The sequence below is a fragment of the Candoia aspera genome, chromosome 1, assembly GCF_035149785.1.
Source record: "Candoia aspera isolate rCanAsp1 chromosome 1, rCanAsp1.hap2, whole genome shotgun sequence".
Lineage (NCBI taxonomy): Eukaryota > Metazoa > Chordata > Lepidosauria > Squamata > Boidae > Candoia > Candoia aspera.
The window spans coordinates 231,638,858-231,691,470 of NC_086153.1; the positions used below are offsets into that span (position 1 = coordinate 231,638,858).

Below are 52,613 nucleotides of genomic sequence, written 5' to 3' on the forward strand. Positions count from 1 at the left end.
TCTTCATGACAGGTGGGTCCCTATGCAAAAATAATTGGTAAACAGGAAGCATGAGAGCAGCAGTTATCCATTAACCATTCCCTGGGGGGGTTTTTTATGCATACTTATTCTCCTTTGCCAATCCTCCAACCAGTTTGGCTTAGTCTCAGCACTCAACTGAGCAAATGATTAAAGGGCTGTTGGGAGGGGCAGTTGAAGAAATCAAAGGACAAGGAAGGAGCTACATCACTGCTCTCCCTGCAGATGCTGTCCTGTTAGTGCCCCCATCCCTGCACTTACCCTATCATAAAAACACAAAGTAGAGGACCTAGTATTTTCCTCAACGTCTCGCTTTCCTGAACTCATCCTTCCAAGTTATCAAAGTCAACCTCCATAAAAATAATCCATCTTTAGGTGCAAAGCAATTTTTCTATGCAGGATTTCAGGTGTCTTTAGGACCTCCATTCTGCAAGAGAGTAGACAGTTAGTGGGATTCAAAATCCCTTTGAAAAATTAGGTGGCTGAGGACTTTCTTCAGGGCTACCTTCATCTCTTTGTTCTTGAGACTGTAGATTATGGGGTTGAGTAATGGTGTGCCCAGAGTATAGACCATGGAGAGTAGCTGGTCTTGCTTTGGAGAAAAGCTGGTGTTTGGACGCAAGTACATGAAGCTGCAGCAGCCATACTGGAGGGCCACCACAGCTAGGTGGGAAGAGCAAGTAGAGATAGTCTTTTGACGAGCATTGGCTGAGTGGATCTGTAACACTGCAACAACAATGAAAAGGTAAGAGGTGCAGATCAATACGAAAGGCACTGCAATGGCCATTATCCCTGAGAAGAGTATCCCAACTTCATTGAGTTCAGTCTTGTTACTTGTGAGCTGGTATACAGGTGGCACATCACAGAAGAAATGTTCAATTCCAAGCTCGGCACAGAAGGGGAGGTGAAAGACCAGCCACACCACCATCAGGGAAATCAGGAAAGCAATCAGCAGTGAGGCAGCTACTAATTGAATGCACAGCTGCTGGGTCATGATGAGGATGTAACTCAAAGGTTTGCAAATAGCCACATAGCGGTCAAAGGCCATGATAGCAAGCAAGAAGCAATCAGTGCTACCTAGTCCAATGAAAAGAAACATCTGAGCGCAGCAGCTCCTAAAAGTGATGAACTTCTTCTTCTGGAAGCTGGTCACCAAGACCTGTGGGACCACAACTGCTGAATAGCAGAGCTCAACCACAGAGAGAGCTCCCAAAAAGAAATACATAGGGATGTGCAGGTGAGGGTTCCTCCAGATAGCTAATATAATCAGCATGTTGCCTGTGATTATGATTGCATAAACTATGCTGATGCCCAAGAAAAGTAAAGCCTGATGCTGTGGTTGAGTGGGAAAAGCTAAAAACATAAAATCCAGCATTGCCGTGCAGTTCTCCTGAAGCATCCAAAATGACTGTTTCTATCCTATGAGTAATCCAAACAGAAAATAAGAAAATCTGTGATCAAGTCAGCATATACAGGGCACAGGATACCTGAAATAAACAGAGGCTCTGATATGAAAAAAGGGGGAGGGTCAAAGTATGGCTTTCCAGTGTCGGACTGAAGTTCCCATGAACCCTCCTCATTGGACAGGGAGATGATGGGTCAGGGAGAATTAGAATTCAACAGCATCTGGAGGGTCACATTGCCAGTCCTTCATTCAATGAAGGGAGAAAATATGCACGGGGCCCCATAAGCACTATTGTCAGCACCTGATCACACCAGACTAAAACAATGGTGTTCATATTCCCGAGTTAACACTTTTTATGTGTATGGTTTAATTATGTCCTTCTGTTCTGGGGGTTTAATTAACATACATACACATGGTCATCTTACAATTCTGTTTCTGTTATTTTAGTGAAATTCTTGATTGCTGCTATTGCAGTTCATGAGCACCACAGAATCACATATATTGTTCCATCCAAGTATTTCCATATCAGTGTTGTTTTATAATTTTTGAAGAACTGCTATTTGATCTTTTGAAACAACAAGACAATTTGGATGGATTTTAAGAACCTGCTGTGTTAAACCATTTGTGGGACTAAGAGATGCTTGAGATGTTATGACAGCAAAACAAAGCAGAAAAAATCCTCAGGGCTTTCCATCTTTTAGAAAAATAACCTGATGAGACAGCCTATAATTTATTTTTCATAAAAGATTTATGAATAATTTCAGTATATAGATATATGTATGGATTGTTAATTCATGTTATAAATCTAATGTCCTTTTGATTTTTCAGTTTGAAAAGTTCATAGGTCAAAAGGAGGAATGGGATGAAATGCTAGATCTATTCCTACCCACAGCATAAATGTAGAAAGGCTGAGACAAGCTATGGGGAGCTGGTGGTAGGGGAAGTTGAATATGGTTTGCATTCTTTGTACCATTTGAAAATCAGTTCTGGGGTTTTGTGTTCTTACACAATCATTTGGGTTCAGCAGCTGGGCAAACATTTCTGACTCAGCACTGGTGTGCTTGAAACGGCCAAAAAGCGGTATTTCCATTTTTAGGGATGAAGTTTGGCAATTCTCAGAAACTCTTGCCTCACTCTGGTTCCAAGACTTGAGCTGATATAGCATTCTATTCAGAGGTCCTTCACCACAACCATTCAATTCTGATTTTTGGCTAGGGCCAGTCAAAAGAACACCACTCTGCGATTCCACTTTAAAATGCAGGTGGAATGGTTCTGAACTGTTTTGACTCTTTGAGGGTCCTTGCAACTTTTCCCATAGGCACAGTAGTCTAGGCAGTGAGTACTGGGGAGAAATTGGCAAGATTTAAATTTTCTTTTCTCTACTGCAGAGGATCTGTCTGTTGCAAAGCAGCAGGTTGCTGCTAATTTTTTTTTGAAGACACTGCCTTGTGGATGGCAGGAGGGAATGCTAGCAGTTTCTTGCTTGTTGGATAGGAATGCACAATTATTTGTTTTTCCAAGACCATCTCTCTGTCCCCCACAACTCAAGCCCACTTCCCCAGCAACCTTCAATATTCTGTTCCTAGTGTCTAACTGTAGGTGTTGTTTTAAATGTCTTTCCTTCTCTCCTCCATAGCAACCACACCCGCTATGTCATGGTCCCCTCTTGTGTCTTGTACAGTCATCATTGTCTCAAAATAATTGTAGATGTTGCCTAGTCTGGCAATGAGACGTCTGCAAGAAAACAACAAGGCTCAGAGAGCACCAAGGACCCCAAAATAACTGTAATGAAGACAGGCTATGTATTGTCTCAGTGATGGCTGGATGGTATTAGACACAAGAATATTTTGTCTATGCTTTCAGCTATTGAGAAAAGCAACTGGTTGTAAAACTGAGGCTTGGTATCTTTTCACCATCACAGCTAGCAACAGATCTTAAATGCAAGAGAGGATATTCAGAAACCCTAGCACTTCCCAAGAAGCTGGGATGAGCTCACAGCTGAAACCATGAAGACCTGAAACAGTGAAGACTTGTTACCACATGGAAAATCTCTTAATGTTTTTTAGCTCTTAAGGTTCACTTCGCTTCTAACATTATACAATGATCTGTAGCAGTTTTCCCCAAACTATTGCCCTCCAAACATGTTGGAGTTCAAACCAGCATGGTTCAATGGGACTACAGGGATTAAAATCCAAAAATTTGGAGGTCAACAGGTAAAGGAAAACTGATTATACTAAACAATAGGCCAACATATAGTAGCTAAAGCCCACTTCAAACTGCCTGTTCTTTTTGGTAATTACATGGTGATCCTATACAAGTTGGCGTAGTGGATTCCATTATTAGTAATTCATTATTTTTTCACAGTTTCAGCTCATTTGGTCATTTATTTAATTGGAAGCTAAAGGACCATGGTAATGCTTCACTGCTTTATCTTTATGCAAAGTTGATTTGGAAAAATCTTCAGAAGCTAATAATCTTGTCACTACTTCAGTATATGTCATACTGTATGTAGAGAAGGATCAAACAAATACCTCTTTCCAAAAAGGTTTTGACCTGACATCTTAGCTTTAATTATGTGTCCCATTAAGGAATAAATAGTCATTTGGCAGTAAATACAAGCATGAATTCCCACTCTTGCTTGAAACAGGCATGCAAAATGAGGTGATGAAAACTCTTTGCAAGGAGTTGTGCAGGGTAGGAAATTTCCTGTACGTGAGTTCCTAAAACTGCTTCTCTGACTACTTTTCCCCCATTTGTCTAGAATCACAGCTAGGAATCTTAGGTTCTATCTCAACCAATTTATGCAGAATGAATGCAATGGAAAAGTAGTAAGTGGGAGAAGTATCATCCACAACTCGTCCAAAATTTCTCCCTCTCTCCTTTGTTTGCATAGTTATGGAAATAATTTGGTGGAGAATTCTGTAAGTATAGAAGAACTGCAAGGGTAGGATCACAGTTTGGATCAAAGTGGCAGGTCAAAAAAGTTTGTATATACAATTAGACCCAGAAACCTTAAATCTGCTTTCCTTTGCTCTAGTCCATAAAAACCTTGCATCATAATAAAAGCATCAATTTAAGGCGCCACAAAACTCAATATTAGTTTCAGTAACAGGAACCAAAGAGCAGAAGCAGAATATAATCCTAGGGCAAGAAGAGCAGAATAATAACAATTCAGCTGATTTTTAAAAGTCTTAGAAAACTTTTTTTAGGAAGTTTTTTATTCAGCTTTGAAAGATCATAAAAGTAAGTTCTACTGTTTATCCTCCATTCAAAAAATGGAGCACATCAGTGGAAGAAGCCTTCTCAGAAGTTGCAGCTGCCACAGTTGAGTAGGACCTCCGATGAAGGACGTTATATATAGGACAAAGATAGTCTTTCTAGGATCTCAGCTAAGTCACCACCCGTTATGACTTCCCAGTTCTCCATTCTTTTTCCTCACAGCCGATTTTTTAAAAAGAAGTTCTGTTAATGCTGAATTCTAGCTGCTTGTTTGTCACATGTCTGTAGGTAGTCTTTTGTGTGGGAGTTAACAAAGCATGCCTTTTTGCTAGACAGTGATTTTAAAAAGCGTTACTTCCTCTCAGTATTCTAAGGAAATAATGTTATTCTCTGCATGTTTTCACAATATGGGCATCCGTCGCTCAGTAGAATTGTGGTGACAGTGGATCAGTGGTTTCTATTTAAGATCATAATGTATTTACTGGCACTGGGAAAATGGGAAAACCAATGAATGCTGACCAATTATTTGCAAGCAACTACTGATTGTTACATTTGCTTTAAAAGTACTAAATAAAATTTGTACATTACAATCTACCAAACGTCTACAGAGGAGCAACTTTCACCCTTGTCTATATTTTCACCTCTCATGCCATCTTACCAAACATATGATGATGCCACTGAACTGAAAACATTAGAAAACAGCAGAACAGGGAATGGTTGCAAAATGTGCCACTCACCAAGGATGATAAACATGGGCCTTGGTGTTCACGTCCTGATTTCTGTTTGTACTTGAACTGCCAAGATGAGAAGATGTTTAGTCAGAGGTTTTATCAGGAAAAAGAGGAGTGGAGGTTTTCCTCTAAAAAGTGGTTAAAACAGCCAGGGCCTTACTCCCTTACTGGAGAAAATGGATATTTATCTGCTTGAGAATTTGTGCGTCCACCTGCCTGTGAAGTCCTATCGATCTCTGGATACATCAGCCAGACTTTCCTGCCTCGTTCTCTGTGGAATCCCCAGGGTGCAGTTGTTTAATCTAGATGGTTTATGGTATGTGGCCCAGCTCATACACCTCCATGGAATATTTACAGACACTTCTCAGCCTAGGGAGGTTGTCTAATAGTTTAATTACTACAAAAATGGTTATACCTGCACCAGGTGAAGCTTTGCCAGTTATGATCTTCACATACAACTGGGTCTTCAATTGGGTGTAGATTCTATGCCTGAAAAATGGGATACGTCTTTTACCACTACTAATTGAGTGAGGAATGAATAATGCAGGGGTCTTAAACATTATTCTTCAGTTGTAAGTGAATAAAAAGGGGCAAATTGGACTCTGAACAGCATACTTGATCAGGAAGCCTTTCTTCTAGTAAAATTAGTAGTCATTTCTGGAAGTATACATGGCACACATTCTGAGCAGGACAATCAACAGATATGTTTTGTTTGTTTTATTTGTGTTGTTTATAAGTTTGTTTTAGTCTGGGCTGTCTATGTGGTTTTATGTTTTATCAGTTTTTATGGATTTTTCAGTTTTGCACACCACCCAGAGTCCATTGGAGTTAGGCGGCTATAATAAATTTGAATAAATAAATACGTGTGGGACAATTTTTTAAAATGTTTTCTTAGTCCTACGGTCCATTCCTGCTTGCAGTGGGCAGCTCCCTTAATCGGAAAGGACATTTCTTGTGGAAATGTCTAATTGGGAGCCACTGCTGAGTTCCAAAAAAGGCAAGTGCAATACATTATCTAGGAAATTCCTCATTATGGCAGTGTGGAAAGAGATAGCACAGCTTTGCAATTCAATACCCTTAGAGATTTAAGTTTTATTTTTAAAATGTATATATTTGAATAACAATCAACATACTGTGAGTTGATCAAAGAAATTCATCTAATGTTTTTGTTTGCGGTGAAGCAGGAATTGAGATTGTTCTTACTACAACCAGGATGTGAATGTGACAGAGTCAGAAGAACAGAGTGCTTCAATTCAAACTCTAGTAAATTATTCTGGAAGAATTCCCAATATTCATATAAGGGTATACCTTTATTGAGCCACACGAAGTTGCAAATTAACTTGTAACATCTCAAGTTCTTCCATATGTTAATCAGACAATGTAATAAAAAGAATGGAAGAGAAAATTGATAGTTTCAAACCATATATACCTTTACTTACAGTCTTCAACTGAATTGAGAGAGGCAGATAGTGGTGGCTGTAGAGTAGTTGCCAGCATTTGGTGCCATAGGCAAACCATAAAATCAATACCCCTACTCCAAATCCCAAAACAAATATATTATTTTAAAATTGTAGATTTTATTTATTTATTTGGGTGGAGTCCTTGGTGCTCTCTGGACTTGTTTGCTTGCTTGCGGACATCTCGTTACCCACTAGGTGACATCATCAGTGCGACCAAATGTGGGGTTTGCTGCCTGTTTATATGCAGTAGCTTGCTCTGCCAGTTTTGGTGGAGGTATAGTTTCCTCCTTGGTGGCTCCTTGTTTAGATTACACACCATTCAAAAGAGACAATAAAAAACCTAGGAAAGAAACAAAAAGACTATAACAGCCCACCTTCAGATAAGCAGGGATCAGCACCAGACAAACTATCAGGCAGAAAACCATACTCTAATCAAGGAGCCACCAAGGAGGAAACTATACCTCCACCAAAACTGGCAGAGCAAGCTACTGCATATAAACAGGCAGCAAACCCCACATTTGGTCGCACTGATGATGTCACCTAGTGGGTAACGAGATGTCCGCAAGCAAGCAAACAAGTCCAGAGAGCACCAAGGACTCCATGGTTAAACCCTGAGCTATGTATATTCCCTTTTATTAGAGTTTTTTTTCCCTTGAAATGTGATACCCCACTTAACTAGTCACCCTAGGTGACTGCCTAATTTGCCCATATAGACATACCACCCTTGGATACAGATATGGAAATTCATTTCTGCCAGGTGCGGAGTTTGGATCAGGACTCTCCCAAAGGATGCTGGAATGAAGGCTTTTGTTTTGGCCTCTTCTGAAAGATCATTCCACAACCTGAAGTCCATTATTAAAAGATCTCAGGCTGACTCAAGTCTATTATAGAGTCCTACCATAGTGTACTTAATTAAGCAGATAAGGAGTGGAGAACTGGTGACAGAATACAACCCAGTACCCCAGACAACATGGATGATGCTAAGAGATGCTGGGAGATGTTCAGCAATTACTTGAAGGATTCCAGATTCCTTCCTTCTGTGATAGATGCTAATCCAGTGTTTCCATTAATCTTTGTGTCGACACTTAATTTAGGATTTGCAGGTTGGATACCAAAGAAAGAGAACACCGAGACACCAGGATGGTGGTAAATCTTAAAAAAGGTTTATTAAGAAATTGCTCCTAAATACTTAAAGTGTCAGGAGGATACAACCCCAAACTGCTGGGTGGGCCCAAACGGTGGGGAAGGTGCATGTTCTGGAACTCGACTCACAAGCTGGGAAAAACAGGTAGATTGGAGCAGAGTTTAACATAGCAGAGGAGCTGTGCACAGAAAAGGAATATTATCTTAGCTAGCTTTAACGAGCATGTCAGAGAAACACAGGTTATTGATCTTACACACTCAGCCCTCCCAAGCATAAAGAATTACATGCTGAGACAGAGTAGGTTCAAAAGTAAGTAAAAGAATATCTTACTCATTTTATTCTTGGCCCAGTTACATATATCTTTGGTGGAAAAATGAAGTTCCTTGTTTCTTCTGTTCTTTCCCCATACTTAGTGATCTCTCAGCCCTATAGCTGCCAAGAGCTGCATGGAAGAAAGGGCTAGGCCCATGGCTTTAGGCCCAAGATGGAGTGAGAAGCAAAGCATGCTGCATGCTTTGCTCCTGGTGGAAGGAGGACGAGAGATAGAGGAAATGGGAGTGGCAACAAACAGCTTCCTCAATAGCATGGAGAGTTGCATCCTGGGACAATTGCATCCTGGGACAAACTCAATTTACATGCTAATGCACATGCTAATGAGGCATGCTGGATTTGCCAGGACATCCAACAGATCTTATAGCCCTTTTTGGCCATTTCCCCATCCTTTGGAATCCTTACCCTGGTCCTGGAATGACTAGCAAAGGAATTAATGTTTGTATTTACATTCATTGGAAAGGAAGAGATTAGAAGAAAGTAAGCAAGTATACAGTGGGAGGCTACACATTAAAGGGAATACTTTCAAGTACACAGTGGGGGAACACCCATTGAAAGGAATGCCTTGGCACTGGCTGCTTGCTTAGCATGCTGGCCCAAGCCTGGAGCCACTTAAGAAAGCCTGTAAGGTGAAACTGATTAGGGTCTTTGTCAATTTCAGAGAGCAGCACAAGCTGGCCAAGGGTGCTAATTAACCTTTGGCTAGCACCTTTTAGGGAAGCTCCCTGCTGAACAACTCAGGAAGAGATAGCTGGTTTAGGCAATCTCTGCCCTCTGCAAGGGGGGAAATTGTGCAAAGGAGAAAAGGTAACAAATACAAAAAATACAAGTTAGGCAGCCACAGAACATCCAGAGATGGTTTTGAGGGTGTAATAATATTATAGATGAACTGGGACTCAAGTCTGAGATGCAACCACCCTTTTCATAACCTTCTTTAAAGCCTGCTTGATATCTTTGTTCCTCAGGGTATAGATCAGGGGGTTCATGAGGGGAGTGACGAAGGTATATATAAGAGCCAGTTTCTTATCCTCATCCTGTGAAGTGCTGGACTTGGGACGCAGATACACAAGGCTGCAGCAGCCATACTGTATGATCACAGTGGTCAGGTGGGAGGAGCAGGTGGAGAAAGCCTGGTGCCGCCCAGATGAAGACTTAATCCGAAGAATGGCAGCCACAATATAGACATAGGAGATGCATATTAGAAGAAAGGGAATTGTTAAAACCATGATGCCAACACTATATACCGCAGTCTGATGGAGATGGGTGTCGGCACATGCCAGCTGTAGCACAGGTGGTACATCACACAGGAAATGATTGATCTTGGGTTGGTAACCACAGAAAGGCAAGCTGAAAATCAAGACAGTCAGTTGCAGACACAGCACTATGGCAAGGATCAGGGAGCCAATCACCAGCCATATGCATACCCGCCAGGTCATGATGAGGGTGTAGCGAAGTGGGTGGCAGATGGCTACATAGCGATCATACGCCATGACAGCCAGCAGAAAACAGTCAGTGCCCCCTAGTGTTGTAAAGAAGAACATCTGGATGCCACAGTTCACCAGTGGGATTGTTCTGTGGAAATCAGAAATGCTAGTGAGCATTTGGGGCACTACCACAGTGGTATAACAGATCTCCAAAAAAGAGAGGTTGTGTCATGTTCTCATTCTAATGTATGGTTAACATTGTAACGTTTCACATGTCATTCTCTGTTCCGTGTTCCTTCACCCGGGGTTTTTCCATTCTTTCGCCCTCCCTTGTTTTGAGGGCTTGGAATGCATGTTTGGGTTTGCGCTCCTGTTCAAGGTTACTTTCCCAGGCGCGTCTAACGGCTTCCAGCACCTGGGAGGGGGAGCGTCCTGACGGGCGACGGGGCGGGACCTGCTCACAAGCAAGGCTTTTAAGTTTGTATTTGGCGCGCTTTTGCTCATTCTCAGCTTTCTCTGTATTTGCATACTATTCCTTTAATAAATCAGTTATCTTTAAGCCCGAGCTTGTGAGACTGAGTATTTGGGTTTAGGCAGTCGTTACATAAAGCTGAGAATCATTCTATCCATTTTCCGCTAGCCCCATCCAATCATTGGATAAGAGGGAACGCTAGCGATGACAGAACCTCAACCCCGCGCAAGTGAGGGAAGCGAAGAAGAGCGGGAGGCGGTCAAAAGCCGGCCAGTGCTAACTTCGAGAGCGCAAAGAGCAGCACGTCGGGAGTTGCGAGATATCCAATTGGACGAGCTGCTGATATCCATGCAGGAGAGTCTCAGGAGTGAACATAGAACTGTCATGGAAAGAGCACAGGGGAGGGGGTCTCCACAATTGACCTGGGAGCACGAAGTCCCCTTGTCACCGAGGGTGGTGGTAACCAACCAACCCTCGGAGGAGCCGGTCACTCCGGCCCGTATGAGGGCATTAGAAGATAAAATGGATTTAATAGTGACGATCCTCAAGGATCTACCCAAAGAGGATCCACCCGGAGAGGCAGAGCCCACCCCGGAGGATTGGGAGGAAGAGCCGTCACAGTACCCCAGGCAGAGTACCATGTTGACCCGGGGGAGAAGCAAGACTCGATCAGCCCGTCAAGGGGGGGAGCGAGAGGCAAGACCTCCTAGGGATCGACCACCCATGGGGGCTCGGCGCACGCTGACATTAGCGGCACCGCCACAGCCAGCTGAGCCGGCAAGGTCCTTCCCACCATTTGGAGTGAAGTTCGATGGGGATCCCACCACGCTCTCCTTCTTTATTACTAATGCCAAGCACTATATAGAAGATTGGGGTCGAAATTTTCGGTCTGAACATGGCAAGGTCAATTTCATTGCCAACAAGCTGAGAGGAAAGGCAGCGGATTGGTATGTGCAACTATGCCAAGCTGAGGCAACTGAGTTAGAGGACTTCGATGACTTTTTGTGGGCACTTAAAGAGCATTTCGAAGACCCCCTAGCTCAAGAAACGGCCAAAAATGACCTGCGGAAACTTTACCAAGGGTCCCTCTCAGTTGCCAAATATGCGTTGGAGTTTAAAGCTTTGGCAGGAAAAGTGGAAGACTGGTCTGAGCCAACAATCATCGAATTGTTCAAGCAGGGGCTTGAACCCGAAATCCTTCGATGGGCTTTGGGCAGAGATGATCCTAAAATGCTATATGGGTGGATTCAGTTGGCGGGAAGCGCAGAAAATGCCCTACGAACCTATGCCCATACCAAAGAGCTTAGACAAACACGTCTCGCTAGAGGAGCGCGCACATCTGGACTTGCCAGCCGCCCCAAACCAAAAACCTGGGAAGAAGAGAGGGAGCAACGGTTCTCCAAGGGTCAGTGCCTCAGATGTGGGAAAGAAGGACATCGAGCCACTTCGTGCCCAAGACGCCGTCCAGAGGAACGACAGACGAAACCCACGGTAAAGACGCCTGCTCCTGCTCCACCGCGAAAACTGAAGGCAGCCCTCGCGGAACTGGACCCCCCAGACCTTCCCTTCGGTGAAGAGGAGGAAGAGTTGCAATTCGAGCAGCCGGCGGGAAAAGCCTACCACCTGCCCTGAAGGGCGCCCTAGGGCAGGTGGAAGAAACCGGGCGTAACCATGATTCGGTGAGTGGAAACTTCCCCACACTGACTGTTAAAGTTAAACTAAGCTCAAAAACCAAAACGGTGGAAGTGTGGGCCATGCTAGACTCGGGTTGCTCCCGTTCCCTGATGCACCCTGATGTCGTAGCGGCTCTGGAACTGCCCACGTTCCCTTTGCCAAGACCCATGATTTTCACCCAATTGGATGGAACTATGGCGGGAGGGAAAGCAGTCAATCTTTCCACGGGACTGGTCGCCTTGCAGATGGGCTCCCATCAGGAAAAGCTGCCATTTGTGGTAGCTCCAGTGGGGGGTCCTCTGGTAATCTTGGGGATGCCTTGGTTTGTGCAACAAAACCCTTTTATCAACTGGCTGCATAGAACTGTGACGTTTGCAGATGGATTTTACAAAGTACCCGAAAAGGACCTACTGGAGGACATGGAGGGTGGAGGGGTAGCGTATACCACTGTGCAAACGCTTCAACCTCTTGAGGGGCTACCCAATCAGTACCAAGATTTTGCTGAAGTATTTGGGGAAAAGGAAGCGGATCGCTTGCCACCCCACCGAAAAACGGACTGTGCCATTGAGTTTTTACCAAATGTAAAATTGCCTCACCCAAAAATATACCCCATGTCTCCCAAAGAGCTTACCACGCTAAGGGAGTTCATTGACAAAAATCTGGCTAGAGGTTTCATTGAGCCGGCAAATTCCCCGGTAGGAGCGCCTGTTCTCTTCAGGCCAAAAAAGGATGGGTCATTAAGGCTTTGTACCGATTTCCGCGGGCTCAATGCGGTCTCAATATTAAATAAATATCCTTTGCCCCTGATCAAAGATATGTTATCACATCTGGCCAGAGGCAAAATTTTTTCAAAACTGGATTTGAGAGAAGCCTACTTTCGCATTCGCATAAGGGAAGGGGATGAGTGGAAGACAGCGTTCAACTGTCCTCTTGGGGCTTTCCAATATAAAGTCTTACCATTCGGTTTATCTGGGGCACCTGGGGTTTTTATGCAACTAATCAATGAGGTCTTGCATGACCACCTATTTAAGGGGGTACTGGTATATTTGGATGATGTATTGATTTATACTGAAACCATGTCAGAACATATCCACCTGGTGCGTCAGGTACTGGCTAAATTGAAAAAAGCACAACTGTACGCGAAACTGTCAAAATGTGCCTTTCATCAGTCGCAAATTGATTACCTAGGGTACCGGATTTCAGCTCAGGGCATTGAAATGGACCCTGCAAAAGTAGAAGCCATCGTGGCATGGGAACCTCCCCGTACCAGGAGACAATTACAGAGTTTCCTTGGATTCTCTAATTTCTATCGGGCATTCGCCCAAAATTTTGCGGAAATCGCCCTCCCCCTTACTGAACTGTTAAAAACTAAAGCACAGGGGGATACGCGACGTTCAAAGAACCCAGGCGCGCTCCTTAAATGGACTCCAGCCTGTCAGCAAGCGTTTGAAGCGCTCAAACAAATCTTTACCACTGAACCGATTTTACAGCATCCAAACCCCTCTAAACCCTTCGTGGTACAAGTCGATGCTTCTGATTTCTCCATAGGAGCAATTCTATTACAATCTGACCAATCGGGCGTTTTAAAACCCTGTGCCTACCTCTCTCGCAAATTCACGGAAACAGAGAGAAGATGGCATGTTTGGGAAAAAGAGGCTTTTGCTGTAAAAACAGCGTTAGAGACATGGCGACACCTATTGGAAGGCACGTCAAACCCGTTTGAAGTCTGGACTGACCATAAAAACCTGGAAGCTTTAAGCACCAGTCGGAAACTCAGTCCCAAACAGCTGCGCTGGGCTGAGTTTTTCAGCCGCTTTGACTTCGCCCTTAAATTTATACCAGGCAGAAGAAATTTCTTAGCTGATGCACTCTCGCGCAGACCCCAAGATGCTGGCCCAGGGCCAACGGTCCAAGGCACCGTCTGGACCGACAAACAATTAGGTTTGGCAGCAGTGACTCGCAGCCAGACCCGAGCGCAATCAACTCCGCCTCCAGCCGCTCCGCCTTTCAGCCACCCGCCTCCCTTGTCAATTCCCTCCGATTTGCAACAACAGTTGCTCTCCCACCTTAAAACAGATACTTGGTTGCAAGCCAATAGACACATATTAACTTTCACCGATGATCTTGCCTGGCGCAACGATCGTCTCTATGTACCCGAAGCAATGCGAAAAACCATACTCCAGCGCTGCCACGATGACAAGCTGGCTGGACATTTCGGCTACGTGAAAACTTTGCACCTCGTTCGCCGCCAATTCTGGTGGCCAACTTTACTCAAAGACTTGAAGGAATATGTCACTGCGTGCCCTGTATGTGCGGCGATAAAGCGCAAACCGGGCAAGCCCCAAGGTCTCCTTCAACCCGTGGCCACTCCATCTGTCCCTTGGCAGGATATCTCCATGGATTTTATCGTTGATCTACCCCCTAGTCAACGCAAAACTGTCATTTGGGTCGTCAAAGACTTTTTCTCCAAACAAGCCCACTTTATCCCATGCGCTTCTATCCCCACCGCACAACAGCTGGCACGCCTCTTCCTCATCCACGTGTACCGCCTCCACGGTATCCCCGCCCGTTTGGTGAGTGACAGAGGCACACAATTTACGTCACAATTTTGGCGGGCATTTTTGAAACTTTTGGGTACAAAACAATCGCTTTCTACCGCCTGGCATCCGGAAACGGACGGATCTACAGAGGCGGTTAATTCTACATTGGAACAATACCTCAGAGCTTTTGTTAACTACCAGCAAGACAACTGGGTCGATTTACTCCCATTTGCTGAGGTCGCTTACAACAATTCCATTCATCAAACCACTGGTCAAGTTCCCTTTAAAACAGTTTTTGGACGTGAATTCGTTCCGATTCCTGAACTTCCTCATCCTCAACCGCTCCCAGCCACCCTCGCTGGCTGGGCAGACTCTCTCAAAGACTCATGGTCTAATATTCTACTCGCTCTCCACCATGCCCAGGCTACCTATAAACGCCATGCCGATGCAAAGCGTTCCCCAGAACCATCTTTTGCGGTCGGAGATAAAGTCTACTTGTCAACTAAGTTTATCAAGTCCCCACAACCCTCTAAAAAACTTGGTCCTAAATTTGTCGGTCCTTTTCCAATTGTTGCTCAACTCAACCCTGTTACGTTTAAACTTGATTTACCTCACAACCTTAAACGTTTGCATCCTGTTTTCCATTGTAGTTTACTCAAACCCTGCCTGTCGTCGGACCGTTGGCATCCACAACCCACTCCTCCACCTCCCCTCATGATTGACAACCAGCAACACTTCGAGGTGGCATCTATCCTCGATTCCAGACGCCAGCGCTCCACTCTACAATACCTCGTCCGCTGGAAACATTTCCCTCATCCTGAATGGGTTGCTGCTCCAGACGTGCATTCTCCTCGTCTCGTAGCCCAATTTCACTCTGCCTATCCTGACAAACCGGCTCCCTAATTTCTTTTGGGGGGGCAATATGTCATGTTCTCATTCTAATGTATGGTTAACATTGTAACGTTTCACATGTCATTCTCTGTTCCGTGTTCCTTCACCCGGGGTTTTTCCATTCTTTCGCCCTCCCTTGTTTTGAGGGCTTGGAATGCATGTTTGGGTTTGCGCTCCTGTTCAAGGTTACTTTCCCAGGCGCGTCTAACGGCTTCCAGCACCTGGGAGGGGGAGCGTCCTGACGGGCGACGGGGCGGGACCTGCTCACAAGCAAGGCTTTTAAGTTTGTATTTGGCGCGCTTTTGCTCATTCTCAGCTTTCTCTGTATTTGCATACTATTCCTTTAATAAATCAGTTATCTTTAAGCCCGAGCTTGTGAGACTGAGTATTTGGGTTTAGGCAGTCGTTACAGGTTGGCCAGGAAGAAATACATGGGTGTGTGCAGGGAATGGACAGTGCAGATAACCCAAAGGATGGAGGTATTACCAAAAAGGATTATGAAGTAGAGCAAAAGAAAGAAAGTGAAGATGAGATGTCGTATCTCACGAACAGTAGAGAATGCCTGGAAGATGAACTCATAGGCAATGGATTGATTACCCCAGTTTGTAACTGCCAGATACATCTAGCACTATAAAAAAAGAAGAAGAAGAAAAGCAAGTTAAACAGTAGTGTGTATTTCCAGTTGTTTCAAAGTCAAATCCTATGGACTGTATGATACTCAGATCTGATACATAAAATCTCAGTGGTTAATCTTAGACTTTTCACTTCCCTTCATCTCCTAATTTAGGCTGTGCCCAAGCAAATTCCAGCACTTCTGGGATATCATTTTTAGATGCATTACAATATTTATTGTGCAAATCTGACTGAAGAGATATAAAAACTGATATTTACAGAACTTGTATTATCAATAGGGTACAATATCTCATCTGTGTTTTACTTCCCCAAAACTGAAGCCATTAGTGGACAGCTGGGACCACTGAATGGAGCAGAGCTTAACACAGCAAAAGATGTGCACAGAAAAAGAATATTATCTAAAATAGCATTAATGAGCACGTTAGAGAAATATAGGTTATTGATCTTACACACTTAGCCCACCCAAGCATAACGAATTACACACTTAGACAAAGTAGGTTCAAAAGTAAGCAAAAAGAAGTCTTACTCATTTATTTGGTCCAGTTACATCCATCTCAGAAGAAAAGTTTATTATTCTGATTCTTCTTTCTGTTCCCTAAACTTAATTTACCCTCAGCCCTCATTGCTGCTGAAGGCTACATGGAGAAAGGGAGAACCTCCTGAATTCTAGGCCTACAGCCTGAGATGGAAAGAGCTGCAGCCACATGCTTCTTCCCAGATGGTGAAGAAGGAGGAAGAGAGGAATATGGGAGGGGCAACAAACAGCTTCCTCCAGAAGCACATAGAGAATTTGCATCCTTGAGCGAACTAATCTGCATGCTAATGTGGCATGCTGATTTGCTGGGATCTCCAACAAAAACAAGCCACTACTATTATAAGGAGTGGGCAACCTTTTAATGCAAAGGAGCTACCTTAAAAGGCAGTAGATAGTCCAGGTCCCATAGATGGATGAGATCAGACTTTGTGGTTTAACTTCAGCTGTGTGAGTTCCCCACCTTCCAATAGAGTATGGATAGGGGTATATTTTCAGCTGCTATGTTGTAAGAAGGTTTAATAACCAAGAAAACAAGGGGTGGAAGGGTAGGCTGAAAATACCACAACTTTGACTGAGATTATTTTGCAAACCAGCAGGCATTCCTGTGCTTATATAGCATTTCTTTTCACAGCATTTTACAGTTCCCATGATCAGACTCACTTCCATCAGAGGACCAGGTCCCCTTGGTTCTACTGATGGTTCTCCTATACTATCTACTTGTCTTCCCAAATAAGTTCCTTTCTCGCTTCCAGCTTTGGCCCATTGTGGTTTTGCCCCCTTTAAGCCTGTGAGCAAGTAAACAAGGTGGGGAAGACAAGAGGGCAGCCACTGGCTTCCCTTCCTAAGTAAGCCAGCTTTCCAGGTCCCAGTACTGGGATGCTTCACTGCTGCCGTAGTAGAAACCTGCAGGGGGTGGGCTGCAAAAATTTGGCTACAGAGAGCAGGAGGTACACTAGGTGAGGCCAGGGGAAGTGGAACTGCAGAGCCCCTTGCAGAAATATCTGGAGCCTGGCAAAAGGCTGAGAATGCCAAGTGCAAATAGCAGGCAACATACAAGCAGCCTTCTTCTGGGACCAGCAACTTCAGTGAATCAATTCATTATATAATGAAAGCTGGATTTAGGAAAACAGGAAGAGTCTGCATGAATTTTGCTGGGGTGTAGAATGGAATGGTAGGAGTTGTACCATCTGATTTGTCCGTCAGGCCATGGATCTATTTACTCTTTCCTGAAAGAGAGTATCACTGAACAGAGAGAGCTTACTTTTACTTGCAAACTTTTAGGGTTAGAATAAGAATGGGTATGGAAAAAGTCTACTATGGTTTCTCTACGTCTGTCACTAAATTGACAGGTTGCCCTACCGGTTGTTTGTTGAATAAGCCCTAAGGGCTGCCTTCACATATAGCAGTGTTAATATAGCACAAAAATAAGGTCTTTGAGTAGAGCTCAGGTCTAGTAATTTCATGGACACATCCATGTTGTTTTCTCAACAAGGGAGTAAAAGTGGTCTGCCACTGTTTCCTGGATGTTTATAACTTCCTAGTTGAGCCTTGATTCTGCCTAGTGGAATCCCATTCAAGTACTAATCAGGCTCAGCCCTGCTTAGCTTGCCCAACTAGACAGGGTTACAAATGTGGAAATTGAAGAAGCACACTTAGAGAGTACAGAGCTAGCCTGCATGTGCAGTGGAAGTTCATAGATGGTGCCGATTTAAGTCTCTTGACATCTGTGCTGCCAGCTTTTGTGTTTCGAGTAGAATTCATTTTAAGAGGTATGAGAAAACTAAGACTTTAATTACTTCTTTAAAAGATGATAGCTTTAATGTAGGTTTCTAATGGTCATGTTTCAGGGAGAAATAAAAAATCTGGGAGAAGAAAATTGAGTGGATGAACAGAGATGTGGAGCTGAAAAATATGTACAAGGGAAAGGACAGCATTACATTTATTTATTTGTTTGTTTGTTTGTTTGTTTGTCAAATTTAATTACCGCCCATCTCCCCCAAAAGAGGGACTTGTTTACTGAAAGAGAAGTAATTCCTGAATTAAAACAATTCCCACCCCCACCCCACCCCACCTCCATCACTCTGAAAGATTAGAGAGCAGCTTTCTTCTTTTAAAGGTAAATTATTTGATATGAAAATAGTGTTGCTTCAAGGTAAATACAGTATGTAAGTTGCCCCATATTCATTACTAGATCACTGTGTTCTCATAAACTTTTAGCTATAGAAACTGATTATATCGTCCATTCCAATTCTGCCTTTCTCACTGTTACAACTGATTTTAACAGTTCTCAGAATATCTTCAATAATCACAATTATGGTCTTGAACTGGCATGCTTTCATTTGCATTATAGATGCAGTTCAAGACCGTAATTGTGAAAAATGTTCTGAATGTCAGCAGAATCAATCTAGATTTTGGGAAGAAAAACATTTAATCAACTGTCATCTCTTAAAATCCAGTATCAGTCTTCAGCTTCCTATTTTTGCTCGCTGTCTGTTACAGACCTGATGTAGAAAAAGGAATAAAGGGGGATTGAAAATGAGGCAGAAGTAAAACCCCTGCATCTCTGGTTAAAGCTAGAAAATCTCTGGCTGAAATCCCGGGGAGTCACAGAGAGTCAGAGTCCAGTCAACCCTCCCAGAAACAGACCAGGATCTAGCTAAGCTCAGTAATGCACTCTCCTCACCTTGTAAGACACCTCTGATCCAGGACTGCAAAGCAAAATGGGGGAGCCCTCTCCTTCTTGGTGATGTCTTCTGCCTCCAGAGAGTGAAATTGCATCAAATGTCTTTGAACAGATGGGTGAGCGATTTCTGGCACAGCTTTCTAGGTGGGTTACCTGTGAGTTCTTTTCTAGGATGAGTCCAGTTTACTTGCTAGATGGAGTCCAGTTGCTAGATTCCTCCCAATCCACTGAATCAATACTGGAATGCAAGCAACATTAGCCACCTATTCACAGCCACTATCCTTTCCCCAGCCAGTCAGAGTAGTCTTTATCTTCTTTGCAAGATATCCCCAGTAGACACGCTAAGTATTTGTTATTAAAAAAAACAAAAAACTTCTCCTTAAGAATCCCAGTGTCACAAAGTTCTTAAAGAAGCAATCAAATCTTCAGAGGCCAAAGGCTTATAATAAATTCATTTCAGCATTCTGTGTAGGTAACATACAGGTTTGGACACACCGTGACCAAGATGTAGAAGAACAATAAGATGCAGTTAATGTAGCTGTTACATGTCATGTCTTTGTTGTCCATCCTGCTCTCAATATTTTGAGAGCAGTAATTTTGGAAGTCTAAAGCCTGTTCTACCTGCCCTTTCTCTATCTCAAAGAGGGTCAGCTGCCAGGGTCCACATTTCAAAGGCCTTGAATGCTCAAGAAGCTAGTGCAACATGTTCAGAATTAGTTTTGCAAAGCATTATAAAGAAGAAACTATCAACCTAAACAACATTTCTGAACAATTCTTTTTGTGCTGGGAATGCCCTTCTCTCTCCCCCTCCCCATTTAATACACATACACACAGACATAGACATAGACATAGACATACACATACACATACACATACACATATTAAGTAATAATCAGGACCTCTTCCACCACTGTCACGTTTCAAATGCATTGAAAATGCATGTGGATATTCAGGGTATATATAAATAGCTTCAAGTCTCTCTTCACAGAGAAAGCTTTTTTCTATTCTGTTCTGTTCTGTTCTATTCTAATTATACTATTTTATTCTATTCTATTCACAGAGAAAGCTTAAACCCTATCTTTAAACATAGGTTTTTAAAGCAATTCATAAATCATATTGTAAACTTATCAAAAGGCACAAAAACAGAAAACAGAATTCTTTTGTAACCATACAATCATGTGTATCAATAGCCAATGTCATGTCCTACAATATCACAGTGTGTGCATATTAATTAAAATTAAAACAGTTATTATCCCAGAAACTGCAAAGATGAGAGTAGGTTGGGATAATCAGCTCTACACTATCCCACTAGTCAAATAAAAAGGTCTTTAATGTCCTTTTAAAGGCCATCACATTTTCACAGAGATGAAGGGAAGGAGCTGATTCCATAGTAACTGGGACTATTTATTTATTTATTTTTGATCCCGCCTTTATTATTTTTATAAATAACTCAAGGCAGCGAACATACCTGATACTCCTTCCTCCTCCTATTTTCCCCACAACGACAACCCTGTGAGGTGAGTTGGGCTGATAGAGAGGGACTGGCCCAAGGTCACCCAGCCGGCTTTCATGCCTCAGGTGGGACTAGAACTCACAGCCTCCTGGTTTCTAGCCCAGCACCTTAACCACTAGACCAAACTGTCTCTCTGACTATGTCTGAAGGCCTCAGCCTGGAGACTACAACCCTGGGACAGGATCAAAAGGAAGACCCTGCTCAGATGAACACAAGGATTGAACAGGATTGCAGGGAAAAACAAGGGAAGCTGGATATTTATGACCTGACCATGGGCTCTATGCTCAAGCGCTAGTAATTTAAACTGGCCTGTGGCTTGAACAGGAAGCCAGAGAGTTTCATGCATGGTGAGACATTAGAATAGCAAGAAAGGTCTAGAACATCCTGGAAAGGCCCTATTTCATACAAAGATCAGGGGATAGAAAGAGGAGTTGGGAAGACTTGCCTGGAGATCATGGCAGTTTTTTCCATCAAAAACCTCTGAATCTTACGAACAATCATTGGAAGAAAATTAGCAACCCTCTTTGTAGAGGGTTCACTGATCAATAAAAGGGTGCAAAATCAGCTGTTCAGCCATCAAGATCCTGGGGATGTGAGGGGAGGAGACTGGGGTGCCTAATGTGGGATAATGCAATAGAGCAGTGTTTCTCAACCTTAGCAACATTAAGATGTGTGGACTTCAACTCCCAGAACTCCTCAGCCAGCATGCTGATTTTTCTCCTGATTAGCAGCAACCATAAGCCCTTGGAGTTTAATGTAAAATGAAAGTGTACTAAAATACTGCACAGGTAGTCCTCACTTACAGCCATTCGTTTAGTGACAGTTCAGGTTAGTGCTGAAAAAAACAGCTTATGACTGGTCCTCACACTTAAAACTGTCACAGAATCCCTGCAGTCACGTGATCATGATTTGGGTGCTTGGCAAACGGTTCACATTTATGACCGTCCCAGCATCCCATGGTCACATGATTGCCGTTCTTGACCTTCCCAGCTGGCTTCTGGCAAGCCAAATCAATGGGGAACCTCATGATTCGCTTAACAACCACTTGGTTTGTTTAATGCCTGCAATGGGTCATGTAATGACCGCCGCAAAAAATGTCGTAAAATCAGGTCAGATTCGCTTAATGAACACTTTGCTTAGCAACTGAAATTCTGGTCCCAATTGTGGTTGTTAAGCAAGGACTACCGGTAGTTCTAAAAACCAATCATACAAAATTGCATGACCAACAAGAAAATAAAATTTATTCTTCTGTGCATATTATTTAATTGTTTACAAGCAACATGATGAAAATATATAGGCATTCTTCACCATAGTGTATATGAAACTTAAGAAGATTAAGGGAAAGATAAATACTCAAATAATCAAGCAAGGGACTGTTTGCATGCATACATAAGGTTTATCAGATTTAAAAGGTAAATGACTGATTTTGCTAGGGTGTTACGATACTAACCCTGAGAGATGAACCATTTATGTAAAAGATACCTTAGTGGAACACTGCTGCCAGAGCCATTCAGAATGAGCAAAATGAGAAGGGGAAGATGTAAGTAGCACAGGGAGAAGTACACCTATTTCATATTGTTTACTCCACAGGCTATACTTCCATTGATAGTGCATTTTGATGCAACTGTAGCATTAAAAAGCTGTTGATTTCAAGATGCACTGGCATATCTTCCCCTTGCCATCTAAATAATTTTTAAAATGAGACTCAGAACTGTTCTATGTACTCTGACCAGGAAGTAAGCCCAAGTGACTTTAGAATGGACTTCTGTAATTTGCTTCAAGACATCATAGGTTTCCGTTGTAAGCTACAAAAAATAATCAATGGAATGTATTTCTGTAGATGAATATGTATTAGTTACTTATTCTTCTCATCAGCTGAAAAAAAGATCAGAAAACAGATTTCAGAGAAGAAAAGCTACTACTTCGTTTCATTTTAAAGATTATGTATATGAAGCAGCTGTTATTATTATTTCTAATTTAAAAAATAGATCTCCAGCTATAAAGTTGTTTAAAATTCAGTGTAAAAGATAAATATCTAACAGTTGACTAATCTGAATACACTAAAGCATAATAGTGTGTTACGGTATTGGGTGTCTTACAATTTTTGTTATCATATTTAATGTTGCTTAATTTGGTGACTCTTTACTCAAGAGAAAATCCCAGGGAGCTCTATAGGACTTATTCCCAAGGAAGTATCCTAGGATTGCTTTCTTGTTTTTTTTGCAATGAAATTCTTGGGAAGAGTAACATTCCACATACCTTCAAGTTAAACAAAGAGTTTTTTAAAGCAAGAGTAACAATAGGTTTTACCATTCTGCTCCTGAAAAATGCCATTGTGCAGCTGAGTAAGGCAAAAGGCACAGACAAAATGTTCTGGGTGAAACTTGTGCCCCATGGCACTGACACATCGCCCAACAATGGGCTTCCCACAGCCATGGCACACTGTTCCCTGATGATGATGGAAGTGAAGCTCACAGTATGGCTGGCCATTTAGTTCAAAGAAAGAGCCATCAGTAAAACTGCAGAAACAATCCTGAAAATAGAGGAAAGAAGCCTGGTGTAAGGGTATCAAAAATATTTCTGGATTGGCGTATGTTAGGTTCTTCACAATGCTGCATTGGGCAAGGGCATGCTGGTTGCTAGTCCACTACTATTTAAAATGAATAAGTCTGGCTGTTGTTTTTCAAATTAATTATTTTCTTCTTGGAATTAAAAGACAGAACTTTGAAACAGAAACCTGTCCAGGACAGAAGCTTACACAAACAGCTGCTCCTCTCCAAGTGTTTTTCAATGCAGGTATCTAGGTGAGGATGCTCAAGAATGGGCCCACTTAATTTGGTAATTAAGAATATGACAGTTTAAGCTGAGTTGCATGGTGTCCTGCCCTTTTAACAGAATATGCTGCCACCAATATTTGGATAATATGCATGTGTACACACACACACAAAGATACATACATGCTTTGTAGCACAAGTTTAATACCAGTTTTTAACATTTTCATTTTGAGAGACTTCTCTATATCAGAAGGGAACATTTTTTCAGTTGTCGTGGACTTGTGAAAAGCTAGTGCCCTATTAAGTAGCTGGGATTTAAGAAGTCTAATTATATGCAGGATTGTGGCCAAAATCTATCTGGAGGGCCCCTTAAACTTTGGCTGCACCACTAAGCCAAATTGCACCACATAAATATCCCATAACTACCAGCAACCCATACTGGTACAACTTTTGTTGATTTCTTATACTTACTCTGCACACAAAACATTCAGGATGCCACACAGCATTCAGAGCTGACAAATACTGATTCATCACAGGACGATCACAGCCTCTACACTTGGGAGAAAAAATGCTCTGGAAATCTTTCTGGCAGTATGGCTTTCCATCTTTCACATGGAAACCTACAGAGGAAGGTTTGGGAGGATAATGATTAAAAGTAGTGGATTTCTCATGCAGACACAAAGGCACGCTATCTCTATGCTTGGAAAAGCAGTAGGAAAGGGACTTCCCCAACCTTCAGACCAGTTCGACATTCATCTGTTAAAGATCTTGGCACACAACAAGATCTATCTTGGCATGTAGTTGTGTTTATGAAACTTGCAGATTACAGGAGCAGAATGTTTTTCCATAAAGGCAGGAAGAAACAGGTAGAGACAGGAAGAGAAGGATAGCACGATGGAGGCTTAAGTGACTGGTAGAAAGGAATCTGTCCTTAATGGTTTTCTATCATCTTCCATACAAGAGATGCAGTGGAAGTTACTACATCGCTGGCAGTTAACGCCAACTAGATTAGCACAAATGACCCATGTCATTCATCAAATTGTTAGAGAGCTTGGAATCAGAATGGAACATTTTTTCAATTGTCGTGGACTTGTGAAAAGGTGGTGCCTTACTGGAAGACACCATTCAAAGAAGTTAGAATAGTAACTAAACAAAAGGTAGAATGTGTTCCAGAGTTGGGATTATTATGTATTTTTGAGGAAGATAACTCTAAACTAAACAAAAAGGAGCTTATTGTATTCTTACTCCTGGCTGCAGAACTGAAAATTGCTCCAAGCTGGAAATTCCTAGGTAACCTATATTGAATAATCAGCATGCAAAAGTATGGTCAGTTGCTCTTATGGAACAAGTGACTGATAAAATTTGAATGCTGACTTCTCTAAGGGATGAATCACATTTTTATTGGATCTGGAAAGATTATATATAATAAATTGTGCTACTAATAATAACTGTTCTACTGATAAATTGAATGTTCTTTGTAACCTATGATTGAATGTTGACATATATTGTTCAGCACTGTTATCTTGTATTCTTGTTTCTTCTTGCCTTACAGAATATTAAAAATTAAAAAAAAATTAAAAGAAGTTGTGGTATTCTCCAATATATAATAAAGGAAATGATAAAAAAGAGAGGTTGTGGTATTCCACAATATGTAATAAAAGAAGTATTGAATGTTTAATGAACATATGAATGACTTCTAAATTAAAAATTCTACTCCTGGAAAAAAAAAACACCTATAATAGAGTGGTTGTGGCTGGCAAGTATGAATTGAGACCAGGGACAAAAAATTCAGTTATAGGGTTGGGTATAATGTTACTATGAATGTGACCATATGTGCCCTAATTCTATTTGTTTTCTGGGGATTTTGAATAATGGTTGCTTCATTGCTTTCTGGGAAGAAAGTGTCCAAAATACCATAAATGGATAGATGGATGGACAGACAGACAGGTGACTTAACATTTCTCCTGGTTCCTAAGGTTTCAAGATTGAATTACAAGGTTGACTTAATAAAAGTAATGTTATTATAATTTGATTCTCTGGAGTGGCTTTTTAAGATCTACCAAAAAAGTTTCAATAAATTGCAAAAATGAGATCTCATATCTCTGTGGAGCAATATGACTCAGAATGTTCTGAGATCTCATTTTTGCTGAATTATGTAGAGAGTCTGTATAATGAGCATAAACTTAGTATGGAGGGATTTCTATGAATTGGCTACTAAACTGAACAAAGAAAATGATGTAATTAGAAGATCAACTTTTCTGCATTACTGGGAGCATCTGTTTGATGGATCTTTATCTTTTCTAGAAAAAGCAGGCCTTTTTTACAAGCCAACACTGCTCTAGATAAAAGTTTTATGTTGTAACAGAATGAAACACTTTGAACATAAAATACAAGTACACTGTGAATCTGTTAATGCATATGTTAACTTAGAAAAAAATATAATAATGAAAGGGCATTCACAAGATATTAGGTGACAAATTGTTTCAACCGGAGGCTTTAAGAATAGAGTAGATGCTTTTCATGATCTGGCTATATGAGAGAGTTTAAGAGAAAAGTTACTGAATCAGTAAGTAAACGCTAAAAGATTTGCTATTACAGTACCACCATGAGAGGATTCCAAGAAGTTAACCTAAGAACAGATATATTATCAGCGCAGATGACCCTTTCTAGAGAGAATTCTGGTACACTGAAGTCTACTTACTTATCTTTCACACACAAGAGATAAACATGAGCATTTAGATTTTTAGATTTGCCCTGTTTCAAGAAAGCCTAAGATGCATACACAGTTTAAAGATAAAATCATCATGGCCAGTACAGTAATGGCAAATGACTATGATGAGGAAAAGTAGAGGTGGGGTTTTTTTTTAAGACTTTGAAGCAAAAACAAGGATTAGTCTTAAATGGGAAGCCATTGGAGATGGTGCTTGATATTGGGAATATATGGAATTTTATTTCCTCTAAACTTTACTATGTCTCATCTGGTGGCAATACCTGGCTGAACTTGTCTAGATTTGGAAGCTAAGTAATATCAGTATGGTTAATATTTGAGTGGGAATCTACTTGGATATCACAGGGCTTAAAACTGCAAGAATGTAGTCATCAGGAGTTCAGCTCAATTTGCTGGCATCTTTACTTTTTACGTTAAACTGGGAAGTTGGAAAAATATTCTAAGAGGCAATGACAACAGTACCCCTTTGGTACTGTTGTCAAGAAAAATGCATGGCTGTTTCCATGTAGTTACAAGGAGCTGAGCTCAACTCAAGGGCATATTTACCTAAGCTTCCTTATACAGTATTTGGAAGTGGGTGCTATAAGTTGCTGCTAACAAAAGGAAATTGTTTTGCTTATCACCAGTCTTATCCACTTAGACTCCATTACTGCACAGCTAGATTGCATGTCTCTCACGTAGCCTCAGGGCATGACTTGTATTTCCCTATTCTCTTTGTACTCACTCCCCCGCCCTGATAGAACTGCTGAATAAAAGGAGGTGGGGGCGTGGCCCAGGAGGCAGTACCAGCAACCTCCTGAGATGTAGCGTCACTCACCACCACAAAAGAATCCTGTGCCTACCGTTGTTTTTTCGACCTCACCCTTGCGAGGGAATCGTTGGCTCATTCCCCCCCAGGGAATCCCATAGACCGAAGGGCGAAGGACTGGTCGCGTGACGCGACAACTGGGGGCTCGTCCGGGATCCCTTCGGTCTCACGGTGTGATCTCTGTCTAGAGGTGCACTGCCTTCACTCTCGTTACTACGCACCTGGAAAAGGCTCTGCAATCGTAAGTAATGGGCTCCCCACTCTCCAAAGTTTCGTCAGTTCATAGGGACGAACTTTATGATTTAGTGAAGAAGGCTAACTCTTGTCAAAAGGCTAACGGTACGACCATCTTTCCCATTTCAAAAAAATCGGTGACTCAACTCCTACTGTACATGGACAGACACTGCCCTGTCTATCCTTCAGAGGGGTCGCTCAAAGCATCCACTTGGGAAAGGATAGGAAAATATTTTCATGATACCCCACGAGCACCCGTGCCTATTCTGACTGCCTGGAAGGCTGTTATGGCGGCCATCAACACTCTTTACCCTCCCCCGTCTTCCCCGGAAACTTGCCCTTCTCCTCCCGGCCCAAAAACCCCACCCCCTCTTGCCGCCCATCTCGATGCTGCCTCACCACCACCCCCTCCATACCCAGCCGTTCCTCCTCCCCCTTCAGCTCCAACCCCCGGATCCCCTCAACACCACCCCCTAGGAGGCGCCATCACTGAACTCCTCTCCTCCCCCCTCTCATTGGAAATGGAGAGTCCCTCTGCCTTTCCCATGACCATCGGCCTAGGGGCGGCGGGAGGAAATTTGTATAACAATATTGAACTTAAGGTTTTGAAACAAATCAAAGATGCTGTAACCACCTACGGCTTGCACTCTCCTTTTACTAGGGGAGTTTTAGACTCTTTAGTTACTGCTAACACTGTTATGTTATTGTATGATTGGAAAATGCTTTTTTCTATGCTTATGACCCCGGCGCAATACGTTGTGTGGCAATCTGAATACGACAAAGGGGTGGAAGTAGAAATTAGAAGAGGTCTTCCCGCAGGGGTGACCGCAAATCAATTATTAGGAAAGGGACAATTCGCAACCTTAGTCCAGCAACAGAACTCCCCCCGTCGTTGTTTTGCTATTATTCACATGTGCGCCATGAATGCTCTCAAAAGAGTGGATGATTCCGACTCTCAATCCACCCAAACGTTTTTGAAAATAATGCAAGAACCAAATGAACCATATGCTTCCTTCATAAGTCGCCTTCAGATTGCTTTAGACCGACAAATTGATAATGCCACGGCTAAACATGAGCTGCTAATGAAACTTGCTTTCTCTAACGCTAATCATGACTGCCAGACCATTCTGCAACCCGCAGTCAATCAACCGGGTGTAAAGCTTGCAGACTTCCTGCAACTCTGCAGAATCGTTGGTACCACCTCTCACAAAGTGAGCGCTCTCGCTGCCGCCATTACCACCTCGCTGCCTTCTACTAACCCCTCCCCTCAGCTCCATTCCCCGGAAGCCCTCGCAATCACTCGTCATGGAAATTGCTTCAATTGTGGGAAGCCGGGCCACTTTAAGAATCAATGCCGTGCACCCGGGGGAGGTGGGGCTCCCCCTTCCACTCAAAGGGGGCCGCCCCCCCCCTCCAAACCTAAAACTCCTTGTCCCAAGTGCCGCAAAGGCTATCATTGGGCCTCGCAATGTCGCAATAACTCCTCCCCTCACCAGCCTTCGGAAAACTAGATCGGGGGTTGTCAGCTAACCCCGCCCCAAAGGCTGAATTACCCATCACCAGCTTCCCTGTGGAGTTGGCAGAGGATCTTTTGTATGACGATCCGGGGGCTGTCCTTTCCCTTCCTCTTGTTGTCACGCTGCATAAACCCCTCCCTCCTCTTACCCCTGCTTTGCTTATTCCCAACTCCTCGCTTACGCTTGAGGGAATGGTTGCTGCTCCCTATTTGTATGATTCATCAGATTTGACACAAATTGCTCTGGCAGGAGTGGGAGATAGGTGCTTTTCCTTAAATAAAGGAACAATTGTCGCCACGCTCATACTTCTCCCTTCTCCTGATATGCCATCATTGTTTGCCTTGCAGCAACCAGTCCAAACCTCTAAACCCACCCTCCTTGTCACACTAAATGGTCGCTCTTTCGAAGGCTTGATTGACACCGGCGCCGACGTCTCTGTCATTCGTTCCGCTGAATGGCCCTCCTCCTGGCCTATCGCTGAAGCCTCCTCGGTGCAAGGAGTAGGCGGAGCACAGGCCGCTAAGGTCAGCTCTCATTGGCTTTCTGCTGTGACTGCTCATTCTCATATTACAGCTTATCTAAAGCCTTATATCTTGCCTTTGCACTGTAACCTATGGGGCCGTGACTTGCTTTCACAGTTCCACGCTTTTATTCAACTTCCCTAATGGCTTTACAGGACCCTTCAGGGTCTCTCTCTCTCTCTCTCAAAACCTCTGTGCCGGTATGGGTTGATCAATGGCCACTCACCAAAGAGAAGCTGGACGCCTTACATATCTTGGTCCAACAGCAGTTAATTGAAGGCCATATCGAAACCTCCACCAGCCCATACAATACTCCGGTATTTGTCATCAAAAAGAAGTCTGGCAAATGGCGCCTCCTACAGGATCTTAGGGCTATCAACACCATCCTTCAGCCCATGGGACCTTTGCAGTGTGGACTTCCCAACCCCAACTTGATTCCGGAAGGACACGACCTTATTGTAATAGACCTCAAGGATTGTTTTTTTTCCATACCTTTGGCACAAAAGGACAGAATTATTTTCGCATTTACGGTACCGGAACTTAACAATTCAAAGCCTACTGCTCGGTACCAGTGGAAGGTCCTCCCACAAGGCATGTTGAACTCACCCACAATGTGCCAATTTTTTGTCGATAAAGCATTGCAACCCTATAGATCCCAATTTCCGCATTTTCTTGTGTATCATTATATGGATGACATTTTAGTCGCTGCTGAGGGCCCGAAAGGGACAGTTCAAAAAACTTTTCCTATTCTTTTAGCCACCCTAGCAACGGCAGGGTTGCACGTTGCACCAGAAAAGGTCCAGTCTCGTTATCCAATGCAATATCTAGGCCACAAAGTTTTAGCCTCCACTGCTGCCCCACTTCTACCTATGCTCACGCTTCCCCAGCCGACCACCTTGGTCCAATTACAACAATGTCTGGGGGTCATTAACTGGGCCCGCGCATACCTTGCTTTAACTACACCCATGTTATCACCTTTATTCCAAGCGTTAGTGGGTTTGACAAACCCAGCTGACAAGGTATACCTTACAGAACAACAATTGCATGCCCTACAACAGGTCAATGCCGTCCTTACGACCCAATGGGTGGACCGTGCGCTCACTGACAAACTACCCTCTCTTGCCATTCTTTCGACACATCAATTATTAACTGCCATCATTGTCCAAACGTCTGATAACAAACATCTACATATTTTAGAATGGCTACACTTGCCACACACACCTAAGACATCCATCATCACCAGAGCAGCACAAATGGCCTCTCTTGTTGAGAAAGGCCGGAAGAGGATTAGAGCCCTAATGGGACTGGATGTTTCCACCCTGTACATTCCCCTTAAGGTTACTCAATGGGAACCCCTCCTACAAAACTCCACTGCACTGCAGGATGCCTTGGAGGACTGGTGTGGCCAGGTGTCATGCCATCTTCCCCCTGATCCTCGATTGCAACTGTTGCGAACAGTACCCTTCACACTAACCTCGCCGTTCGTTCAGCACCCACTCAAGGAAGCCCTCACTGTTTTTACAGACGGCTCCAAAACCATAGGGGCTTGTACATGGCAAAATAATTGCAAATGGCATAAACGCCTAACAGGCCCACAAGCATCTGCCCAACAGGCTGAGTTAGCCGCCTTTTTGCTAGCCTTGTCTCTTTTCCCAGAACAGCCTTTGAATGTTATATTAGATAGTATGTATGTCACTCAAATGGCTGTGGCCATGTTTGATGCATATATTTCCCCTGTTACCCCCCCCTCTCTCATGACGCTTTTTTTGCAGCTTCAAACTCTCCTGAAGGACAGAACATCCCCTTTGTTTGTAGCGCATATTAGAAGCCACCAACAGCTACCCGGTTTCCTGTCCGAAGGCAACCACATGGCAGATGAGGCTTGCAAAATTATGGCCTCTTCCCCTCTTCCTCCGCCGCTTTCAGCAGGGGACAGCCATGCTTATTTCCATCAAAATAAAAAAGCCTTGGTGCGCCAATTTGGCATTACATATCAAGAAGCTACCGCCATTCTTCAACAATGTCCAACCTGCAGTTTGCAGGCAAAGTGCATCCCTGAGGGAGTTAATCCCAGGGGTGTCCATGCTTGTGACACATGGCAGATGGATGTCACTCATTATCCCTCTTTTGCACCTTGGAAGTATATCCATGTATCTGTGGATACTTATTCGGGATTCATCCTGGCAACTTTGCAAAGAGGAGAAGCCACGAAAAACGTAATCAATCATTGTATTCGCACCTTCGTCACATCGGGATGTCCCAAAACTTTGAAAACTGACAATGGCCCCGCTTACGTCAGCACTCCCTTTGCTGAGTTTTGCCGTAAGTGGTCCATTACTCACAGATTCGGTATACCATTCAACAGCCAAGGTCAGGCTATTGTGGAAAGGGCTAACCAGACCCTAAAGAATGCCCTTGATCGGCAAACGGGGAAAAAGGCCTTAGGCCCCCCAAGCCTCCCGATGTTACAAAATATCCTTAATCTCACCTTGTTTACCTTGAATTTCCTTAATCTTACCGGTACCCCCCCTGCTACGGCTGCATCTCGACACTTTTCCAAGCCAGTAGTTCCCTCTTCCCGTCCCCTTGTTTATTTTAGGCAACTGCCCAGCCCTGAGTGGAAAGGCCCTGCGCAACTCGTCACCTGGGGAAAAGGCTACGCTGCTGTGCAACTTCCTGATCGAGTGCTCTGGGTTCCTGCTCGCTGCATCCGGCCATATCATGGGCAGTCTCCTGACAAGCACCTTCTTGACCCTCCTTCTCTGTTATCTCTCTTCCATCTCTGCTCCCCTCACAACGAACCCTAACACAACCTCTCTCATTCGAACCCATCGTTTACGCTACCCTGCCACCATTGGCCGCAGCTCAGCATCCAACGCCATGGAATGTCTTCAACGCTCTCCCATCAAAAGAAAAGGCACCTTCTGGCGCTGGTTTCGCAACAACACCCTTCTCCAAGATGGCGATTCCTACTCCATCACTTATCACTTTCGCCAAACTACCCTTGCTATCACCAACGTACAGTTGACCGATCTAGGACAATATCACTGTGAAATAACAAAATTAATTAAGGGGTTCGCCACCTCATCTCGCCTTACGCTCACCTTATTTTTACTCTCCCTTCCTGAGCCCGCCCGTTGGCAGGGACGACGCCTACTGGCATTTGACGCCCAGGGATCGCATCGCCCTTACAATATCACCTGGACAATCCGCGATGCCTTGGGACAGATCCTGAATACCTCCTTTTGTTATAGCCCAATTATATCTTGTTTCCCTAACCTGTATTTTGACTTTTCAGAAATGCTCTTAGGAGTGACAGCCTACAGGAGGCTGGACGGCTTCCCAGAGCCCAGCCACTCCACCGTTAAAAGGTATCCCCTGTATGTGTGCCCAGGACATGACACCAGCCCTGATCACGTGCACGACTGCGGAGGCATAGCAGATTACTTTTGCAAATCTTGGTCCTGCGTTTCCACTGGCTACATCTACTGGACCCCTCCATATAAGACTGATTACATCACCCTCACTCGGTTGAGAAAGGACATTAGGTGCACCGCAACCAAAAAGAATGCGGCAGGACAGGGGGGTTGGAATAGATGTAATCCGGTTATTGTACAATTCACTGCTGCAGGAAAAGCTAAGGGGAATGCCTGGGACTCAGGTGTAAAATGGGGAGGTCGTATGTATGCCAGATGGCCCGGGTTTCATTATGGCAACATGTTCTACATTCAACGACAGGTCACTCTCCCTCAGTCCCCACCTGTTGGGCCCAATGCCGACGACATTCACTCCACCTTTCTTAAACCCCTCACCAAACAAAAAAACCCCCTTGTCTCTCTTCTTAACTCCTCCTTTTCCCTTGTTCACACCGCTTCTAACACATCTCGATGTTGGCTTTGCTTGTCTTCCTCTCCACCATTCTATGAAGCAGTCGGTTCTCCTGACCCTATCCGAAACTCTACCTCAGCCGCCTCCTGCCGCTGGCAAAACACCACGTTGACTATCACCTCTATAATAGGGCAGGGCTGCTGCCTTGGCCGTGTTCCTGCTAACTATATTCAATATTGCCTTAATTCTTCTCATGATCACTGTGCCCTCTATCTTCCAAAGAATCGCTTGAACATCAACGGTCACACCGGCCATGGTGGCTACGGTGTACTCTACACTACCTCTGGTAATATCTCTGCCCGATTGACAGGGCAATACTTTATCCCTGGGAACAACTCTGTTTGGGCATGTTCTTCTGGCCTCACCGCATGTGTATATGGTGATACCTTGTTACAAACTAACGCCTTTTGTATTCAGGTGCTCCTACTCCCCAAGATTTCTATCTATTCCCCCGACGAACTTCTCTCCATTTTAGAGCCCCCTCATTATCCCCTCAAGGCTAAGCGCGAAGTAGTGACTGCTGTAACTTTATCAGTCCTACTGGGCTTAGGTGCGGCCGGAGCCGCCACTGGTGTGTCAGCCCTTGTTGTCAATGATCAGAACCTGCGTCACCTTAGCGTTATCATTGACACTGACCTTCGCGCCATCGAACAATCTATTGTGGCGCTACAAGATTCCCTTACCTCTCTATCCGAAGTGGTTTTGCAAAATCGTAGGGGTCTCGACCTTCTGTTCCTCAAACAAGGGGGTCTGTGTGTTGCTCTAAAGGAAGACTGCTGTTTTTATGCCGACAACTCAGGAGTAGTATTGGACTCTATGAAAGAGCTCAATTCCCGTTTAAAAACAAGGGAATTGGAGCGCCAACAATCCATGTCATGGTATCAAAATATGTTTAGCATTTCTCCATGGCTAACCACACTGTTGTCCGCTCTGTTGGGGCCCCTCCTGTTATTGATTCTCGTATGCACCATAGGCCCCTGTGTGCTGGGTCGCGTTCTCCGCTTCTTAAAGCAGAGACTTCATACATTGGACTCAGAGGTATCCGAGACAAAGCTTGCTGTTCAACACCTGGTCACTGCTGTAGGTATGGAGAAAACACCACTCTTGGAATGGTCCTCCGATAGTGAATCAGAAGTGGAAAAGGACCCCCGGTCACACTACCCCCCGAGAGAGGACGCTGGGATGGGTCTCCTTGGACTGAAGAGTCCCTGGCTCCCCGACTCAGACCCTCTGGGGGAGGAACAAAATTAAATAAAAAAGGTGGAATTGTGACGTACCTGACTCCATTACTGCACAGCTAGATTGCATGTCTCTCACGTAGCCTCAGGGCATGACTTGTATTTCCCTATTCTCTTTGTACTCACTCCCCCGCCCTGATAGAACTGCTGAATAAAAGGAGGTGGGGGCGTGGCCCAGGAGGCAGTACCAGCAACCTCCTGAGATGTAGCGTCACTCACCACCACAAAAGAATCCTGTGCCTACCGTTGTTTTTTCGACCTCACCCTTGCGAGGGAATCGTTGGCTCATTCCCCCCCAGGGAATCCCATAGACCGAAGGGCGAAGGACTGGTCGCGTGACGCGACAATTTTGCAGCACAGTTCATTTGGAGAAACTATATTATGGGTGATTTTACTTAGATAATTGATTATAAGGCCTCTTTTGGACTCCACATTCTACAGAAAGGCATCTATACATCATGTGTCCAGTGTATTTGCTTAGTCTTCCATTGTACTGACCTCAGCCTTGACGAATTGATTTAACTTGCTATTAAGACCTTGGGCAGATTATAGAATATTCTCATAAGATTAGAGTGAACAAGTTTCCCCTCAATTGCTAAGAATATGCAGTGCACAAAAAAGTAAAGACAACCTCAAGTCAAGCTTGACTTCAGGTGACTTTTTGAAAATGCACATTCTGTTTTCTTGGCAGCAGTATGGAAGTGATTTATCATTGCCTTTTTCCAGGACTGACTGGTTGGTTGATTACTTCTCTGTCTGGCCTGTAGACCTCAGCTTTCTAGCTGGTCTTTTCTTCAAGTACTAACCAGATCTAAACAATCTTAGGTGAGCAATTTACTGTATGCTCCATTAGAAGTTGTGAATGAGATGTTCATGAAGGAAACAAATGGATGTTAAATGTGCTTGTTATGCCAAAAAAGGTCTCTGCGCACTAGACTCTATGATGACTTGAGCAAAGCAACAAAATATGGTATGAGAACACTATCCAAAAAGCCAATCATTGATAATATTTTGTATGCCATAGAGGGTGCCAAGATTTTTGCCAAATTAGACATTGCCAAGGGTTTATGACTGCTGACATGACTGCTAAGATGTGACCAGTAATGCTCTGTTAAATGTGAACGTATGTTGGACAACAGATGCAGTATGCTGTCCATTAATTCTCCTTTTAAATATGAGTGTGTGTTGGTTGATAGCTGTAGTGTTATTTCCTTCAATTTTTTTTCTTTCTTGATTGTATGGTTTTAGTAAATAACATTGTTGCTTTATTATTATTTTATTGTTTAGTTTTGATGTTGTGTAGATACGTTGAGAGCTCTTCCACTGAAGTCAAATTCCTTGTATGTTTGATCATAGTAAAGGTAAAGGTTTCCCTTGACATTAAGCCCAGTCGTGTCCGACTCTAGGGGGCGGTGCTCTTCTCCATTTCAAAGCCGAAGAGCCGGCGTTTGTCCGTAGACACTTCCATGGTCATGTGGCCGGCATGACTAAACGGAACGCCGTTACCTGCCCGCCGAAGCGGTACCTATTAATCTACTCACATTTGCATGTTTTCAAACTGCTAGGTTGGCAGGAGCTGGGACTAGCAACGGGAGCTCACCCCGTCACACGGATTCAAACCGCCAACCTTCCGATTGGCAAGCTCAGCAGCTCAGCGGTTTAACCCGCAGCGCCACCGCGTCCCTCATATGTTTGATCATACTATTTTTGTCATCACACTTCATATGTACTCATGCTCTTAAATTTAGAAGACCTCTAAACATATATGCTATGAATGTTATCACTTTTACAGTGTTTCTAATACTACTTCTGAGGCTTATCAGCACTAATGGTGCAAGAGGAAACAGTACAAAGTCATCAGTTCTAAGGCTAAATGACATAGTTTTAAAATTGTGGGTCTGATGTATGTTGCTAACAGATGACAAATGTCAGCCTACCAATAGGAATATAGAATATATTATTTAACGTTTGTTTGTTGAATTCTTCCTTTGAAATAATTCATACTGAAGATGGGAATGTTTTGATTAGGGATGGGCAATATTTGCAAAAGGTATTACCTTAACCAAAATTTTCTGAACACAGCTTCTACTAAGCCTAGACTGCCTACTTCTAGAGCACACGGTGATGTAGATTCCAAAGAGAACAGTGACAAAGGAATTGCTGAGTAAATAGCTATTATTGATATACAACCTGCTCAAGAGAAGACTAATGGAAGAAACCAAATAAAGAAGAGGTCTTTTAAATTTAAGAGCATGAGTACATATGAAGTGTGATGACAAAAATAGACATCAGGTAATTTATGTGTATTAATAGATATTTTGGATACAGCTCAAGATAAAACAGACTCTACTATACTGGTGTTTTTAGATGCTGAAAAAAGCTCTTGATATGGTCCGGATTAATTATCTAATGCAGGTAATGAGCAGATATGGGTTCCTGTTTCCTATTATTAAGTGGATGGAAATTTTTTATTGGCAACCCTGTGCGAGAGTGATCACAAACCGATTGATTTCAGATGCACTTGAGTTACAAGATGGTACTTGTCAGGGTTTCCCACTCTCCTCTTTGCTTTTTCACTTAATTCTGGAACCCTTATCAATTTCTATTAGGCAACCTTATAATGTTACTGGTATCATATTGGCAGGTTTTAAATATAGATTATTTTTATTTGTTGATGATATTTTGGCAATTTTAGAGAATTATGGTCCGGTCAGAGGAGATGGGCGGTGACAAATTTGATAAAAAAATAAATAAAATTATTCTATTTCATTGCCAAATCTTATGTGGATGATTCAACATTTCACTAAGTACTCAGGATATAAGATTAATTGGGATAAGTCATTTTTATTTTCTTTAAGTTCTGATACATCAATAGTACAATGCAAAGAGTTAGGTTTTATAACCTCAACAGATTATATTAAGTATTTAGGACTTTATATTCCTAAAATAGTTTTAAATATATGAAATTAACAGTTTTAGAGAAGATTACCTTAGCTATTAGTAGATGGATTAAAATTTCATTAAGTTGGTGAACTAAAATTAATGTTATTAAAATGAATATCACTCTACCATTGATTTGTGTTTTAAGAGATATTCCAATGTTAATTCCAAATAAATAATTTCTTCAAATTGATAAATTATTGAGAAAAGTTATATAAGAAAATAGACCTAATAGATTTTATTAGCTAAACTATCTTTTGAAGATGGTACTTTTAATTTAGCAGATTTTCAAAAATATAATTGGGCTTATATTTTATTGACTATATCTATGTGGAATGAAAATTCAGCAGAATATCAACCTTTGTTGGCTTCGTTGGAAAGTTTTTGCTCATTTCCATTAAGGTCCTTGCAATTGCTGGGACTGATACAGGGTCTTTTGTTTCTGGGATGGTGAGCAGCTAGATATGTTTGGGCTCTGTTGGATTGTAGATTGGATTTTGATGTTGAGGCCCATGAATATTTAACTTTATGGAATAACTCTATTTCAAAAATAGGGGGCAAAATGTTCTATTGGAAATGATGAGCAGAATCTGGAATCAATTGGAATTGATTTCAACTGGAATCAATGTTGAAATCAATTACTTTGCAATGACTATTTTAAGGATTTTCCTTGACTTCAAATAGAATATTTTGGAATAACATTTTTTTCTTCTTTTATGTGTTTTCCTTTCTTTTTCCCCATTTTTCTGTATTTCTTTTTATAAAACTTGTTAAGATAAATCAACTTGATTAAATAAATAGAAAGGTTCAACTGCCAAATCAGAAACAATGACCTAGTTGGTGTGAGCTGCCAGCCTCCAAGAAGAAAATAGTTTTAGACAAATCAAGCCTGCTCATGCCACTGCTCAGCTTGCTACTGTTCATACTGATTAAAAATATAATTTGGGTCACTGCAAGGTCAAATAGTGCTTTGCTAAACTTCTGCAATTCTTAAAAGTTTGCAGCCCAAGAGAAACAATCCATAATTGCACAAGGCAGTTATTGCATTGGAATCTGAGCCGCCACACCAAGATTAAGAAACTGCTGCCAGTGCAAGAAGTTCATATTTCTAAGAGTTGCTTCTAAAAGCGTGAAGCAATAACAGTGAGCAATGTTCAGGGGAAACTCTCCCACATGGCCAAGAAAGAAAGGAAAGTGGCCTTGAGTTCCTTAAAAGACTCAGTTTAGTTAGTTAGAACCCAAGGAGGAGCTCATCTCTAAATTGACCCATAAAACTTTTTGCATGTTAGTTCTAATTAGGAGTTTGGGGACCTGAGCTACCACTGTGGGTTCAGAGATCCACTAGGAGCTAATTAGTGGACCTCAATTCCTGGTATCATATTAGTGCATCTGTGATCAAATCCCACAGTGAGCGTGCTTATGTTTTCTGATGGTTGCTTGTCAAAAAGGAAAAAATAAGTATTACTAGCATGCAACCCAGGAAAAATGAAATTAAAACAGTCTCTGCATCAGCTTACACTCAGGAGAGCAAAATGTATGCAAAGAAAACTATGATACTGGCATCCATTAGAAGAAGAGAGTTTCTGCTGTTACCTGGTGATAATTCATACATGCATCCTTGTCATACTATTTCCTTAGAGGGCAGACAACGTTATATAACATGAGGAAAAAGACTAAGAAATAGTAAGCCAAAGAAATTAAAGACATGAGGTAAAGGAAAGGAAACAAGGCTGCAACTACTTTATACTGACACCATTTACTACATCTCAATACTTTCTATCCTTATGGACCATCCTTCCTTCCACCAAGTCCATACTGCACTTCAGCCACTACTTTTGGTTCTTTTCGCCTCCTCTTTTGAAAGATTTATCAACTCCATCCAACCACAACTTTCTCTTACTTTTTAAAAAAATTATCCTGCCTTTATTATTTTTATAAATAACGCAAGGCAGGGAACATACCTAATACTCCTTCCTCCTCCTGTTTTCCCCACAACAGCAACCCTGTGAGGTAGGTTGGGCTGAGAGAGAGGGACTGGCCCAAGGTCACCCAGCCGGCTTTCATGCCTCAGGTGGGACTAGAACTCTCAGTCCCCTGGTTTCTAGCCCAGCACCTTAACCACTAGACCAAACTGGCTTCTCCTTTCTCTCAGCGAAGTCACTCTTCCTGCACATATTTGCTTTATGGTTCAGTCCTCATCCATTCTTCCTGTATGACTGAACCACCTGAAAATACTTCTTTAGTTCTGGTCTCTCACTTTTGTATTCAATCCACATACATTCAATGCCCATTCATTCATTCATTCATTCTTGACCTTTCTTTTCTCATTTTACCGTGGACTTAAGTACCCCATTTTCCCAGTATCCATCTTATTTTTATATTTCTCCTGACATACCAAATTCTGACTTCCATACAACAAAAGTGGCCAGAAGCATACATTTACTCACAGCCATTTGTGCTTCTTTCAACAAGCATTCCTCACTCCATCCTACTGGTGACTTCTCTAGCGACATTTGCCCACCTTAAAATTTCTCCATCCATTTTTCTATCTGTAAAAAACATTCTAGCAAGGTACACAAATTCACATACTTCCTTAGGCTTTTCTTTGCTTGTGTATAACACTGAAACCCTTCCAGCAGAGCTGGAATGGGACATTTTGGGTTAAGACCATTTCTACTTTAAAAGGTTTCACACTCATCTATCTCGATTATATCTATACCAATAGATAAAGGCATTAAGCAAGCTTGCAGAAGCGAAGTCAGGAACTGGGAAATAATGACGCACCATCATTGCCAAACACAGACCCACAATGTGTACAAAAGAAATGCTCAGGGTGCCAAGTCTTATCCATGGCTGTTAGGACTTTCTGCAAAGAAAACAAGAAAGCATTACTGGAATAGTATTATATATGTGGCAAAGAAAGATAGCAGGCATGAGGGATATATTCCCAGCTTGCTCCTACTCTGAATCAGAGCCTGTCCAGGGGAGTTCAGGGGCAAAGCTTCCATTAGAAACATCTACATTAGGCAGCGGATCCCAGAGGACAGCAGTGAGGTGCTGAATTGCAAAGCTACAGGAACTTTGCAGCCTATCCTGCAGCCCCTCAGCTAGATGATTGTCTTCAGATGTGGCAAAAGAAGTTTTCACATCATTAGTGCTGAAGCTGCAATTCCACTGTTGCTTGGGCAGCTAAGGTACATGGAACGGGGAGGGTGGCATCATTTTATCTTTAGCTTCAGATAGCTAAATGTTTGGGACCAGTTATGAAGGTGTTTGATTGCCAGAAGGCAGAGACAGTGATACATACATCTCGAATGGGTGCAGTACAGTAAGCACAGCGAGGAGAGAAGAGCTGATGGTAGTCTTCTTGGCAATAAGCTTTGTTGTCCCTCTCGTAGAATGGCTGGGAACCCACTTCTTTTCCACACTGGGCACATGTGAAGTGTTCGGGATGCCATATCTTTCCCAGGGCTGTAACCACCTAGAATTCATTAAAGGATTAGCAGAAGACATTGGTTAAAGATACTTCTCTCTCCAGTGCAGACTCTCTTTCACAGAAGCTAAATATTTCCAAAGGTGCTCCGTTTTTAGTCAGGGTCCCCTCATTGGCTTAGCAAGCAACAGAACCTCTTTAGGCTAAGACACAAAGATCCTAAATAATAAAATGGCAAAAGAAGACATTCCAACTTGCCTTCTTGGCTATACATGCCATGCAGTTTGAAAATGTGATAAATAAGCAATTGTTTGTAGCAACCTCAGTGAGACTGAGGATGGTCAAAAAAGCAGACAGCTAGATCCACAATTCCCCCACCCATGCTTACCTTTCCAGCAATGGGTTTCTGGCAGGAAGCACAGTTGCCCTTAGGCACTGTAGCAACACCAAGGTCCTGCATATCATGAGTCAAACTCTCCAACATGCTGTCTAGGTTGCCAGTGGCAGTCTCTTCTGCTGATGTTGACTGGCTGGGAGTGGCCAGACCATCTGAGACCTGCAAGAGAACAAATAATTTGCAGCTCTTTCTTTCTGTGTAGCTTTCTCTGCTTCCAGAGCAGGTTTTTATTGATCTATTAACCTGCATCATTCACACAATTTTATAAAATGTTTTAGATGACATCATCCTATTTGTAACATTCACATATATCCCCACATCTTTTCTTTCCTGAAAAAAGAATGTTTGAAACAAACAGACCCATGCTTTTTTATTTGAATGGCAAATCTAAGAAATCTTAATTATGTAGTGATGGAAGGACATGGCTCAGTGTCCTGTTTTATTTTGTACGATCATCTGTACAAGGCTTTTAGCCCCCCTAGCTTCCTATGCTCAAAATTCATCCCAAAAGATGATATTCAAAAACCCTGTGTCACAGTTCTTTTCTGGATCTGAAGCACAGGCAGTCAGGGAGGCTGCAGAGCAATCAAAGATGGAGGACCAGGAAAAAAAAGCCAGGAGCAACTTGCAATAATAAAATAAAGCTAGATATACCCAGAAGCATACAGTATACACAACCACCATGATAAGTAATTTGAAGACATTCAGAACAGTAGTATTCATGATAGTCCCCATTCTCCCTTCCTGAATATTTTTAAACCCTGTACCCTCCCTTCATTACTTTTTTTCCTGCCAATGTGTTTTTGAAGTATGCAGGCTGACTTGAATGTAGGCAGCCTACAGCTTTCCCTAATTTACTATGTCAGTGCTTTTCATCCTTGGCAACTATAAGATGTGTGGACTTCAACTCCCAGAATTCCCCACCAGCATGCTGGCTAGGGAATTCTGGGAGTTGAAGTCCACACATCTTAAAGTTGCCAAGGTTGCGAAACAGTGTACTATGTTATTCAATTGCAGTTCTAAATGTCCCTTAGGCAGAGTGCAGGTCTTAGGAGTTTATTACAGTCTGCATAAACAACCACTGTTTTCATTGCAAAAGGTATTTGGGATAGAGTCACATTACTCACCTTGGACTGGATTGTTCCTAGGCAAGCCAAAAGATCATCCAGCTGCTGAGCAACTGAGGTGGATGAGGATGAAGACACCACTGGCTGTGGAGGTAAAACTGTGCTATAAAGGAGACAAGTATTTATTTATGATCAACTGAATGAAGGGAATAAAAAAGTAAATCTTCAAATTCTTGCATGTGCTATCATCCCATCTGTCATTATATATGATACCTGCTCAAATAACAACCCGCTATTTCAGTTATTTACTTTTTGGTCTCAAAAATTTATCTCAGAATTTGCCTCAAGTTTATGAATGGCAAAACTTGTGATTTGTTTTCTGTTCCACTGTATTTGTATTAGGCAAACGATAATTCAATTCTGCCTGCCCTCTCACTGATTATCTGCTTTCCATGCTGACAGATTGCACGCATGTGTGTTCAGGACAGCCCAATTTGTGAAATGCTGCAGAAATGTAATGCAATATGTGGAGACCATACATTTTTCATGTCATTTAATTCATCTGGCTTTTGCTTAAGTGACCAACTGGCAGATAAAAATATTCCTTTCATAATGCAATGGAAACTTCCATAGTAAGGAAAAAATAATTAAGTTGCAACACTCAACTTTTATTCTAATGTCTGAGCTAATTTATTAACTTTAAGTCACCCTAAATTTTTCTGGGTAGACTGGCATAAAATAATATTATGAATGATAATTAAACTATTTGTTTCCAATATCAGTTTCACCTGCTGTGAAAGCCAGAAATTACATTTTATTCTGAATCATCCATGGGTTCTTGGAAATAAGGGTGAATAATTTCCAGTGCTTGATATTTCTGACTCAGAATATATTTACATTCAGCCTTGTGAGTACACATAAATGTTCCTGCTATTTAAACCCTATTTAAAATGCCAACTCGATTCCCTGTTTTGAAAATTAATGGCATTGTTATAACCATCAGTTTGGTGATATTCACACTTAGAGATTCAAATAAAGTGGCTCGGTTGTAGCATCCTACTAGAGGCTGATTGTGAGTATCCTGGAATTAATGACAGGGGGGAAGTGATAACCTTTTGTGTGTACAGCTGGCTATACACACTCTGGCAGACATTTTTTGATTGGGCAAGCTCCATCTCATTCCAATAAGGTGCTCACAACATTCTATCAAAAAGTAAAATGTGCCTTGGTGACTCCAATGTATAGATAGTGGCCATCTATTGTGCAAAAACCAGATATACTTACAATGGTAAATGTGATAAGAAACCTTTGTTTAATCCATTGGAAACTGCTTAAAATGTCATAATACATTCTAGAAATGACCTTTTTGTAACAAAATTAGTCTAATTTCTTTTCTCAAGGATAGACAGGTGAGGACAGTGAGAGAGGTAGTATAATTTGAGGGCTGTTTATCTTTTTTTCTGTTGTAATAGTTACCTGTAAATATTACCTGCATCTTCTTTATGGGTTTGAACATTGTGTGCTGGTTCTACCTGGAAATATATATATAGCAGATATGCATAAGAATATTGCCCATGCCCAAAGCTGCTGAAAAATATGCTTAGTTTCTGGTTATGATCCTGTTATCAGTTGATAATTTCAGCCATCAGAAAATGTTGCACTGTTCTTCTAAAGCAGCCTCTGAACCGCCATCTCCTATTCTGGAACCAGCCCTTCTACCTGCTATAATGGTCAACTATGTTCCAGATGCAAACTGGAGAGAAAGGCAGGCAAATGGACTTCCGAGTAAAGAATCTGCACATCATGAATCGTGTCTTATTCTAAAACAATCTCTAGTTAAGGAGGTCTGATATATAAAATACATCAACAACTAAACATTAAATCAGATCAATGTTTTAACTCATCCAGCATTGCTGAGCAAAATCCAGGTCTGTCAGAGGTCTTTCCCAGTCTGTTCCCTGTATCCTGTAATCCAGTCTTCTCCAACATAGCGCTTTCCAGATGTCCTAGGACTGTAACTTGCAGAATTCCCAGAATTCCCATGGCCAACACCGTGTGTACTACCCATACAACTATGGTTCAGCAAACTGAGGTTTATTGTATCAAGATTGCTGAAAATAATGGGAGAGAGGTTTGTGGACTTCCAGATGGGGATGCACTTCCTATGGTGACGTTTCACCCGTCAGCTGTCACTGTTCCTTCCTGAACTGTTGCTTGGGAAACAGGTTTTAAAAAGGCTGCCCAGCTTTGTTTCACGTCTTTGCACTTCTGTGCTCTCACTGGAGGAACACTCCTAGCTCTTGTTTCTCCATCTTAGCACCACACTGGCTAGATTGCCCAAAGGATTCCAAGCTCAGGGATCCCTGTCATGGTGGCATCGGTACTTTCAAAGGGGATGGGTGCAAAAAAAAGGAGAAAGGCACCCGTGTATTTATTTTCCTCTTACTATTAGAAGAGGGGGAAGGATGTGTTTGGCACAGACCTGGGGATGAGGATAGTAGCTGGATAGCAGGCAAATACCAACTGCTTTACAGGTTTTAAAGTTCAGCTATTGGACTGACTAGTTTGTGATTCCCTGTATGTAAATTTACCTCATCCTTCTAGAACTGGAGTAGTCACAACATCTCAGAATATCAAATGGGCTTTGAACTAGAATTTTAAAAAGTTTGGGAATGGGAAGACTGGTGATCTGGAAATACCATTTGTTCTTTAAGGACATTTGGCAGGCCATCTTAATTTTACAGTGGATTTTTCCATACCTAACCCACATTTTATATGTTGTAACTTTTTAGCATAGATATTTTAAAAACTATGCTTTATTCAATTTTGCCTTGAATTAAAAACACCAGCAGTTATACATCAGGATAGGGATGAGCCAAGGGCTGGAATGAATTTTCTATCAGGGACAAATTTGTGAGCACTTCCTTCCATAATCTGCAACTTGCTAAGACTCATATAGCTTAAGGAAAATACCTTTTTGGCTTCTTGAGCAGCTAATGTTGTCTGTTGGGTAAGGTGGGTTTCTGTTGTTGTTGCCACTGGTTTTGGTTTGTTGTCACGCTCGAGAAGAAAGCAAACATTTGGGTCTGAGTCATTCACACTCAGACTCCCGGAGGTTTGTTCCAGTTCTGCCAACAAAGCATCTAAACAAAACCATTATAGTTCAAATATATGTCTGTCCTTCTGTCCTTGTTTTCTACAAGCCCTTTGGTATGCACATCCCATCTCACTGTGAGTACTTCAGCAGCAAAAGAGCTCCATTGCATCCGTAAAACTACAATATTGCTATCAAATGACTCCTTTCACCTCAGACAGACAGACAGACATGTGGATATTATCAAGCCACTTTCATATCTCAGTAAATCCCTTTATTTTTAAAGGTTCCTCTCATCAATTATCTCTGGTTACTTCAAGCGAGGATTTGCAGCTGTTTCTTAGACTGAATGAATCTTCCGATAATATATCCTCAGATCTGAAGACAGTAAACTTCTGACATGGCTTGTAAATTCTGGCTACATAGCATGTATATTATCTTGTGTAGGTGATGATTTAATCCTACAAATCCATATACATTACAGAATCAAAAATAATCTTTTTAAATAATAACAATAACAACAACAACAACAATAATTTTATTAAACCTGTATGCCACCTGACTCTCAACAGCTCTGGGCGGCTCACAACAATCAAACAAGGAAATTGCAATAAAATCAATGAAAGATTAAGATAAATTATAGCAAGTGCGATGAAGCAAGGCGTCTCCCCCTCCCTCACCGTGGACCTGGGTAAAGAGCCAAATCTTCATGTAGGGCGAAGGCCATCTGAATCTGGGGGGGAATCTTGTTTCAGAGGGTAAGTGCTCCTACAAAGAAGGCGCGCTTCCAGGCCCAATAGATGAGATCGTTTAATTGAAGGAACCCAGAGAATGCCAACCCTGTTTGCTACCCAGAGTTACAATTTGCAGAATGGATGGTTGTAGAATTGATATAATAAAGAAATAATCTGTTCCTGACCTGGCTTCTCTGATTCAACCTTGTTTATGTTCCTAAACCTTGCTATAGTTTTTACTACCATCACCACAGTATTCACTTCAGTTAGCACAGAGCAGCTCAGTTCTTGCCTAGAGATCAGGTTTCAGAAAAGAGTGCAGAGACTATGGGAAGTGTTTCTCTTTCTTCCCCGTCCCACATTTTTTAACAATAGTGTTAAAAGATTGCAGGAGCTCTGGATTCCTTGGTGCCACAAAGATCTGCTGCTACCATATTGCACTGATCAAATTTAAATTAAAGGAAACCCTTCTGACAGGAATTGGATTAATGCAGGCTGCCTGTTTCATCTTCATACCATATGTCCTTGCCCAGCAATAACATCATATAGCTGATCGCTAACCACAAAATGAATTTGGTAGAACAGAAATGGGGTGAGTGGCATGCTCTTCCTCCCAAAGTCTCTAATATAATAAGTGCTTTTTAAAATACTGTAAGTCACTGTTAGTGGTGCTTTTGCATCACAAGGATGACATTAATTATTTTAAAATCAGGAATGCAAATGGTGGATCCCAGATTTGTACATTTTTCATTATATATATATATATATATATATATATATATATATATATATATATCGGAGTTGTACTAGTATGTAGGGCTACTAGCATGCAAGACATAAGGACAGGTAGATATAATATCTAGAATGACAGAAGAACTTATGATGGAATCATCCGATTATTTCATAATGCTGAAAATATAAGATAAATGTGTGTGGTGAAATGTTATTGTCTTCAAGAGAAATAAGCTAGAGGGGTTCCAATCTCTGTGGTATCTATTAACCATTAGTGGCAATAGCTGGTAAGCTAGAGGAAGTGAGGGCTAGCACAGCAGAACCCAATTTAAAAACATAATTCTATATTTCCTAGCTCTATTTTTATTACAAAATGTTCATTCTTTTAACAATTTAAATAATGCCTGTTTCCCCCCTGCCTAAATAATCCTCTACTTACTGCATTACTTGATATCACATTTTAAAAAATAATTTTTCAGAAAAATTCCTGATTCAGAAATGAAGACAAGCTTCATCAATTTCCACTCCCACGTTCCAGCTTGAATTCACCTTCTTGGACACCAGCAACCCAAATGGGTTGTCCTGTTTTGCAGAAATCCAGCCATTACAGTTCGAGGAGTGAACTATACCTGATGTATTCTTACCTGTCAGGCAGCTGTTAAAGGCACAAAGCTTCTGCCTTGTGCTCAAGATCTTCTTTTCCTCTTCAGTTCTCTCTGTTTCTCCCATTATGCATAAGATGAAGCTCTTTGCAGTGAGATTACAAACCCACCCCTTCAGTCCTTATTCTTTTGCTATACTAAAAAAGAATTACTTACCTAAATCATCCATGGCCTATTTCCACTGGGTCTTCTTGCCTGAATCTCTGGCAGAGAAGCAGGTTTGTTGAGTAATGAAAGGGGAAATGTGCAAAATGGTGAGTTTGTAGGACAGTACTTTGTGCAGACTTTTTCAGTTCCTCACTCTAGCTGCACTTCCTCTCTTTAGAAGCTAAAGTTTCTTTCCCTTACTGCGGGTTACATCTTAAGCAGATTTTAAAAAAAATGTACTCAAATGGTACAAGAGGAAGAGATGTATGTATCTGATATGATCATTGTGCAATCTTTCCTGCAGATAAGAATTATTTACTTACCATCATAGACACTAAAATACAGATAAAATACAAAGCATACCACTTTTAAAAAACATTTGTAACAGAAATTAAGCATATGTAGCAGCAACTTCTAACAGTGATTGCTATAACACAAAATGTGCGTACTTTTTGGGATGCTTCCTTATACTGGTCAATTTAATAGGAAATGCACGATTGCCTGTTGGGACAAGTCCAAATAATTTGTGATTAATTTGGTCCTCCAAGAATAAATAGGGCATTTCAGGAGTATATGCACAACTGTCTTAATTTCAGTGTCTGAAAATATGCATAAGGATTCTCGATAGCAGGCTTTATTAAATTATCTCATCAACACCAGTGAAGGCATCCAGGCACACCAATGTAAGTGCCATTCTATGTTAGGGCACAAGGATACGCTAAAAATATTCGGGGATCTTAAAAAGTAGATGTGTGAGCTCATTATAATAGAGATGTGAAATGTTAGCTCTATCTCTTTGCATATCAGGATCTAATTTTTTCTGCTTGACCTCACTCTAAGCTTTACCTAAACCCAGCATGGATAAAGACTGGGGGGTAAGTCCACAATGAACCACATCAGATATAATTTGATTCCTCCACAGGGAAACATGTTGGTCTATCAATACATGCTGGGCTAAAGACTCACCCCCATATATTGGTTTGAGACAGTGTTTTAACAGGCAGAGCCTCAAACAGGCCTCAGCACAGACATATCCAAGTTATAATGGGAGATGCATATTTGCAACTGGGCAAGGGACTTGGAGCACAGATAAGAGGAATTTAGATTGGACTCCTTCTAGTGCACGAATATCTTTATATACACAACACTCTTCACATACAGAAAAGGACTCAGTAGTTTAGTATTCAATAGCTTAACTGCTACAGGCAAAGAGTTGTTCCCCATACAGCACCATATTTGATTATTGCACTGGAAACTTTTTCTGCCTGCAGCATATGATTTGAAGACTGAAATTTCCAGGAGGCAGAGGGCTGAAAATAAATGCCTAGATATTTGAAAATCATCATGGCTGCTCTTGTGAAATATTGCTGGTTGGCATGCCAAATGGGTGGACCCTGTTTTCACTCTGTTTTTTTATAATAATTTGATTAGAGTTTATAAATACAAAGATAAAAAACTAATGCAAACTAAGAAAGTAAAAAAGTAAAGAAACGAAAAAGAGAAATATAAAGTGATTGAAAAAAGAAAAAAGACAGAAAAAAGAGGATATATATAAAAGATGACCCCCCCTCCCTCTAGACAAGTATAAACAATTTCAATGACTTAACACCTTCTCTAGTAAAAAGAAAGGAAAAAAATTGATCTCTTCTTCCCATATCTCATCCCTTCTCAATAATCGAAGCATAAAAAATCATCATATAGTAATTAGCAAAAGTCTGTTAAAAGCTACCAGAAATAATATATATATATTTAATCCTAATAAAAAAAATCCATTTTGTAATGCAACTTATCACTTTCTCTAAGAAATAAGGCAAAAGAAATCTCTCCCAACTTACAAACAGATCCTTAAAACGTCATCCTACTGTTCTGGTAAAAAAAAAAAATCCCATTAATAACTACTAGAGACCACAACACATATATTTTAACCCTGATTAAATAGATTCACTTTGTAGAGCTTCTGTGTCCTTTTAAAAGCATGATCTTTAACTCAGCCAAATAATGTCCCCCAAGTTCATTTCTTATCATGTCTTTGTTTCTGTTCAGGAACAGCTTCAGTAATTTATGTTTGTCTCCTTCCAAAAACAACTTCATTGGTTTAACACACTCCTTTTATAAATCCAAGACAGAAAGTCTTTCCAAGTCACTCTTCTGATTTATTTGTATATTCCCTTTACTTATTAAGACATCAGCTAGTTTCATTGGACACTCCATTTTGACATCTTTTTCCATATCGCTCTTATATTCTGGCATTTTTAAATCCATTTTCAAATCCACAGCATCTTTTTCCATATCGCTTTTGTGATCCAACTTCGAATTCACATCCAAAACAGCCCCAGTATCTATTTTATCCAACAACATCTGTCCTTCCTCAGTAGCCTGTTAAATCCATTTTTATAGTAGCAGATAATTTTGAAAGAAAATCCTGATGGTATTGTTCCAAAATTGACTTGATTTGTTTTATAGTCAAATAATACTGCTCCATTATGTTAATAGGTATCTTCTCCTTTAAATGCTCTCTGGTTCCCTCTAGTTAACCTTCAAAGCCCACTGTCATCATGTGTTTATTTTTCACTGCCAGAACTTTCGCAGGAGGAGATTTATAATTAATTTCAAAATCTTCAAATATATTTTTATAAAATTTTAAACAGTCCCTAAGAACTATTGTTACAAGTCCATCTGGCACTTCAACTATCCAAAGTCAATTCTAAATTCTCTTTTGCTGTTTTCCAAAAGTCAATTTTTTTCTTTTTAATCTTTAAACTTACAAAAATCTTTCCTCAAGGATAGAAGGAAATTCTCCCAGTGTGCTGAGACTTGCCATTTGGAAGGTTCCTAATTTTCAAAAAGATCTTTAATAAGTAGTTTCCGACATTAAGAGTGGAAGTGGAAGTGAATCTAGTATCTGTTGAAGGCTCTGAACCTTGACTTAGGCAAGATGTTCCCCGTGACTTCCAGAACACTCAACACACTGGAGATTGCAGTATTATGATTCTTCGCAGGGAGCCTCTGTATGAAGTATTTGTGGGTGATCCGGTCCCCTTCTTGATCCAGATCCTTCATTCTGAAGAGCCTATCCCTTCACTGGCTCCTCTTATCCGCTGCAGCAGTATCCGCCATTGCTTCCCCAGCAGTCCACTTTCATTCTAACTTTGGGGCAATTTAAAATCCTTAACGCATGAAGTTAAACAAATATACAACGTTTCCTTTCTGTAATACCCAGCTTGAAGAGTGGCTGTATTCACAGAAATATTAGCTTACTTATTTCCTCCAAACTTTATGTGACTAACTCCACATTTATGTTTTGTGTTATTTTGATACACTAGCACTGGCTATTGAGCTGAACATTGCAATTTTAAATGTTATTAATATATACCTCCCACCCACCCCCATATATACACATACTTGTTTCACATACAATGACATCTGGGACTATTTTGAAGACTGGGTGCTTGAACTGGCAGCTCAGTTTCCAAACTTAGAAATGGTCTGAACGTTTGGATGCCTTGAATGGACTTGGATGAGGAATCTTGTTTCTAACATTTTCATGCTCCATATGGACACATACCTAAAGCCCTTTTCTCTCTCTCTCTCTCTCACTGTTCTGAGGATACAGGTATTAACATACAGGGATGGAGACTGAGTCAAATGGCCATTAAGTTTAGGCTCCTAATATTAAATAGTGCAACTCCAGGCAACTTAGAGGGAGAACTCACTTTCTGGAATGGGAGAGGCATTAGCATTCTTTTTTTGGTTGTTTTTTAAACAAACTTTATTAGATTTTCAACATACAGATAAAATAGAAAAAGATAGAAAAAGATTAAAGAATAAAGAAGAGACAAACTTAAAAGTGCATGAATAAAAAGGAAGAAGTATAGCAAAAGGAATGACTTCCAACCTTCTTCAATACAAATACAAATAAAAAGTACATTAATCTCTTACTCTATTTTTAATTATAGTATACGTTATTTCTATAATCTTATACCAACCTAATCATCAAATCCCAAAATCAAAACTTCATTTTTTTTCCATTTCCTGCAAAAAGTGCAAAAGTGGTTTCTAAGTAGAAACAAATCTAGACAGAGTTTTGCCATCTCTCCCAGTTCTATTAATTTCACCATTCATTCTTCCACTGTAGGAATCTATAAGTCCTTCCACTTTGTGCACACAAAAGTCTTGCCGCTGTTATATATATATGAACAAAGTCCCAAATTTTGTTTCAAGCTGTTTATCCATCAAACCTAAAAGAAAAACTTCTGGTTTCATTTGTACATCCATCTTAAGAACCTTTTGAATTATAGTACATATCTGATCCCAATATTTCTTAGTTTTCTCATAAGTCCACCAAAGATGATAAAAAGTACCTTCACCTTGAGAACATTTCCAACATATATTTGATATTCCCTTATATATCTTCGACAATATCTCAGGAGTTAAGTACCAATGGTACATCATCTTATAAAAATTCTGTTTTAAATTATAATTATCAGGCTCTGCCTGAGACCCAATAAACACACAGACGCTAGAGTAGACTTAGGTTCTGGTTTTATTTGGGAATAGAATGCATGCCCTTAGAAAGCTGAGAGTGAGGGGAGCGCGCCGGAACGGGATTTAAATAGCCCGCGCCGGTCAGCGCTCCACCCCACCTTACCCTAGATGCACCCCACGAGTCCCAACAGTTCGTCCTTGCCAGGTGAGAGGTCGTCCAGCCCCCTGCGCCCCAGGCATCACCTTGATTGCCTTCCTGTGCAGTGATGATCCATTGCCGGGTGATCAGGCTTCTAATTCCTCGAAAGCCTGGGCGCGCCCTTCCGAACCTCGCCTGTTCAGTTGTTATTCAATTTCATGTCAGTTTCCTTTTATTGTTGCTTCCTGGGCTGCCGGACTCAGTCGTTACATAGTTTCCTTAAACCCCTTACTTCTTTTTGTGGTTTTCTATTGCCCTTGCCTTATCAGCTCAGGACCCATATCCCTGTATTGTCATGCGAGCCATTGCAATGTCGCAAACATCGCAACGGCGATCATGACAT

The 52,613-nt window shown here is 41.7% G+C and overlaps 3 protein-coding genes across 3 annotated transcripts; all 3 read right to left on the minus strand.

Moving 5' to 3' along the window:
• Positions 1–463: 463 nt before the first annotated feature.
• Positions 464–1,417, minus strand: LOC134505491 (olfactory receptor 10W1-like). Its single transcript, XM_063315254.1, has one exon. It carries the CDS (start codon positions 1,415–1,417, stop codon positions 464–466), a length of 954 nt encoding a protein of 317 aa, XP_063171324.1.
• Positions 1,418–9,094: 7,677 nt separating this feature from the next.
• Positions 9,095–15,930, minus strand: LOC134505567 (olfactory receptor 10Q1-like). Its single transcript, XM_063315374.1, is given in 2 exon segments — positions 9,095–9,966; positions 15,719–15,930. Coding segments are annotated over 2 exon segments (975 nt in total). The 3' UTR covers positions 9,095–9,203.
• A 6,605-nt stretch (positions 15,931–22,535) lies between these two features.
• Positions 22,536–47,701, minus strand: LPXN (leupaxin). Its single transcript, XM_063289115.1, has 9 exons — positions 47,596–47,701; positions 45,191–45,360; positions 43,694–43,749; positions 42,278–42,380; positions 41,142–41,309; positions 40,628–40,801; positions 40,105–40,186; positions 23,918–24,066; positions 22,536–23,205 (listed from the first exon to the last, which is right to left on the minus strand). The coding sequence occupies exons 1-9, from the start codon at positions 47,606–47,608 to the stop codon at positions 22,939–22,941; spliced, it is 1,182 nt and encodes a 393-aa protein (XP_063145185.1). The 5' UTR covers positions 47,609–47,701; the 3' UTR covers positions 22,536–22,938.
• Between the last annotated feature and the right edge of the window lie 4,912 nt (positions 47,702–52,613).

Coding starts and splice junctions, on each gene's coding strand:
- LOC134505491 (XM_063315254.1), bottom strand. CDS start 1,417: ATGCTTCAGGAGAACTGCACGGCAATGCTGGATTTTATGTTTTTAGCT.
- LPXN (XM_063289115.1), bottom strand. Junction 24,067..40,104: donor GTCTGTGTTTGGCAATGATG/GTGCGTCATTAT, acceptor CTTCCTCTGTAG/GTTTCCATGTGAAAGATGGA. Junction 23,206..23,917: donor CTGAATGTTTTGTGTGCAGA/GTAAGTATAAGA, acceptor CTCTATTTTCAG/GATTGTTTCTGCAGTTTTAC.